Source organism: Eumetopias jubatus, unplaced genomic scaffold, assembly GCF_037043125.1.
Source record: "Eumetopias jubatus isolate StellerSeaLion01/CBP00866 unplaced genomic scaffold, mEumJub1_p1.0 scaffold_10, whole genome shotgun sequence".
In the NCBI taxonomy this organism is placed as follows: Eukaryota; Metazoa; Chordata; class Mammalia; order Carnivora; family Otariidae; genus Eumetopias; species Eumetopias jubatus.
Window position 1 is genome coordinate 52,161,427 of NW_028274816.1, and position 71,087 is coordinate 52,232,513.

The 71,087-nt window shown below is 46.5% G+C and overlaps 2 protein-coding genes and 1 pseudogene across 2 annotated transcripts; all 3 read right to left on the reverse strand.

The window, feature by feature from the left end:
* Positions 1–13,255: 13,255 nt before the first annotated feature.
* LOC114202559 (cytochrome P450 2B4-like) lies at positions 13,256–23,473 on the reverse strand (annotated as a pseudogene).
* Positions 23,474–25,470: 1,997 nt separating this feature from the next.
* On the reverse strand, positions 25,471–30,856 carry LOC148163221 (cytochrome P450 2B11-like). Its single transcript, XM_088027626.1, has 4 exons — positions 30,718–30,856; positions 29,090–29,277; positions 28,742–28,883; positions 25,471–25,661 (listed from the first exon to the last, which is right to left on the reverse strand). Exons 2-4 carry the CDS (start codon positions 29,204–29,206, stop codon positions 25,471–25,473), a joined length of 450 nt encoding a protein of 149 aa, XP_087883752.1. The 5' UTR covers positions 29,207–29,277; positions 30,718–30,856.
* Positions 30,677–36,729, reverse strand: LOC114202558 (cytochrome P450 2B11-like). Its single transcript, XM_028095828.2, has 5 exons — positions 36,559–36,729; positions 33,481–33,637; positions 33,175–33,328; positions 31,774–31,951; positions 30,677–30,859 (listed from the first exon to the last, which is right to left on the reverse strand). The coding sequence occupies exons 1-5, from the start codon at positions 36,727–36,729 to the stop codon at positions 30,677–30,679; spliced, it is 843 nt and encodes a 280-aa protein (XP_027951629.2).
* Positions 36,730–71,087: the final 34,358 nt, after the last annotated feature.

Here is a 71,087-nt window from a genome sequence, read left to right on the forward strand (position 1 = left end):
GTTCTGGAAGCTTTTTATCTCTCCTTCTATTTTCAGTGACAGCCTAGCTGGATATAGTATTCTTGGCTGCATATTTTTCTCGTTTAGTGCTCTGAAGGTATCTTGCCAGTCCTTTCTGGCCTGCCAGGTCTCTGTGGATAGGTCTGTTGCCCATCTAATGTTTCTACCATCGTAGGTTACATATCTCTTCTCCCGAGCTGCTTTCAGGATTTTCTCTTTGTCTCTGAGACTCGTAAGTTTTACTATTAGATGTTGGGGTGTTGACCTGTTATTATTGATTTTGAGAGGGGTTCTCTGTGCCTCCTGGATTTTGATGCCTGTTTCCTTCCTCACATTAGGGAAGTTCTCTGCTATTATTTGCTCCAATATACCTTCTGCCCCCCCCCTTCTTCTTCTGGGATCCCAACTATTCTAATGTTGTTTCGTCTTACTGTATCACTTATCTCTCGAATTCTGCCCTCGTGATCCTGTAGTTGTTTCTCTCTCTTTTTCTCAGCCTCTTTATTTTCCATCATTTGGTCTTCTATATCACTGATTCTCTCTTCTGCCTCATTTATCCTAGCATTTAGTGCCCCCATTTTTTATTGCACTTCATCAATAGCCTTTTTGATTTCGACTTGGTTAGATTTTAGTTCTTTTATTTCTCCAGAAAGGGTTTCTCTAATAACTCCCACGCTTTTTTCAAGCCCAGCTAGTATCTTTAAAGTCATGATTCTGAACTCTAGGTCCTACATCTTACTAATGTCCGTATTGAGTAGGTCCCTGGCTGACGGTAGTACCTCTTGTTCTTTTTGCTGAGGTGTTTTTCGTCTTGTCATTTTGTCCAGAGGAGAATAGATGAATGAGAGAACAAAATGCTAACAGGTTTACAACATCCCCAGCAAATATACTGTATACAAATCAGAAAAGACCTGAAACCAGGGGAAAAGAAAGGGAAAGAAAGAAAAAAGAAAGAGAAAAAAAAGAAAAAAAGATAAAAACAAAAACAGAACAATACAAAAAAAGCAGAATATGATCAAATATGATTAGGCTAGTGCATAGATCAGTGCCACACACTAGATTTTGGGCGTATTTTGGTCTGTTAGAAAAAAGTGCCTCCTAAAATTTTAAAGGAAGAAAGACATATATGTACAAAATAAGGGTTGATACAATGAAGGGATGGAAGATGACTGTAAAGATGAAAATTATAAAAGATTTTATAAAAGGACTTGATAAGATAAGAAGTTGTTTGAAAAAAGAAAGAAGATTTAAGAAAAAAAAAAGGAAAAAGGGAGAGAATGTGATCAGGCAGGAGAGTAGAACAAAGCCATACACTAGTGATTTAGGGTATATTTTGATCTGTTAGAAGAAACTGTATCTCAAAATTTTAAAGAGAGAACAACTTATATATATATGCCAAAAATAAGGGTAACTACTATGAAGGGATAAAATATGACTCTAAAAATGAAAAATAAAAAATGTTTTTTTTTAAAAGGATTGATAAGATGTTGGTTGAAAAAGGGAAAAAGAAAAATAAAAAAAACCAGTTAACAAAAATTAACTTTGATGAACTAATGAATCATGGTAAAAAAAAAAAAAGCCATGAATTCTATGTGCAGTATTCCCCTAGCGCTGGAGTTCTCCCGTTCTCCTTGACTGGTAAACTTGGTCTTGGCTTGCTGGCTGTTCGTGCTGATCTTCTGGGGGAGGGGCCTGTTGCTGTGGTTCCCAAATGTCTTTGCCGGAGGCTGAATTGCCCCGCCCTTGTGGGTCCACTCCGGGCTAAGCAAGCTGCTCGGGTTTGATCTCAGGAGCTTTTGTTCTCTGCAAGCTCTCGGTACAGCCTTGGAGGACCACGGCAAAATGGTGGCCTCCCAATCTCCACCCGGAGGAGCTGAGAACTCTGGGCCCCGCTCCTCAGTGTGCCCCCATAGAAAAGCAGTCACTCCCGTGTCCCCGGTCTCCGGCTGCACTCCGTGCTCACCCGGCCTGTGACCGAGCGTTGCTATCTCTGGCACCCGACCCCGTGTGGAGTCTCCAAACCCAGCAGATCCCTGCGGTGCGTTCCTGCGCCGCTCCTCCCTGGGAAGGAAGGGGAGTCTCCCCAGCTCCGCCGCTTGTTGGGTCCCTGCTGGAGGAGCAGTGGCCCATAAACTGGGCCGCGGATCACAGTTTATGGCAACCCCGAGCTGAGAGCCCGCGCCTCGGCTCCGTCTCTGCAGCCGGCTTCCCCGCTCCAATACCTGGGTGCTCTGGCGCACTCAGGCACCCCCGGTCTTTCTGTGACCCCAAGGGTCCTGAGACCACACTGTCCCGGGAGGATTCCACCCTCTGCTTAGCCACTGCAGCAACGTCCCTCCACGGAGCCGACTTCTAACAGTTCCGATTTTGTGCTCCGTGGCTCTATCACTTGCCAGAAGCGGCCGGCGGAGGCCCCTCCCCCGCCATCTATCCTCCCGAATATTGCCTTGGATTCACTTCTCCGCACGTCCTACCTTCCAGTAAGTGGTCGCTTCTCTGTTCAGAGAGTTGTTGCTACTCTCCTCTTCGATCTCCTGTTGAGTTCGTAGGTGTTCAGAATGGTTTGATCCCTATTCAGCTGAATCCCTGAGACCAGACGAAATCTAGGTCTCCTACTCCTCCGCCATCTTGCTCTGCCCCAAGTCAATCCCATTTATTTTTCCTCCTTTTCCAGCATTGTGTTTGTTTCTGTAGCAGCTGTGTACACCAATCTTTCCTATATATTGTCTTTTTGCTGGAAAATGTATATTGAATCAAACTTTCTATAAAAATTAGAGATGGAGGCACCTGGGTAGCTCAGTCAGTTAAGCATTCAACTCTTGGTTTTGGCTCAGATCATGATCACACAGTTGTGAGATTGAGCCCCACATGGGGCTCTGCACTCAGTGAAGAGTCTGCTTCAGATTCTCTCTCCCTCCCAGTCTCTGTCAAATAAATAAATAAATAAAATCTTTTTAAAAATTGGAGAGAGAGGGAGAGAGAGAAAGGGCCATCTCACCCAAGGTCATGCCCTTCCTAGGGCAGCCCACTTCAGTGAATGATGGAGATGCAGGACAATTCTAATGGTCTGTGTTTGTTCCAGAGTGCCCACGAAATTGGCCAAGACTGGTGTATCTTCAACAGAGCTGAACTTCTCCCTCCACCCACTCCTGCTTCCTTCTCTCCCTTCTACAGTTGTTGGTTGATCCCAATAACACTCCCTAATAAATAAATATCTTGCACACAAAACTCTATATCAGAATCTGCTTCCCAAAGAACCCAACTTTCTTTTTTTCATGCAATAGCCATGAACTGCATGAAGATGGTCATCTAAGTATCTAAGTAGATAGAAGTTAACCGTGTGTTCCACTGGGAGAGCACCCAATGTTGTGGGTGCGTTAAGAAGTACATTCAGGACATGCCTACCACCTGCTGGCTATCTGTCACGTGTCTTTCATGTTGTTATGTGCCACATCCACTTCATACACCATGGAGGGAACCACAGGAGGAATCTGGAGAGAGAGTCTGAGAATTGGTACCATCAGGAGCTTCTTAGACCTCTAAGACTCTTCAGATGCCTCCAGTTTCCTTGGCCTGTGATCGCCCAAGTGGATTCAGGTGAGCCCAGGTTAGCTTGCCAAGGATATCCCTTCTTTGTGGTTCTGTTCTCATGACCTGAGCTGTGTAAACTGTAAAGCCATAGCAGATATGAAATACTGGAGACTAGGTAAACTGGGTAGCTAGGATATAGGTGGAAACGTTACCATCACCATGCAAACAGAATGTGCCTGATGGGTGCAGCCAAACCACAATGACATGGCCTATTTCACTAGATAAGGATATGAGCCTGGTACACATTGTAGTCAGCTCCAGCTGCCATAACAAAAAACCCACAGACTGTGTGGAAAGTCCAAGATCAAGGTGCTGGCAGATTCATTTCTCAGTGAGCAGTTCTGGCTTGCAGATAGCTGCCTTTTCCCTCTATCTTCACATGGTGCAGAGAGGATACAAGGTGCCTGCTGTCTCTTCTTTTTTTTTAATATCTCATTTATATATTTTAGAGAGAGAGTGTGTGCACACGGGGAGGAGAGGCAGAGGGAGAGGGAGAGTCTTTGAGTAGACTCTGCACTAAGTGCAGAGCCCAACATGGGGCTCAATCTCACAACCCGAGATCATGACCCGAGCCAAAACCAATAGTTGGACACTTAACTGTGCCACCCACTGTCCTACTTCCTCTTCTTATAAGTGCACTAATTTAACCCAGGGGGCTCCACGTGCATGACCTCATCTAAACCTAATTTCCAGGGGTGCCTGGGTGGCTCAGTCAGTTAAGCATCTGCCTTCGGCTCAGGTCATGATCACGGGGTCCTGGGATAGAGCCCCACGTTGGACTGTCTGCTCAGCGGGGAGCCTGCTTCTCCCTTTCCCTCTGCCTGCTGCCCCCCCCCGCTTGTGATCTTTCTCTCTCTCTCTGCCAAATAAATAAATAAAATAAAATAAAAACACCTAATTTCCTCCCAAAGGCCCTATCTCTTATACCATCACATTGGTGGTTAGGGCTTCAACCTCTTACTTTGGGGAAAACATAAACAGTACAGCATCTTTGTTTTCTAGTTAATCACTTGAGACCTCACATGCCAATATTAGCAAGAATCCAGTGTTTACCTCTCCTTCCCAAACTGTTGAGGAATCCGCTCAGGTCATGATCTCAGGGTCATGAGATTGAGCCTCATGTCAGGCTCCATGCTGGGTGTGGAACCTGCTTAAGATTCTCTTTCTCCCTCTCCCTCTGCCCTTCCCCTCTCCCTCTCTAAAAAATAATAAAAAGTAAAAAAAAAAAAAAATCTGGAGATGTTTCAATATTAGGAAATGTATTAATGTAAGCCATCACATTAATAGATCAAAGGGGAAAAACCATATACTCTTACTATGGGCCAGGCCCTGCAGATACTGCAGAGAGTGACATCATAGTGTAGAGGAAGTAGACAATAAAAAAAATTAACACATAAACAAGGTGTTGGCTAGTGAGTGTAACCAAGAAAATAAAACAAAGTAAGAAAATTAAAAGTAATTTGGTTGGAGGGCTACTTTAAATAAGTTGATTCAATCTTACAAAGAGCATTTATGCAGAGGTCTGGAGGATGAAAGTGAAGCCACCTGAGAAATAAAGAGGAAAGAGAACCACAGGCAAAGGAACAGCAAGTGCAGGAGCCCTCAGGCCAAAAGGGTGTCTGGGGTTCAGGAAACAGAGAGGCCAGTGGGACTGGGGTGTGGTGATTGATGGGGGATGCGGCAGAAGAGGATAACTCTGGCTAGGTCTGGAAACAGGAGTCTGGGTTCTCCCGTTTGAATCACTCAACCACTCAAAATTCAAAATCCAGGGAGGAGTACTTGATGGATCTGATGTGGATCATGTGGCCCCGGGGAATTTGCAGGGGCAACTTGATCAACCCCCAAATAGATTTCATCTAGTAGGGATGGGGAGATACCCAGAGCTAAATACAGGGGCTCCTACCTGAAGAAGGGGGAATGGAAGCTGGGAGATCCCAAACAAAAGATACCCATTGTACCAATTCAGTGGCACAAGAGCTTCACCCCCAGTGAGAAAAAAAATACAGTATTTCTTAATAGGAGCAATTGTTGGAAAACGATGTCAATATGAATCTCTCCTTCTTCCTGGCTCTCTGTGATGCTACCACTTCAAAAGCTTTTGTACATTTGTTTCTCCTTCTGTTCAGGTGCCTTTCCTTCTCTTTCCGTAGAATTCCTTCTTCTGCTGCATCAGATGCTTTGGAGGTTTGTGGAAATTCCCATTTCTTCAGGACTGGGAGAAAGAGCCACAGGACAGAAAGGCAACCACTCCTCAGCACCACGAACAGCGGCCCACAAACTTCCTTTTCCCTCCCAAATATTTTCCAACCTCATGGTGGTTTTTAGAAATGCCCCTAAATTCTATGACACTCCTCCAATCAGAGGAAGAGTCTTATGCCCCTTCTCTTGAATATGGGTCTGACTTCCCAACTTGTTTCTCTTTGAGTCTGGTGGACGAATGGTCTGATTGGGCTGGTGATTAAGCAAGGCCCATCTAGAATAATCTCCCTTTTGATTAACCCAATTAAGGAAATGCAAGTAAAAATACAGAAGGTACTTTCATGGACCCCATTATGGGAATTAGGGCTGTATCTCAATATCTCTCTCTGGGGACTCATAGCCTGTTTTGCTTCACTCAGCATGCCTACTTATTCCCCTTTCTGTAGATCAACTTCTTCTAGATGGCTTTTAAAGATTTTATTTACTTATTTATCTGAGAGAGAAAGAGAGAGAGAACATGCATGTGCAAATGAGGGGCAGAGAAGAGGGGGAGGGAGAGGGAGGAAGAATCTCAAGCAGACTCCCTGCTGAGCGTGGAGCCTGACACGAGGCTCAATCTCATGACCCTGAGATCATGACCTGAGCCAAAACCAAGAGTCGGACACTTAACTGATTGAGCCACCCAGATGCCCCATTCTAAATGGCTTTTAATTTGTGAACCTACAAACTATAGCATGAATATGTCTCTGGCTTTCCCTGGCATTGTGTCTTACCCAAGCAAAAGTGACTTTGGGTTCATAGTGTCAAAAAAGAGAATTAGATCGATCTAACCCATGGATTGGTTCCTTGTCCTCTCACCATGTCAGAAGATAATCCTTAGTCCAAACCACTGTGGCCAAGAAGGTGAGGTAATATAGTAAAAATTATACGACTGCCTAACACATCCCTTTGGAAGAGACTAGGGGTGGGGAATAATTTCAAAATGTCCCTCTGGCCAGATCTTTGTCAATCTCATTGACCACCAATCCAGCCTCTAGAAAGCTGCCTTCTTTTGGTGCAGATGTGGAAACTCTGGGCTTGGGAACAAGGTCACATGATGTAAACCATGGAAACTGATGCAGAAGGAACCAACCTTTTCTCAGAGGCAGATATTGAGACTCTGATGGATTCCCTTCTGGAACACTTTTCCAAGTATCTTCTAGACTGTCTCCTAAGTACTGAATCCTCCAGGGTTCCTAAAACTGTTGTCACAAGAAAGACCTGGGGGGAAGGGGTCTACAAGAATGGACTCTGGCAGAACTCCTGCTGCTGATGGCTTAAATGAATGTTTGTGTGGATTAAAAAAAAAATAAACAACTGGATGACTTAGGAAGAATGGATACTCTAAGTAATGAAGAACTGGTAGAAATGGCAGAACTGGTAGAAAGCGTGGGCCCTTGGAGAAGAGTCGCTCTAGAGGCAAGAAGTGGTAGAAGCTCTTAGTACAGGTGATAGGCTTGACTCTGCTATCTTGAGCGGAGAAAAAGGTCTTGGAAGGCTGTAAATGAGTCATAGAACCCATGACTGCTGATGGCTGACCTCCAAACATTGTATCTTTTTTTGTCGTCACTGGCTCAAAGCCCAAGGAATGAGCACTTGATGAATATAGATTAGATTAGGTGCCTGCCCTCTGGCTATATGGTGGCTGGGTAAGAAAAGAAACTTACTCTCTGAAAGAGACTAAATTGTTCCCAAATTTTCACTTTTCCGGTATAAAGACTATACACCCACATCCTTTGCCAAGTACCTTTGCGATGCCTTTCATTTGGGGAAGAATGTATAGGCCAGCCCCACTAATGTTGGGCTTGATCACGTGACTGCTTTAACCAATGGAATGCAAGCAGATGCTTTAAATCTGTGGGCCCAAGTTGGGTAGCTGCTGCTTCTTCTTCTTTTTTTTAAAGATTTTATTTATTTATTTGAGAAAGAGAGCACAAGCGGGGTGAGGGGCAGAGGGAGAAGCAGAATCCCCACTGAGCAGGAAGCCTGATGTGGGGCTGATCTTGGGACTCTGGGATCATGACCCAGGCGGAAGGCACACGCTTAACCAACTGAGCCACCCAGGCGCCCCAGGTTGGGTAGCTTCTTATACTGCTATCATCTGTAGCAGCTCAAGTAGCTGCTTCCCCATCAGTTTGGGCCCCAGAAGGACTGAAGGACTCCAGACGTTCAGTTGGATTCAGGTCTCAACAAACAGATTTTCTGGTATATATATATATAATATATATATGTGTATATATATTATATATATAACATTATATCAAACAATATGAACATACCTGCTACATTGCCTGGCACATAAAAGGTCATTTCATTCATTCACTCATTCAATTCATTCATTCATTTACCATCTTCCTGTGTATCTTTGTCACACTATTACCCACTATTCTCCCTCCTTCTAGTCTTGCCCTTCCTTTCCTTTGCCTCTCCTCCTCTCCTTCCTCTTTCCCTGATTCTTTTCCTCACACACTCCCTTTGCTCTTGTGTCTGACTTGTCATCCATTCTCTGACACCAACAAGGTGTTATGCAATCCAGCTCTGTTCTGACACTAACTGTCTGGGGTTAACATCAAATTTCATAGATTGAAGGGCTCCATCCCACAAGACTGTCCGCACTTCAGATGCTACCTTCAAGTTTCAGGTATCCTGAGGCCACCCACTCTTCTGCCTAACTGGATACAAATTCACGGCTTCCTACAACCCTCTCATTAATTCACTAATTCACTAAAACAACTCACAGAACTCAGGAAAGTACTATACTTAGGACTACAGTTTTACTACAAAGGATACAACTCAGGAACAGCCAAATGAAGAAGGCACACATAAGGGAAAGGGATGCAGAAATTCTGCACCCTCTCCTTGTGGAATATGGGCATCCTCCCAGCACATCAGTATGTTTGTCAACCAGGTAAGGATAAACCAGTTTTTATCTGGGTTTCATTATACAGGAATGATTGATTAAATCATTGGCCACGTGATTGAACTCAGGCTCCAGCCCCCTTCTCCTTCCCAGAGGTCAGACTAGCTTAAAGTTCCAATTCTCTAATCATGTAGTTGGTCATTCTGGTTGACCAGCCACCATCCTATCTCAGGGCCCACCAGGAGTCATCTCATTAGCATAACAAAGTCTCAAGAACCAGGAACAACTACTAGATATATAGTTTTTAAAATCGTATTTTATCTCATTTTCTTATATTTAAGATTTGTCCATTTGTTTCCCATAGGGAGACTGAATAAATAGGGAACAAGGGTGCCTCTCCCTGGTCCAGTAGAAATCAGTCCCAACACCAAGTCCCCATGTGTGGAGAGTGGATGTGATCTGCCTACCTCAAGAGATGGGAATAAAGACCAGATCTTCCTCTAAAGTCTCTTCCTCATCTAGGCTAAGAAAGAAAATATTTAACTTCTCACAACAGTGAAACCATAAAGGACTAGGCTCAGGGTAGAGTATATCCTGGGGTTGAGTGATCCTAGGAGAGTTACACAGTCTCCTTCCCAAAAAAAGCCTGGGAGAAAACCCTCAGTGCACTTCAGTGAACAAAAGAGTGTCTCAGGATAAAGACCCTCATTCCAAGTTTTCCTGGCCCGAACTAGTCTTATCTTGGGGGTGAATTATTGCTAAAACTAAGACTTATTGGGATGGCAAAGCACTTCAACAAGGGGGAGGTTACAGGGTCTCTGGATCTCACGAGGAAGAGCTTTAGTTCAGACATTTTTTTCTATGTGGTCAAGTGCTTGTGGGTCAGCAGGCCAATCACCTTGTAAACCTCTTCCTGTGCTTCTCCTGGATGAAGTAAGTCTTGGGGAGCCTCACTGACAAGGAGCAGCCTTCCAAGAAAGCCTTAGAAGGACTGGCGAGTCTGGAAAAATTGGTCCCAAATGGTTGAGTCATGTCCATTCCATACTCTAACCAATAGGGTCAAAAGCCAGGTCTCAGATACCCACTATTTAGTGAGATCATCAAGTGTTGTATGAATAAAAGTCCTATATGGACATTCCTTTGATTTTTAATTCCAGCTTATTTTTGTAAACATGCATTGTGATGGAGTGGGGGAAGTCATGAGGAGTCTGGAATCCTGGATTCCAAATTTTGCCCACACTACTGATCTCCTTTGAGATATTGGATAACCACCTCCCTCTTTAGATCCTAATGTCTGAGATGTAGGGTTGGTCTAGATAACATCTTCCATCTCCCAAAGCTATCTGAAGAGTCAAGTGTGATGATGACTGCAAAAGTGCTTTGTAAACAGGAAAACATTTTGTAGATGGCCAGTTGGTGGGGGATGTCTTTTGCAGTGTTCTCTGACTGAATATTTTTTCTCTAAATTAGCTCCCCACCTCTTCCTTTTGTTTCCTATCTTCACCAGTTCTGAGCTGTCTTCATAGCGCTTATCACTGTCTGCCATGATTTTGTTTATTTATTTTCTCCCCCACTTGATGTCAGTTCCAGTAGGGCAGGGACATCTCCCTGGTTTGCTGCCTAATTCCCATCTTAGCATCCTAACATCAGATGAAAGCTGGAGGGCCTGTAAACTGCACCCCAAGTGCTTTGGAACCATTTAAGCCTTCATCAAGTGCTGTTCTATTCTGACTTGTTCTATAGGTAGAAATAAAGCCCTTTGTGAATGACAGCTTCTCTGTGAATATTACAAAGGAATGAATAAATATGCACTTTGTAAAATGGAAAAATCACTTTATTACAATGCACCCTGCCACTCTGCTAAGATTTTTGTAAACAGAAAAATTTTTATGTTACAAAATGCTGTACAAACCACAATGTTTACAAATACTCTATCCCATGTGCCGTCTGGAATCTTTGCAAATGGTAAAGTGCTTTGTAAATGTCAAACTACTTAAAAACTACAAAATGTTCTGTAAACAACAAGGAGTTCTGTATACTACAGAATCCTCTGCAAACCTCAAAGTGTTTTGCTGAAGGTAAACAATATTTTTATTTTTTTATTTTTTTAAAAGATCTTATTTATTTATTTGACAGAGAGAGACACAACGAGAGAGCGAACACAAGCAGGGGGCAGTGGGAGAAAGAGAAACAGGCCTCCGCTGAGCAGGGAGCCCGAGGTGGGGCTTGATCCCAGGACCCCGGACCACAACCTGAGCTGAAGGCAGACGCCCAACGACTGAGCCACCCAGGCGCCACATGCAAAATTATCTGTCCACATCAAATTCCTTTGTAATTATAAAGTGCTCTTAAACTGCAAAACACTTTATATTTTGGAAAGATAAATAAGTTGCTACGTGCTTCATAATAAATTACTGACAAGAGGCAAAGTCTCTTACACAATGTAAAGTCTATTACTGGTAGTAATAGTAATTTGTAAATAGGTGCATGTTTGTTGATGGTCACCTCCTTTGTTAAATACATGATTTGTTGATTATCCAATGTCATCTCTTTCCCCTCCTCTGGAATCTGGGTGGAATTCGTAGCTGCCTTGGCCCATGGAATGCATAGGAAGTAACAGTGCCAGACTTCCAAGGCAAGGTCCTAAAACGAGTAGTTTCTACCTGGCTCTCTCTGCTCCACCCTCCACTCACTGATTCCCCATGAGACTAGTGCCAGCAACCCAATCTCATCCCTACTGGAGGATCCCTGGACTGTTCCGTCAACTGCTCTTGAGCAACCTCAGTCCCACACAGCTCAGCCACTGACCAGAGCCCTTGGAGGAAAGACCGATGCCCTGTTTTCCTCCTAAAGCTACAGTATAGCTTCCAGTTTTCCTTCTGGCCACCTGCTTCGGTTGAACCTGAATCTTACTGCCCATGACCCCTATAGGGAAGGGAAGGAACACTGGTTAGGTCCACACATGACCTCGACCATGACCCATCCCTCAGCAGTGAAGGTGTAGCTCAGACTGTCCAAAGACCATAATCTTACTACTAATCTTACTACCAAAGGCAGTAAGCCCCTCACCCATGCCAGACCCCAGCCTCCCTTCTCCTGAGCACTGGGATCAAGCACCTGCCTGGGGTTGAGGCAGAGAGGATGGAACAGGCAAGGGGGGTTACCTTGGCTGACTGGGACCCCCATCCCTACATCCATCCTCTCAGGCATAGGAACCAGCTACTTCTCCCACCCTTCTCTGTGAAACAGCCTCACTCCAGACATGCCTTGAATGGCCCCTCAGCATGAGACAGGAGAAAAACCGAAGCACAGGGCTGATGGGACAGGCCACCCCTCTCCACAGCACCTCAGTGTCAAGAGCTCAGCCTTGGGAGTCACTGGGCTCTGGTGTTGTCAGGCTCTGCCTTCAGGCCAGTGACTTCACCTCCTGGAGAATGTATTTACTTGTCAGACACTTCAGTGGTATTCACTTGGTGCCAAACACTGTTCTAGCCACTCTGTCAGTACTGTCTCATTGAATCTGCAATACTGCCTGTGAAGAGCGTTTGGGTGGGGAGGTCTGGCCCTGTCCTTCCAGAGCCTCAGGTCCGAAGGCAGAAACTAAAGAACACCTGCCTTCCATTCCTGACGGAGAGTAAAACAAACGCAGGGCCACCCTGCATGCTAATAGCCACAGTGGCACTGTTGACAAAAGCCAAAAGGTGCCAACAACCCACATGCCAATTACCTGATGAAGGGATAAACTAAATGTGGTGTTTCCATACAGCAGAGTATTATTCAACCCTCAAAAGTACAGAACTTCCTTTTGGGGTGATGAAAATGATTGGACCCTGGACAGAGACAATGGTTGCATGATACTGTGATTGTACTGAATGCCATTGAATTGTATACTTTAAGATGGTTAGTAGTTAATTTTATGTTATGTGAATTTTAGCTCAAAAAAAGAAAAAAAAAAAGCATGGTAGCACAAATAGCCACTGGGTCCAGAAAAAGCAGAACTTTATTTTGATCTCACTGGTTTTGATGGATATGATCAGAGAAATATGGACGATGTTTTATTTTATTTATTTTTTTTAAAGATTTTATTTATTTATTTGAGAGAGAGAGAATGAGAGATAGAGAGCACGAGAGAGAAGAGGGTCAGAGGGAGAAGCAGACTCCCCGCCAAGCAGGGAGCCCAATGCGGGACTCGATCCCGGGACTCCAGGATCATGACCTGAGCTGAAGGCAGTCGCCCAACCAACTGAGCCACCCAGGCACCCTTTTTTTCTTTTAAAGATTTTATGGACGATGTTTTAAAGTCACAAGCACAGAGGCTGAGGGCTGAAGTGGCCTTTTCAACTCAAGGAAAGAGCAGGAGGGTTGGGGGGTGGTTAGGTATACATGGGCCTCAGTTTCCCCAACTATGCTATGGATGGTGATGACACCAAGTACTGAAGGTATTTCTTGGCCCTGAAACCCAATGTTTTACTCTTCATCAACAGTGCAGGCCATCTGGGGATGAATGGTGTAGACAGCAGCCTGGACAAAGGAGAGACTACAGAAGGGAGAGTGAGCAGGGAGGAGTCAGGATGCCTCCGCGGATTCCCTGTGGGCAGAGGCGGGGGCTGGATGGAAGGGCTCTGAGAGGATCTGCATCCCTGGTCCCACTCCCTGGCGGGGCAGGAAGAAGAGCTGGAACTCAGGGGGCATTTTCACCAGCCCGTTCCTCTGGGGCTTGATGTCAATGTCTTCCAGGGCCTTGGGAGATCCCATGGTGAAGTTCTGCAGCACCAAGGTCAAGATCTGGAAGAGCTCAGAGCGGGCCAGGCTCTCACCCAGACAGAGGTGTCTTCCTGAGGGCGTGAGGGGGGGATGTGTCATTGGGGGCGCCCTCAGGAGCACTCAGCTGCCTACCCCCACTCTCCTGGACATTTGCATGCTCATTTACATAGATTTACATGTGAGGTACTTCTATTATTGACCTCAATACCAGCAACACCAGTGTACGTGTGCATGCATGTTTCCATCTGGTCCCACTTCTTCTCAGCCTGTCCTATATTGTGCCCTCCTCTCTCTCTCTTGGTCCCCAGTCTTTGCCTGTTAGGAGTTCTTTATCTTTCTCTGTGTATCTCTGGTTAAGTATATTCTCAGCTCACCCAATTTTTTGAGAAAATGTGCAAATAGTGGAAAAAATCTTGCTAGTGTGCCCTGCGTATGAGGAATCATGAGAGAGAGGTAGAGGGGAAATGAAGCCTCTGAGGTCCTGGGCCTCGGCCTATGTGCAGTACGCGGGCCCCAGTACTAAACAGGCTATTAAAATATAGAGCTACTGGGGTGCCTGGGTGGCTCAGTAGGTTAAGCTGCTGCCTTTGGCCCAGATCATGATCCCAGGGTCCTGGGATCAAGCCCCACATTGGGCTCCCTCTTCAGCAGGGAGCTTGCTTCTCCCTCTCCTCCCAACTCATGCTCTCTTTTGCTATCTCTGTCTCTTACTCTTGCTCTCAAATAAATAAATAAAATCTTTAAAAAATATATAGAACTACTTCTGAACCCTCAATGTGCTGTAGCTGCTACTCTAAGCTTCTGAGTGTCCCACTCTTCTGGTCACCTTGGCCTCCAAACCCCCCAGACCTACCCACAACCAGTACTAACAGCATAAGCCTCCCAGACCCGGTCCCCACACCCCAACCAGTGACAGATCCAATTGGTCGGTGGGCCCCATCATGCTTGATAAACATTCAGAATCGCACCCCTGCCTCTCATACCTCCCTGCAGGATGGGGTCAACCACCACAAAAGTGTCCCATCCAAATAGAGCCTGGGTGGGATCCCATCTGCTGGGAATTTTCTAGAACATAGCTAGTCTATGTCATTTTGTTATGGAAGCCTGAGCTGAGGGAGACAAAGAGCCTCTGTGAACAACAGCCACAATCTCTTCCCGCATTTCTTAGAAATAAATTTAGCCAGAAATATGCAAAACTTAATTAAGAAAACAAAAGCCTGAGATGCCACCAAATCATGCAAGAGTTGATTCAGTGGACACACACTCTAGTTTTGTCTGGGATATCTCAAACTTCTCAAGTTGTCAAAGCTATCCAAATTCATCTGCAAATTTGAGTTAATCCTAGTAAAATTCCAGTGGGATATTTTGAGACCTTGAAAAAAAAATTCTAACGTATACTTGGAAGAAAAACAAAATGTGTTACAAGAACCATGTAACTCTCTGAGAAAGAAGAGTAATGGAGGGAGACTAGACCCTGTAAAATAATAGAACTTATTATACAGGTATAATAATCCAAATAGTATGGTATAGCTAGAAAAAACACATCAGTGAATCAGTGTGGGTATGGGTTGGTATTAGTAAGCCAGGAATAGACCTAAGGAGATTTAAAATGTTAGCATATGATAAATTTCAAGTTAGTGGCTAAAAGTTGAATTAATTGATAGGTGAATCAAGGCACTTGTACACCTATAACAGTGAATGAATATTCCTTACATTTTTTGCCCTAGGTGCCTCCTGGGCCTCATTCTAGTCTGGGGCTTGGATTTCAACAACTAGCTAATAAGAAATAAGTCAATTCCTTTTCCTCTTTTCCTTTTCTTTTATTTACTTACCTATTGTCTACCTACCCATCACCTACTTTTGTGTGTGTGCATATGTTTAACAAAAAATTTGGAAGGACATCCTCTGTGATATTAACAGGTCTGGGTTTTGGAGCCCCTCTCTACTTGCTAGATGGGATGCTTCCCAATTCATGAATCAGTTAATAAAGCCAATTAGATTAAAAAAAAAAACAAGTCTGATTTTGGTAGTGAATTACAGGTGATTTTCACTTTCAATTATATTGCCTCCTTACCTGTATAAAAATTAGATATAATAAAGTTCTTTTTATTTTGAAAGAAAAGCTCAAATACCTTTCTCAATTCTTGGCACATAGCCAAGAATGCTCAATAATGGATCACTCATTTGTCTGTTCTTTGTGTGAGAATGTGCAAACATGTGTGTGTCTTTGTCTTTCGCTTCATCTCCGCCATTGACTTAGTCTCTACCTTCCCCATTTACCCCCTCCTTTTCCTTCTCCCCACACCATCTTTGTCTCTGTAGATTTCTTGCTTTCTCTTTCCTTCAGAATCCTCATCTTTTTCAAAAATCTTCACCCAGTGTTTGGGGTTGGACAAAGGGAGAAAGTCACACAAAGGGGAGGTGGTGAGCAGGTGTTCTCAAAATGTGGGGAAGGACCCAGCTTACCCAGGGAGAATGGGATAAAGTCCCCCTGTGTCCTGAAGTTGCCCTCTGCATCCAGGAAGTGGCCAGGGTGGAAGGCTTCTGGCTTCTCAAAGTGGCATGGGTCATGGAGGACAGAGCTCAAGATGGGATACACAGTAGTGTCCTAAGAGGGTATCAAAGCCAAAAGGACCCAAATGGGCATGAACAAGGAGTGGCTGAATCAATTATTGTACATCCACAATTGATTAATAATGAGCTTCATCCACTGTATGGTTCTAAGTTGGTGGCTGATATTTTGAATAACTTTGATTAACTTTGCCCCATTTGGTTAATAGTTGTGTCCCAAGCCTTCCAGGTATCCCCACCAACTACACAATCCCCAAGACCCTTTGGACTTCTCCATAATCCATCAACTAAAAGGTTCACATTTGGCTCAGCAGGAGCCTCCAAGGACCCAACTCAAAAACAAGAGCCAGGATCTACAGGCATACCTCAGAGATAATGCAGGTGTGGTTCCAGACTACCGCATTAAAGTGGGTCGTGCAATAAAGTAGATCAAATGAATTGTTTTATTTACTAGTGCATATAGAAGTTATGTTTATACTATGCTATATTAGGTGTGCAATAACATTATGTCTGGAAAAAAGTTTAATAATTGAAACTAATTAATTTTAAAATACTTTATTGCTAAAAAATGTTAACCATCATTTGAGCTTTCAGCAAGTCATAATCTTGCTGATGAAGGATCTTGCCCAATGTTGATGGCTGCTGACTGACCAGGGGGCTGATTGCTGATGGTTGGAGTGACTGTGGTAATTTCTTTCTTCCTTCGTTCCTTCGTTTCTCCCTTCCTTCTTTCCTTTCTTTCTTTCTTTCTTTCTTTCTTTCTTTCTTTCTTTCTTTCTTTCTTTCTTTCTTTCTTTTTCTTTCTTTCTTTCTTCTTTCCTTCTTTAATTAAAGTAAGCTTTATGCCCAGCATGGGGCTTGAACTCATGACCCTGAGATCAAGAGTCACATGCCCTACTGACTAAGCCAGCTAGGTGCCGCTGGTTGTGATAATTTCTTAAAATAAGACAACAATCAGTTTGCCTCATTGATTGACTCTGCCTTTCACAAACAATTTCTCTGTAGCATGTGATGCTGTTGGATAGCATTTTACCCACAGTAGAACTTCCTTCAAAATTGGAATCATTCCAGTCAAACCCTGTCACTACTTTATTATATAAGCACATGAGTATAAGAACATGTGATATTCTAAATCCTTTGTTGTCATTTCAACAATCTTAAAAACATGTTCACCAAGAGTAGATTCCACCTCAGAAAGCCATAAGATCACCATAACAAATATAATAATAATGAAAAAGTTTGAAATATTTCAAAAATTACCAAAATATGACACAGAGACATCAGGTGAGCAAATGCTGGTGGAAAAATGGCACCAACAGACTTGTTCAATGCAGAGTTGCCACAACTTTCGATCTGTAAAAACGCAATATCTGCAAATCGCAATAAAGCAACATGCAATAAAATGAGGTATGCCTGTGTTCTCATGGGTTAGTGCCCATTAGGTGATTAGATATTGTGAATATTACCCCTAGGTAATATTCAAGTATCTATGCTTGGGAATATGTGCAACCACAGAAAAAAATGAGTTAGAACTATAGGTATTGACTTGAAAATATACTGATAGCATACTACTGTTATATTATAAAAAGAAAGACACACACACACAAATACAAAATAAAAGATAAGTTGCACATTGCAATGATATGCACAGGAAGACAGGAGGGGAAGGAGACATGCACACTGGACACACAAGTTTCAAATTGATAGATAAAACATGAACCGAATCATCAGGGCATTGGCATGGCACAGTTAACTGTCTGACTCTTGGTTTTACCTCAGGTTGTGATCTCAGGGTCATGAGATCGAGCCCTGTGTCAGGCTCTGTGTTCGGCCAGGAGTCTACTTAAGACTCTCTCTCCCTCTGTTCTTCCCCCCATGTGCTTCTCTCTCAAATAAATAAATAAAACCTTAAAAAATATAAGCTCATCTTTGTATGTGTATATATGGGGTACATTTTCATATAAACTTAAAGAGATTATGGAAAGAGAAACATCAAACTTTGAATGTCTTCTCTTGAAGGAGGAAGGCAGGGGAGATGACAAAATAGCTTTTTAAAAAAAAAAAGCTCGGGGCTCCTGGGTGGCTCAGTCGGTTAAACGTCTGCCTTCGGCTCAGGTCATGATCCCGGGGCCCTGGGGCCGAGTCCCGCATCGGGCTCCCTGCTCAGCGGGGAGCCTGTTCTCCCTCTCCATCTGCCTCTCCCCCTGCTTGTGCTGTCTTTCTCTCTCTGTGTGTGTCAAATAAATAAATAAAATCTTAAAATAAATAAATAAAATAAAAAAACAGCTCTATTGTAATGCATATTTCGATAAGTATATGTTTTTTTTTCTCCCAGTGTATCCAACATCTAATAAAGGTGAAAAAAGAAAACAAAAGAAGGAAGGGAGAGGACTTTTCCACATTTCTAAAATCTCTCTCCCTCCCATAGAAATCTGGAAATAAAAATTCTCATTGTGGTCCATCAACCAGAGACATGAACCATAAGACTACACCAAGGTTCTGTGGCCTCACCTTAGGGAGATGATATCCCTGGAAGTGAGTGTCCTTGATGACTGAGTGGGGAATACCAAGGGGGATGACATCACCAAATCTCTGAATTTCATGGATGACAGCATCTGTATAAGGCATTTTTGCCCGATCTTCAAGGGCTGGGAGATGGTGTGAGCCAATCACTCTGTCAATCTCCATCTGGACTTTCTCTAAAAATGGTAAGGATGGAAGGAGGGGGTAACATCAGTGAATGCCAATAATAGTGCGCTCAACAAAGTCACACAAAAGATGACCTGCAGACTGGGTGAGGGGTGTCTTGTGAACTCTTTCCTAAGATGTTGGGTTATTATTCCTTCTCAATGAAAGGCTAGTGAAAGAAAGTCAAAGGCTTCATTGTGGGGAAGTCTTGTCTGATGTTTCCACTTTAGTTATGAGTGGGGATCACTTGGGTAATGATGGGTGGGTGGAAACTCATTCAATACTTAAGGCTACCTTTTTCTTTCTTTCTTTTTTTTTTTAAACTAAAAATGGGTGTGGCTGGGACTGATGTCATATCCTTTTGCCCCAGTAACTTTCTATGTGATCTTGAATAAGCCACTTCCTCACTCTGGCCCTCAAATTGATTACCTGTAAAATAGGGGAATTTGATTAGATAAGAGTTTCTCCAAGTCTGATCTGCAGACTGTGAGCATGAGAACCAACTGAGGGGCTTTTTAATTAGTTGTAAATCAACAATATACTCCAAAGAGTCAAGTCCTTTGTTAACCTCAAAGTGTTCTGTCAAGAACCATGTGCTTTTGTAGACTGCAAAATGCTTTGTGAATGGTACTCCTTGTGACTGGAGCACGCTTCCTACACCATATAGCACTTTACAATTCACCTTGTGTACTTTATAAGTATGAAAGTCCCTTTCAAACCATAGGGGCTTCATTAAATGAAAAACATTTTGTAAACTGTAAATTACCCTATCAACTCCAAAATGCTTTGTTAGCCACAAAGCTTTATAATAAGCTACCAATCCCTACAGGGGTGGATCTTTGCTGACAGAAGTTGTCTGTCCTCACCCATCACACAACCACCTACCAGCATGCCTGTAAGACCCTCAACTCTTTCTGGCCCTCGCCCACCATGAGCCTGGCTCATCTAAAACATCAGAGTTCTTAAGAAGGAGTAGAAACCCACGCAAGAGAGTGTTGCTGGAGCTCTCCGTGCTAGCGAAAAACAGCAAGAGAACCGTGTAGACAATGTTCTTATAGTGGAACTCACTCTCAGGATCAGAGCGCTCCTGAGGATAGCGATAGACAATCCCTAACATCTCTCCTAGCAAAGATTCTCAGCTTCTGGGTCTTTTCTCCCTGCCCACCTCCATGTTACTCTGTGCCAGTTTCTTTTCTTTCTTTCTTTCTTTCTTTCTTTCTTTCTTTCTTTCTTTCTTTCTTTCTTTCTTTCTTTCTTTCTTTCTTTCTTTCTTTCTTTCTTTCTTTCTTTCTTTCTTTCTTTCTTTCTTTCTTTCTTTCTTTCTTTCTTTCTTCTTTTTCTTTCTTTCTTTCTTTTCTTCTTTTTGGTATTTCCTTTTTTTTCTATTTAAGGCCAACAATGTAGCAAAAGAGTGGGCTCTGGAGCCAAACTGCCTAGGTTCAAACTAAAGTCCTACCATTCACTAGTTGGAAGTCTTTGGGTAAGGAGCTTAACCTCTCTATGCCTTAGTTCATCATCTGGGGTTGTTTTGATATTACGTTTGTAAGTACTCAATAAATGTTAAGGATTAATATTTTTTGGTGGTTCTTATCCTGTCTTTGGGTGTCTTGCTTTCCTTGCAGTTGTCCATCCAGGGATGATACTGAATATACTTAACAATCAGCAAGGCACTTCTCAGAAGAGACACGGGCCTCTCACTAATCAGAACAGACATGGGCCTCCAACCAATCAGAACAGAAATTGGTCTCTGACCAATTAGAACAGACATGGGCCTCTGACTAATTAGAATGGGAGGAGGTAAAAAGGGTCCCGAAGACCCCCTGTGTGGAGCAGGTGGTAGCTAGCTCTTTTAGTTGCTACCTCATAACATGCGTTCCAGGAGAACCTGGGGAAGCTGAGGAAGGACTGGGAGGCAGGAAGGGAGGGCGGACTAGTGGCTTTCTCAGCAATTTGTAGGGAAGTATTTAAACATTTAAATATCACATACATCATAACCAACCATATTAACTCAATGTCAGTAGTGTGCCCATCTCTTTCCCACCCACTCCCCCATCCAGCATGGTCCTTGCCTTGTCCATGCGGACCAGGAAGGAATCAATGAAGTCCTTCGGAGTGCTGGGGTCCAGCATTTCCCTATGCCTCTCGATGTTCTCAGTGATAAAATCTTCCATTTCTTTAATTTTGCTGTGCACGCGAGTGTGGATGCCAGGAAAGTGTTTCAGGATGCCGGAGAGGAGTTCAAACATCTACAGGGAAGCAAGGAGGTCCCAGAGTCTGTTCTCTCTGGGCTGGCACTGCAAGGTTGAGGTTAGCAGAGGAGAGCAATATCTGAAAGGCTTAATTCACCCCCTGGCCTTGGGGAATGTGCCTCCCTGTCGAGCAAACATGCACATACATACACATACTCAGTGGTGTGTGAAGGGTACAGCCTGCCCCAATCACACTTACCTCTACAGGGATTTCTTCTCTCATAGGCCTCCCTTTCCTGAGGCCGATTTCCCACCTCCAGTCTGACTCATCACCTTTCGATGCCTTCTTGCATCGGTGTTAGGACAAAAAGCATCTGGTTTTTGCCCAGGGTCCACCCATCCCAATTCTTGGCCCACCATGGAAACTTTGGCTTCACCTGGCCGTAGAAAGAGCTAGCAAGATCGGAGAGATCTTTCATTAAATGTAGCAACTGTAGGAATCTGGGGTCCTGGTAATTAAAGCGCTGGCCAAGGATGATGGTACAGATGATGTTAGCCATGGCGAGTAAACGACGAAGGTGGGATCCAGATAGGCCGCTGTGAACAGGAGTTCTGTTACAGTGGGGCCCTACATGGTCCTTCTGGGAGGCTCTGACCTGGCTGCTGCCATCTTAGCTCAGTTAGTTGGTTTCTTTCTCTTTCCCTTGGCCAGATGACTTTCGCTGGGTCTCTTATCATGCCTTTTTCTGGACATCTCCGGCTCTGTGTCTCAATGGTTTTCTTGGGCTCTGTCTGGGTCTGACTTTCTTGGTGCACCTGCATCTTTCTCTGGTCTTGTCTCTGACTCTTTGAGACTCAGCCCCTTCTTCTCTGTCCTTTCTCTTTTCATGGCCCTGTCTTCATGGCCCCCTCCTTGGCCTTGCAGTCACTTTGTGTCTTCCCTGACTCTATTCCTCTCTTTACCCTTTTCTTTCTAAGTCCTTTCCTTACAGTTTCTGCTTCTGGATCAATCTTTGTCAGTGTCCTGGGTTTTCCCTCTGACTTGCTCTCTCTGTCTGTCTGCTTTCTCTGCCTATTTCTCTCTCCATCCCTGTTTTCTTCATTCTCTTTCTCTTTTTCTGTCTCTGTCTCCTTCTCCCTTTCCCTGAACTTGTCTCTGTATCTCTCTGTCTCTATCTCTGGGTCCTTCTGTCCCTATCTCACCCACCCCCTGCCTGCCCGTCCATCCCCTGCCCCAGCCCCTGGGCTCACCCCAGGATTTCTGCAGCTCCTTCACCAGACACTGAGCCTCCTCCTGGATTCACTTCTTAATGCTCTGCTTCCCCATCCCAAAGTCCTCATGGTGAGCTGAGAGAATTGCCGAAGGGCTTTCCAAGACTTTCTACTGGCAAAGACCACACCTGATTGATGGGGCATGGAGGGAAGGTAGGGAGGAGGACACATGAGGTGTCCCCTCGTCTTTTCCCCAACCCCCACCCCTGTGCCCCACTCACCTTTTCCCCTGAGGATGGGATCAATGATGGCAATGTGCCCTCAGCCAGAGAAAGCCTCAGCTTGATCCATCAGAGCCTCCTTCACTGCCTTGTACCCACACAGGATGACAACAGGCCGGGGTCCCAGGTAGACTGTGAAGACGTCCCGTATTTCTTCTGCAGCTGTGGAGGCAGGGTCCAGCTCTCACTCTCTCACTCAAGAGAAGAGTCTTCCTCTTACACCTGGATCACACCCTCCAGCTTAGCCTAATGACCACCACCCGTCCCCATCGAATCCCTATCAAGGAAGAAGGGACACCTGAATGGTGGCCTCATCCAAGCCTCCCTCATATGCCCTTGCCCCAAATGTTCTCCTCTCTCAGCTCTTCCAAGAACTCTCCCAGCTTCGAATTTTAAAAAATGACAGAGACTCTGGGCACCTGGGTGGCTCAGTTGGTTAAGCGTCTACCTTCGGCTCAGGTCATGATCCTAGGGTCCTGGGATCGAGCCCCCCATCGGGCTCCCTGCGCAGCAGGAAGTCTGCTTCTCCCTCTCCCTCTGCCCCTCCCCTGGCTCCTGCTCTTTCTCTCAAATAAATAAATAAAATCATTTAAAAAAAATGACAGAGACCCCTCACATGTGAGCTCTAGTACCTCTCCCTCCTAAATCTTGCAGGACACAGCTCAAAGCCCCACATCTATCATCATAATTTATCCCTCCAGTCTATCTTCCCTGCATTCCTTCTTATAGGAATTCCAGAAGCTTCTCTCATGGACATATTGAGCCAGATGGCAGATGGAGGCTGGAAGAAGACAATCCCCAAGCTGGCCTGAGAAGTCCCACCCACAGTTTGAACCCCACTGCCTGGCTGCCTGTGAACTCTTACCTGTCCACTCACCTCCTGCTTTCCACCCTCTTCACCCTCCCCAACTCTCCGCCTGGAAGGTCTTGAGAAAGCCCTGGTGGTCTATTTGCAAAATGTTCCCCAGGAAGGGCAGAGGCCAAGGTCCTGGAGGGAGGCGGCCCCGGGAGGCTGGGTGACCCCAGAGTAGCAAGAGGCCAATAAGTACTGTGAGAAGCAGGAGGGCTGACAGTACCATGGTCCTGGCTGTGTCTGCCTTCTATCCTGCCATCCCTCTTTAAAGGGAGGCTGCTCTGTTGCTTGTCACCTTTTATCCCCCCGTGGTCTGTGTGGGTGGGTATGCCATAAATATACCTTGGGATACCTCTTGGTAACTCTCCAGTGGCAACAGGGAGCCCAAAGGTGGCAGGTGCTGCAGAAGCCAGGAAGTTTAGCATTTCACATGGGTCCCAAAACCATTCTATTGGCCTCTGGCTGGCCCAAGGTATCTTAGCAGGCAATGCCCTTGAACCTGGCTTCCTGAAGGAAGGATAGTGGTGCCCGCAGGTGGAACATGTAGAGGCTGGTGAGGGATGGTTGCACCACAAGGATGGCTCTTGGCCAGTTTTCTTAGAGGGTGGCATTGCATCATGAGGGACTGAGAATAGCTCGAAGGCAGAATTGGTGCATCCTGTGTTCTTTGGGAACAGGGATTTGTTCTGGGCATCAGAAGAAAGTGAGATATGAAGAAAAAGACAAGGTCTGATGGGGGAAGGCTAGCTCCATGTTGGACGCATTTGGGGTTGCCTGATTCAACCATTCATTCATTCATTCATTCCTCAACAAATATTTTGCCTTCTCGGAGCTGGCATGGTAGTGAAGAAGTTCTCACCTTCCAGAAAGATCCCTAGTGATCTGACAATAAATGGGTCTCACATAAAATAGCATGGATCACCATCTGACTAGGGGATGTCAGGCTTTGGATGTTTGAGTGTCAGGGGGATTGAAGGGCACTATCAGGGAATCCAAGGCACCAGTTTAGAATCATGCACCTCAGGTGGCCGTGGGCCAAGAGCGCCCTTACAAGAGGGAAGCACTAGGGAAAGTCAGTGAGAATGAAGACAGCAGTGTACAGCAATGGTCTACAATGTGGGTGAATCTCAAAAATATTATGCTGAATGAAAGAAGCCAGACACAACAGAGCACATATTGCATGATTCCATTTACATGAAAATACACAGAATAAGCAAAGCCCTAGAGACCAGAAGCAGACTGGTTGTTGCCAGGGGCTGAGGGGAAGGGGGAATGGAGAGTGACTGCTAATGGGTACAGGGTTTTATTCTTCGGGGATGAGAATGTTTGGAACTAGTTAGTGGTGGTGGTTGTACACCGTTGTGAATGAACTCAATGCCACTAAATTATACACTTTAAAATGCTTAGTTTTATGTTATATGAATTTCACCATAATTTTAAAATATATTGCGGGGGGTGGGGGCATTGGGTGAAGAATTTGAGTTTGAGAGCCAGGGAGACAGAGTATGAATCTTGCTCCTCCACTCCCAGCCATATGACCTGGGACAACTGATGCCAGTCCTTGGCCTTTGTATACTCATCTGTAAAATGGGCACAATCATTATACCCACCCCATGGAAATACTGGAAGGAGGATTCAAGTGAGATCATGTTTGCACAGATCATGGAGCACAAAGAGTTGCTACATGGAGGTGGTGGTAGTTCTATTTTTTTAAAAGATTTTTATTTATTTATTCGTGAGAGAGAGAGGCAGAGGGAGAAGCAGGCTCCCAAGGAGCAGGGAGCCCGATGAGGGACTCGATCCCAGGACTCTGGGATCATGACCTGAGCCGAAGGCAGACGCTTAACCATCTGAGCCACCCAGGCGCCCGGAGGTGGTGGTAGTTCTGAGGAAGGGGGAAGTCACTGGGTGTAGCTGCGGCTTGAGAGGCAGAACTGAGCCAAGTCTCCTCTCTTCGCCCCCAGCTTTTATATATACACCACATCCGGAACTCTGTTAACAAAGGAAAGAAAACACTTGCACGAGTCTTTACAAGAGCTGCAGAATGATGGACAGAGATGAGGTGGCAGAGAGGACTTTCCCAGGGAGGTGGCACCCAGGAAGGGAAGGTTGCTGGTTGGCAGTGGGTCTCTCAGTGACAGGAAGACCCAGAGAGAGGCAAGGAGCTGTTCTCTGCAGAAGTGGGGATACTTCATGATCCTGGAATCCTTTGACCCCCTTCCTTCAGCATTCTCTATGAGCCAGAAAGCTGATCTGGTACACTGGGGGCAGTTTGCCCACACCATTCTCCTGGGGTGTGACGTCAATGTCCTCAGGGGCCACAGGGCTGGCCACAGAGAAGTTCTGGAGGATGGTGATGAAGAAGAGGAATAATTCCATGCGGGCGATGCCTTCACCAAGACAAATGCGCTTCCCTGTGGGCACAGAAGATCGCCAATATGGGCACAGAGCCAATGCACATCCTTTGCCCTCTCACAGCCCAAATCCAGACATCTGTGTCCATTGCAACAGATTTGTATGGGACTGGCCTTTAACCTGCAATTCAGGGTGGAATTTTAGGGGTTCCTGGGCCCTCTGAAACCAGGTGCAAACATTTGGGTGGATGGGCCTTGCACATCTTTTTTCCAGGAGAGAGTTTGTAGCTACTGTTAGATTTCCAGAGGGTTCAGTGGCCCCCAGAGAATAAAGACACATTTCTGGTTGTGTGTGTGTGTGTGTGTGTGTGTGTGTGTGTGTCTGTCTGTCTGCCTCCACTGTGTAGGTATGTGCACATTTCTGACATTTTTAATGTCTTTCATTTCTAATATGGGGAGAATAGTACCCATCAAATAGGGCTATTGTGAGGTTAAAGAAATTAATAATTATAAAAATTCTTAGACTAGCTGTACTAAGGATACTATAGGTGGTTATTGCTTTGTGTTTCTTTCTGGGTGTGTGTGGTGGGGAGTGTGTGTGTCTGGGAAGAGTGTGTGTGTGGTAGGGAATGCATGTGTGGAGGGGCGTGTGTGTGGTGGGAAGTGTTTGTCTCTGTGTATGTGGCATGGATTGTGTGTGTGGGCAGTGTGTATGTGGGGGGGAGTGTGCATGTATGTGGCAGGGAGTGTGTGCGGTGGGGAACTGTGGGGCAGGAGTGTAGGGAGGAGGGTGTGTGGTAGGGAGTATGTGTGTGGCAGGGAATGTGGGGGGTAGCGAAGGGGGACAGTGTGTGTGTGTGTCTCTGTGTGTGTGTGGTGGGGAGTGTGAAGGTGTGGGGGGAGTGTGTGGGGGGGATTGTGAGGGTGTGGGGAGAGTGTGTGGTGGGGATTATGAGGGTGTGTGGGGAGTGTGTGTGGGGGGGGATTGTGAGGGTGTGGGGGAGATTGTGTGGTGGGGAGTGTGAGGGTGTGTGGGGAGTGTGTGTGGGGGGGATTGTGAGGGTGTGGGGGGGATTGTGTGGTGGGGAGTGTGAGGGTGTGTGGGGAGTGTGTGTGGGGGGGATTGTGAGGGTGTGGGGGGGATTGTGTGGTGGGGAGTGTGAGGGTGTGTGGGGAGTGTGTGTGTGGTGGGGATTGTGAGCGTGTGGGGGGTAAGGTGTGTGGGGGGGATTGTGAGGGTGTGGGGGATTGTGAGAATGTGGGGGGAATGTGTGTGGCAGGGAGTGTGTGTGTGATAGGGGTGTGGGGGTGTATCTGATACCGTGTGTTTGTCCATCTCTGGGTTGTCATCTTATCTCAGTCTGAGATACATGGGCTTCAAGAGTTTTGGGAAAAAACCTAACTGCACATAAAATGGTGAATGGGACTGGCGTCTATGAGAGGGCAGTCTCTGGCTTCCAGTAGACCCTCAGATGTGTGAGCCCCCCCGGTAGGTTATAGAGCATGGGCTTGATGGGAAATGAGGACACAGGGAGTGGAAACCTCAGGCAGAGACGCTGAAAACCTCCTCCTTTACTTCAGGGGCTCTTGATCTGCAAGCTGACCACCTTGGAAAGGCCATTCCAGACATTTCCTAGACTTTTCATTGGGCCTGCGTGGAGGTTTCTGGGGGGAAGTGTCCACATCTTTTTGGCACATCAGAAGTTAGGAAATAAGAACTTAGGAATACTCAGGGCAGGGCTTGGGGCTAGTTCTCCTGCAACTGGTTCTGCAACCCAGTTCTCTCCTGAACAGCCTGACCCTACTCTCTCCCTCCCACCTTGTCTTCTTCATCCTTGGAGCTGTCCACTGGGACACCTTCGCTATCCTTTTGGCTCTAACATCTTTTTGCCTTGGTTTGTCTTTCTTTCCTGCCATGGTGATCTTGGCTCAGTCTTTTGCTCTGTCTGTACCTTGTCTCCTTCCTCTTTTGCTCACCTTCTCCAATTTTAAACTCCCTGTCGTTGTCCATTTGCATCTGATTCCATCTGAAACTCTCCCTCTCCCCTTTTCTGTCTCTCTCTCTTCTTCCTCACTCTAATGTCTCATGCTCACTCTCTTTCTGTCGCTATGTCCCCTGTCACTGTCTCCCTCTATGTCTCTCATTGTCCCTCTCTGTGTCTCTCACTCTTTCTTTGTCTGTCTGTCTCTTTCCTTCTTGCTCTACATGTCTGCCTTGATTCCGCGGTCCTTTCTCCCAAAGGATGAGGACCCTGGACATTGGGGTTGTCTCTGGATGGGGCCAAAAGGTGGAGAATGGGGATAGAGACAAGTCAGAGCATGTCAAGACCCTCCCTGGTTCCCAGCAGGTTAAATCCAAACATCCCCCAGCTTTCATGGCCCTCCAGCTGAGCTCTTCGCCCTGGTCCCCTTCTGTAATCTATACTCCAGGCTCCCATTGTTCATCTAGTTTCTCAAATATGCCTCCACCTTCAGGCTTTGACCTTGCTGTTCCCTCTGCCTGGACCACTCTTTCTAGAGGCCAATTGATATCCATCCTTGACATCTTAGCTTAGAAGCCAGTGCTTCAGGGAAACTTTTCCTCACTGAATCAAGAGTAGTCAGTCCTTCCTATTTTGTGTTCCCAAAGCCCCTTTAGAGCATTTATCACAATTATGATTCATTGTAATAATAATGACCACTTCTGTGAGCACTTACTTTGTGGCAAGCAGTTCTAAGCACATTGCAAGCATTGATTAATTTAATTAGGTACTATTTTGTGGCCAAATGATAAATGCCCATCTTCCCTGCTGGACTGTAAATTTCCCAGGGCAGGAACCATGTCTCCACATGACTTGTCCAGTGCATTATTTTCAGCCCCCCATAGAGCACTGAGCTCAGAGTAGTGCCCAACAGATATTTTATACCAAGGTATAGAGAGGTTAAAATATTTTCCCACGGTCCAGCTTACCAAAATGTGCCTTTGGGACATGATCTTACTTCTTAAGCCCCTTCTAGGGTTCCAGTGAAGATGGAGCAGATTAAAGCAGGTAAAGCAACTGGCATATACTAATAGCTCAATAAGCAAAGATCTCTCCTTGATGGTCTCACGGAGGGGGTGGCACCTGCACTCTGGGGAAGGGAGTGCAGGCCTGGCTTACCTATGGAGAAGGGGATAAAAGCTTTATTCTTCTTCAGTGACCCATTGGCATCCAGAAAGCGGTCAGGGTTGAAGATTTCTGGTTTTTCAAAGTAACGTGGATCATTGAGAGCCGAGTGCAGGATGGGAAATACTTCAGTGCCCTGAGGGAGGGTGACAAGGTCAAGATATTGCCATTCCCTTCCTCAGTCCACCCCTTAAAAAACAAAAACAAAAACAAGAGGGACCTAGTGATAAAACCAGACCAAACCAAAACAAAACAAAAAATTAGAAAAATAGGTCAAGTCCAGAGATTAAGAGAATGCAGATGGGCCACACAAGAGAGATGTGGGAGCCCAGCTGGCCTCACCTTGGGAATGATGTACCCTCTGAAGTTAGTGTCTTTGGTGACATTTTGGGGCACACCAATCGGGATGAGGTCCCCGAATCTCTGAATCTCATGGATGACTGCATCAGTGTATGGCATTTTGGCTCAGTCATCAAGGGATGGAAGGCGGTGTGGGCCAATCACCTGGTCAATCTCTTTGTGGATTCTCTCTGCACAGATGAGTGGGGCCAGGGAACCTCATTTTAAAAAGACATTTCAGCAGGGACATTTCTTTCTATGGACCAGTGAACCAGGGAAAACATAATAAATGGTTAGGTCATTGACACCTCTCAGAGCAACCAGCCTGAGGAAGGGGTGGAGGGGGAAGCAAGAATTCTCACCTTTTGAAATCTACTGAATGCTATGACTTCTCCCCATGGGTCACAGGTAAACACACCCACACACACACCACAATTTTGCATAGAATTTCAGATTAAGAACTCAAGGCTATAAGCCTGCCAAAATTCTCCCTCTAAAAGGAGTCGAAAATGAACTAATAATTATTGTGTGTGCGTTATAGATAGCACACTGTGCTAGGTCCTCAGGAATATAACAATGAAATAGATCAACAGATTAACCCACGAAAAACTGGATAAATAAATGAATACGTAAATCAATCAACTTGTGAATGGAAAGATTGATGAATGGAAGAGCATTAATGAATGCATGTATGTATTTCTCAATATGTGAATTAATGAATCATTAATCATTGATTAATAAATGGCCCATAGACAAATAAATGAACCTGATTAACCAACAAATCACATAAATGGATGGCTGGCTAGATCTATAGAGGAATAAGTAAATAATTTAATGAAGGAATAGTAAATAAAGGAATGGATGGATGGATTGAATGATAAGTCAATAAATCAGTGATGAATAACTGAGTGAATTAATAAATGAATAATAGATGGATGAAGGATGGAGTGAAGGAATGATGGAAGGGGCGCCTGGGTGGCTCAGTTGGTTAAGGATCTGCCTTTGGCACTGGTCATGATCCGGGGAACCTGGGGATCAAGCCCCACATCAGGTTCTCTGCTCAGGAGGGAGTTTACTTCTCCCTCGGCCCCTCACCCTGCTCTGGTGCACTCTCTCTCTCTCAAATAAATAAAATAAAATCTTTTTTTTTTAAGAAAGAACGATGGAAGAATTAAGGAATGAAATCTAGTTCATAAGACAGATGGATACGTGCATGAACGAATGAGCCAATGAATCAATGACAAATACTTCATTCGAGTAATCACTGTTTCAAAAGATCAACAGATGAATCAATGAATCCAAATAAAGAATGGAAGTTTATGTCGTTGGATTAAACATTGATGAAAGAATCTGAGTGTACAGGTTAATTAATAAGTAAAAGGATGCATGGGTGAGTGGATGGATCAGTCTGCCTTTAAGTGATGGGAGGAAACAGTGGGAGAACACACTCACAGATTGTTCATCCATCCACCCACAAGACTGACTTAGGGGCTCATTCAATACCTGCAGTGGTCCTCGTGTAAGAGATGAACACTGCCTCTCTCATTTGGGAAGGACACCAGGCCCAACCCCCTGCAGCCCCAAAAGCGGTCAGAAGATCCCCCCTCCATGGGCTGACCCCGCCCACCCACATTTGATGTGGGGGTATTTGAGCAGGAGCAGGAATCCATAGCGGAGCGTGGTGCTGGTGGTCTCCCTGCCGGCCAAGAAGAGCGACAGCGCGGTGTAGATGAGGTTCTGCTGGTGGAACTCGCTGCGGGGGTCGGCCTTCTCCTGAATCCATAGGGAAGCAGGGGGGCTTTGATGCACACTCGTCCCTCGTCCCTCCCTCGGGGCGCCCTCCGCAGCTTTCCAGATTTTTGGAGCAGACCCTCCAGTAGGAGGTCATAGGAATTTGTATTTGTGAGGGTCCTACGCACGCATCTGACATCTATTCCTGGTTAAGAACTATAGACAGGCATAGCGCTCTTAAGTTTAATTTCTTTTCTATTTTTTTTTAAGAGAGGGAGAGAGAAGCGGGGGAGGAGCAGAAGGCGAGGGAGAAAGAGAATCGTAAGTAGGCTCCATGCTCTGAGCGAAGCCTGAGGTGGGGTTCCATCTCACATCCCTGAGATCAGGACCTGAGCTGAAATCAAGAGTTGGAGACTTAAACAACTGAGCCACCCAGGTGCTCCTGCAGTTTAATTTTTTAAACTTAATATACAATTGGGGTATTTCCAGGTTCGTTGAGAAAGAGAAACTATACTATTTTGTTTTAAAAGCGGAGCATATTACTTTATAATCTGGGAGACATTTAAAAAAAAAACAGAAAGAGGAAGGAGAAATGGCAAAAACAAAGAAATGTCATTCCTTATTTTCATGTGTCCTTTGAATTGTTTCAAGCAAGAGGCTTTGCCAAAGACAGAGGTGAAGGTTTGGAGAAATCAGGGACAGAAGAGGAGAGAGCCTGACAGTCTGACACATATTCTGTCCCCCTGTCTCTTCATCTTTGCTTGGTCATACTAGGTTCTCCAGTTCCTGTCTCCCATCCCTCCCTCCCGCCCCCCAGCACTCAGTGTCCCTGGCTCAGTGTCTCCGTCCCTCTCCGTTGTCTTTGCCCCACCTTCCGGCCTGAAGTTGCATTGCTGGGGCCCCAAAGCAGATTGCCCGTCTCCTCAGCCCTAGATGCCCACCTCATGCCCACCCACCTGCACCGTCTCCCTGACCTGGCTGGAGAAGGAGCTGATGAGCATGAAGGACTGGTAGAACAGGTCCAGCAGCTGCAGGAACTCAGGGTCTCTGTAGCCAAAGCGTTTTCCAAAGACAATGGAACAGATGATGTTAGAGGTCATGGAGTGGAAGAAGAAGGTGGGGTCCTGGAGGGCTCTTAGGAGGAGGAGGCACAAGTCATGGGACACAGACTCAAACAGACACCTTGGGAGCATTTGGCTACCACCCCATGTCTGCATGTCTGCCCTCCCTCGCCCAGTGACGGTAAAGAAGGGACAGGAACAGCTAACATGCACCAGCCCGGATGATGTGCCAGGCCCTATTCTAAGCCCTGCGTGTATTATTTTCTTAAATTCCCACCACAACCCTGGGAGGAGAGTGCCATTCTGTTATTATTTCCATCTTATAGATGGGCAGAGAGGTGGAGTAACTTGACCAGGGTTCCCCAGCTCCTCATCCCTGGGGTCGGGATTCAGACCCAGGGGCTGTGGGGGTAGTCCCTCTCTGGTCTCAGCTCTGACCCTGGGAACCAGGAGTTAAGTCCCAGAGGCAGAGGGGTGCAGAGCGGGTGATCAGTCAATCACATGCGCAAATTAAAAAGCTCTGCTCTCCTTATCCCTTGTCTGTCACTCCCCCTTCATCTCTTCTCTCCACCTCTAGGGCTCTCTGGTGTCCAGAGAATTGTTCTGTACTTGCTAGTTGATGTCTGTATACATCCTGGTCTCCCTGACTGTGTGCCCAGGAGAAACATGTCATCAGCCTCTCTCTGCGAGTCTCACCTGTCCATCTGCTCTTGTTCCCTCAGCAGACCCTCCCCTGAGCCTGTCTGTCTGCCTGTCTCATTTTCGCTGCCTTGGTTTCTTTCTGCCTATCTCAGGCTCTTCCAGTCTCTCTCCGTCTTGGTCTCTCCATCTCTGCCTCTTTCTCCTTCCCTGTCTCTCCATTTGAGTCACTCTGTTTCTTCCGGTCTGTCTTCTTAGTCCTCTGTCCCTATTCCTCTATTGCTCCCTATGTCTCTGTTTCTCCCTCCCAGCCTCTACATCTATGTCTCAAAATATCTCTTATAGAAGGACCCAGACATCTTTATGTCCCCTTTCTCTCTTTGCCTTCTTTTTATAAGTCCTGTTTTCGCCTTTGATAGATACAATTAATCCATGAGTTGGTTTCCCTGAATCCAAGTAAATAGCGTGCTAATATCTAAGTTTATGCCTTTGAGTTATTCTCGACACTATACACCCCACACCTCTTCCGGCTCCCCGTGTTCCTCTCCTACTCATCTCTGTCTGTCCCTCTGTCTGCTGATCTCTCGGGATCATTCTCTACCTCTACCTCTCTTTCTCTACCCACAGGTATCCCATGCACCCTGCATTCCCCGGGACTCACCCTGGGTTTTCCCTAGCTCCTCCACCAGACACTGAGCCTCCTCCTGAATCCGCTCCTCCACACTCTGCTTCCCCATCCCGAAGTCCCTCGTGGTAGCCGGAGAGAATCGGTGAAGGGTCTTCCAACGTTCCCCATTCGCAAAGACCACACCTGGGGGCGTAGGGAAGGCATGGGTTGCTGAGGAGATTGGAAGGGGGCTCTGGGTCCCTCAGCACCCCCTCATCTTCTCTTCCCGGATCCCTCCTCCCCAATTCCCCTTGTCCATTATTCCCCTCCAGCTGCCTTTGAGGCCCTTACCATACCCTGGAAGACTGGCTCTACTATAGCAATTTTCCCCCGGCCAGAGAAGGTCTCAGCCTGGTCCCCCAGGGCCTCCCGTATGGCCTTTATCCCACATAGCATGACCACGGGCCTTGGCCCCAGGTACACCGTGAAGACATCCCCGTACTGCCCTCGGAACTGTGAAGCATATCCACACCCAGGGTTGCTATTAGTCCATATGCACCAATGCGGCCATCCCAGTTGTTAAACCATAAAGACACTTATGTATAAATTGATCTTGCTGCCCCCAAGACCCTCCACCCCAGGCTGCCTTTCCCCTTCCCAGGACCCAGCAACTAAAGGATTAACCCATGACCCAGCCAGGCTCTGCATGATTGGTGCCCTAAGCAGTACAGATGGTTACTATCTCTCAATCCTGCCCATACCTCTGAGTCTAGCCAGATCTCCCCAGCATTGAAACCGAAGGGTCATCCTCCTTGTGACCCGACATCAACCTGCTGTCTGCCTCCTGACTTTATTTCCCCACAGAACTGCCCTGAACCACCCGCTGGGCAGACACGAAGGGAAAACAATGGCTTCTGGGATGATCATGAAATCTGAGGAATCATAACATCAGTGCCGCCACTTGCAAAACTGCTCGGTGCTGGGGACACCTGGGTGGCTCAGTCGTTAAGCATCTGCCTTCGGCTCAGGTCATGATCCCAGGGTCCTGGGATTGAGCCCCGCATCAGGCTCCCTGCTCAGCCGGGAGCCTGTTTCTCCCTCTCCCACTCCCCCTGCTTGTGTTCCCTCTCTCACTGTGTCTCTCTCTGTCAAATAGATAAATAAAATCTTAAAAAAAAAAACTGCTCAGTGGTATTTACTGAAACTAAACACATGTATACTCAGTGACCCAGCAGCCGCACCACCAGATGCACGCCCAGCAAAAATGTGCACATAGGTTCACCAAAATACAAACAAGAAGATTCCTGGAAGCTCGGCAACACAGATGGAGGATAAATATATAGTGATATAGTCATGCCGTGGAATACTATGTAGCAATTAAAAAGAACGGGCTCAAGATGTCCATCGACAGATGAATGGATAAAGAAGATGTGGTGTATATATACAATGGAATATTATGCAGCCATCAAAAGGAAGGAGATCTTGCCATTTGCAACGATGTGGATGGAACTGGAGGGTGTTCTGCTGAGCGAAATAAGTCAATCAGAGAAAGACATGTATCATATGACCTCACTGATATGAGGAATTCTTAATCTTAGGAAACAAACCGAGGGTTGCTGGAGTGATGGGGTGGGGTGGGAGGGATGGGGTGGCTGGGTGATAGACAGTGGGGAGGGTATGTGCTATGGTGGGCGCTGTGAATTGTGCAAGACTGTTGAATCACAGATCTGTACCTCTGAAACAAATAATGCAATATATGTTAAGAAAAAAAGAAGAAGAAGAAGAAGATAGCATGAGGGGAAGAATGAAGGGGGGGAAATCGGAGGGGGAGATGAACCATGAGGGACGATGGACTCTGAAAAACAAACTGAGGGTTCTAGAGGGGAGGGGGTGGGGGATGGGTTAGCCTGGTGATGGGTGTTAAAGAGGGCACGTTCTGCGTGGAGCACTGGGTGTTATGAACAAACAATGAATCATGGAACACTACATCAAAAACTAATGATGTAATGTATGGTGACTAACATAACAATAACAAAATTTAAAGGAAAAAAAAAGAACGGGCTCTGCAGCCAACAACATGAATGAAACTCAACAGGCATAGTGTTGAGTGAAAGCACTCAGACACAAAAGTGTCCACAGGTCATAATTCTATTTATTTATTTAATTTATTTTAGAGAGAGAGCACACAAGCAGGAGGGAGTGGGGGAGGAAGGGCGGGGCAGAGGGAGAGAGAGAGAGATGATCTTAAGCAAGCTCCATGCCCAGAGTGGAGCCCGACGGGGGAGGGGGGTGTTCTATCTTACAACCTTGAGATCAAGAGTCCGATGCCCAAAATACTGAGCCACCCAGGCGTCCCCGGTCATAATTCTATTTATATGAAGCCAGGATAGTAGGAGGGTGGCGACTGGAAGGGGGTTCCTGGGGACAGAATGTGTTGTTATTTACCTGTATGTCAATTACATGAGTAGGCTCCTTTGAGAGAATTCACTGAGCTGAACACTTAGGGTTTGTGCACTTTCAGGGGTGATGCTAAACCTCAGTAACAGTTGACTTAAAATCATAAAAAAGTTAAGGGGCGCCTGGGTGGCTCAGTCGTTAGGCGTCTGCCTTCGGCTCAGGTCATGATTCCAGGGCCCTGGGATCGAGCCCCATGTCGGGCTCCCTGCTCGGCGGGAAGCCTGCTTCTCCCTCTCGCACTCCCCCTGCTTGTGTCCCCTCTCTCGCTGTGTCTCTCTCTGTCAAATAAATAAATAAAATCTTTTTTAAAAAAAATAATAAAAATAAAAGCAAAAGGATGGCAAGGCCAAGATTCAGGAGCGTGGTCGCCATGGGGCGAGGGGTGGACCCAGGAGAATGGGGCAGCTGGAAGTTCCTGTTGGTCGTCCAGTTCCTCTGTTGGGAAATCGGTTCGTGGGTGTGGACAACATTATTAATAAATAAATGGATCATCAAGCAAGAAATCATGCTGGAAAGCAGTGATCCGGGGCCTGGTAAATACTCCAGCGTTAGCTATTACAGCTCATTCATGGTCATTATTGCTAAGCACTCTGTGCCTGGCCTCCTGTGTCCTCCTCACAGCTCTTCCTCCCGACACCGACACCGGCACCAACCTGAGCCAGACTGACCTCTTTTTTTAGCAGAGGAGAGACCTATTTGATTGGTGGCGCCGCCCGTTTTCTTTTGTTCTCTCAGCGCCCCGCAGGCACCCGAGGGGTGGTTGGAGAATGAAATTCTACACCATGGTTCACATCCAGACACATCTTCAAACCCACTTGCCCGCTCCAGAGACAGTGCCCACACACTTCGACTGAGCAGCATCCCGCATGCTGCACCTCCATGCCCCCTCCTCACCCCACACCCATGCCTTCTGGGGGGTGATCTCCAAGCATGGAGGCAGGGATCCCCCCTCAGATCCCATCCAATCTGCATCTCACCCTGAGGAAGGATTTGAGTAAGCCACTTCTGTCCATCCGAAGAAGGTTCCCCAAGAAAGGCAGAGGATGGGGGCCTGGCGGCAGGCGGCCATAGGCCTTCGGGTGGCCCCTGGCCAACAGAAGCAAGAGTCCCGTGAGGAGAGCAAGGAGGAGAAGGGCGCTGAGCTCCATGACTTGGTCTGGCCGCCTTCCTCCCAACTGCCGCCTTGAGCTGGGACTTTTATCCCGAACCTGCCTCCCCACCATGTTATGTAACTTCATCCCCAGCCCGCCTCTCCTCTCATCAAGCCAGGAGTGTGAACTTGAAAGAAAGAGTGGTACTGACAGACCCATACTTCCTGATTGGGCAACCCTATGTGTTGGCAGAGACAATGTGGTAACAATTCCAAAGTCCACAAGAGTATGTGTGTAGCGCTCATGTTGTATTTATCCTGCAGGCACAGGTCAGCATGCACTGTCCACTTGTGTGCATAAGCTAGCATGTGTGCGTTTAAGATTTTATACGTGAAGCGGTGTTTGCATTGCGTGAATGTGCAGATGTGTTTCTGTGTATGAGTCTGCATGAGGTCGTGTATATATTTTTGCATGTGTATGGGCTTATATGTATTTATGTGGCTTCATATACGAGGGTGTGTTTGCATTTGGGTGGTGGTGGTGGTGTGTGTCCCTGTGCATGGGTCCGTGTGTGCCGGCGTGTTTGGGCATCCCCCAGTCCCTGTCTGCGGGGCCGTCAGGTGCTCCGTGTCTACCTCCAACCCTCTATCCTTCACCCTCCCTTGGCATCTGCCACAGATGGGAGTGATGGGGCAAAAGGACAGTGGGGGTGGGGGGGGGAGAGACACAGAACTGGTGAGACTCAGAGGTGCAGAGAGAGAGAGACTGAGGCCACACAGGTGCAGCATTCAGGCCCCCTGGCTCTCTGATTGCTCTGAGTAGGGCCAGGCACTTCTCTCTCTGCCTCCAACTCCCGTAGGACATTTCTCTGACCCTCTCTTTGTGACTGTCTCTCTCTTGCTATCCCTCTCTGTCTCGGTGTCTCTGTTTCTGCCTTTAGACTCTGAGCTCGACGAGCACAGAGACTGGGTCCATGTTGGCGGATGTCCCCTGGGCTCCTGTCTGTCTCCATCATAGCACCGGACCTCTGGCAGGCTCAGTCCCGTATTTCGCCCAGTGTGTGAATGAATGTGGCCACATTCACCAGTCGTGCCCTGGGCCTGGCTTTCCACCTCTCTCTGTCTCTCTCCTTTAAAAGGAAATGAGGCTGGGGGGGGGTGCGGGGGAGGCAGCGCCTGAGTGGCTCAGTTGATTAAGCATCTGACTCTTGATTTCAGTTCAGGTCATAATCTCAGAGTCATGATATGGAGCCCCACGTCATCGGGCTCCGCACTTAGCGGGGAGTCTGCTTGAGATTCTCTGTCTCCCTCTGCCCCTCTGCACTGTGCGCACACTCTCGCTCTCTAAAGTCAATCAATCTTCAAAAGGGAATGGGGAGCGATGAGGTAGCAACAATCTTGCAATGTTGGGTAAACCCTTTGCAGAACCCAGGACTCTGACCCCAGCAATTGACTCATACCTCTCTGACCCAGGAGAAAAGGACTGATAGTCCTGATATTTTGAATTCAGGGGTGGAACCTGCACTTTTCTGACCTGGGAGAGGTGTCAGCATGGACTTTCCTGACCCAAGCCCTGGCTCCTGCTGTATCCTAAGATCTGACACTGAGCTTGGGCTCATTCCAGCTCCAGCAAATACTGATGGGGACCCATGAAGTGCTCTACACAGAGTCACTCACTCAATCCTCACCCTTTGAGGTAAGTATGGCTGTTATCCCCACTTTATACATGGGGAGAGCAAGGCACAGAGTGGTTTAGAGTGTTACCCAAAGTCACACAGCAGGTTGGAGCTGTTCAATATGGTAGCCACTTGCCACATGCAACTATTAAGCACTCAAAATATGGCTAGTGGAAAATGTGAAATTTAATTTTAAGTAGAAATGGAGACTCAATTCAGTTCTTGGAAAACTTCTCAGTACATTTGGAACAACTTGGGTATGTGAATCTACTTTTTCAGTTACGTATTTCATGAAATCTCAACACAGATCAAGTATTTCTGAAGAAAAGTCAAAGTCTCAACAAAGATGTTCTGTAAGTGCAAAGTACACACCAGATTACAAAGATTTATAATGAGAAGAGGATATGCCAAGAGGCAGAGAGGCCAAGAAATAGATGAGGACTGTAATATGGGGATGGAGGCAGAGAAAGGGAGGGGAAAAGGGAGACAGCAAGAGAACAGAACAAGAGAGGCAGAAATACAAAGACACAGGGACAGGGCCTGTGGGGGGCGCAAGCAGAGCTGGCTAAGTGAAAAGAGCTGGTTTTCATATGTAAAAGTATGCTTACTTTTTTTTTCCATTTTTAATAGCTTTCCTGAGGTATAACTGACATACGATAAAGCTGCATGTAAAGTACAACTTAATCGATTCTGAAATATTGCACACCTGGGAAACCATCATCACGAACAAGATGATGAACATAACAATCACCCTGAAAGTTTTCTCACGGCCTTTAGTGAGGCCTCTCTTCCCGTTTTTAATCATCCCCTCCTTTGACAACCACTGATCTGTTTTTTGTCACTAAAGATTAGCTTGTACTCTTCTCAATTTTATGTGAAGGGGAGTCATGTGGTATGCACTATTTTTTGCCTGTCTTCTTTCCACTCTGTATCATTATTTTAAAGTTTGGGGTAAGCTGAATAGTGGCCTCCCAAATATGTCCTTGTTCTAATCCCCATAACCTGTGAATGCTACCTAATATGGTAGAAGGGATTTTGTAGATGGGATTAAATTAAAGACCATCAAGTGAGGAGTAGGCCCATGCTATAATCAGTTGGCCAATTATAAGGCGGCCAAGTACATAACTCACCACCCATCATCACTCATCATCAGGGAAATGCCGATCAAAACTACAGTGACATATCACCTCACACCTGTTAGGATGGATGTTATTACAAAGACAAGAAACAGGGGTGCCTGGCTGGCTCAGTTGGTGGAGCATGCGACTCTTGATCTTGGGGTTGTGAGTTTGAGCCCCACATTGGGTATAGAAATTACTTAAAAAAAAAAAAGACAAGAAACAACAAGTGCTGGTGAAGGTGTGGAGAAAAGGGAATTCTTGTGTACCACTGACGAGAATGTAAGTTGGTGCAGCCAGTGTGGAAAACAGTACGGAGTTTCCTCCAAATATTAAAATAGAACTACCCAACTAACAAATGGAACTATCCAACTAACCCAAGCAGGAGCTTGCTCGGTCCACTCCACACATCGTCCTGGTATTATAGTACTTCCAGGAAAGGTGCATCCCTCCCCTCAGGGGCAATACTAATGGTGCAAAAAGCAAAAAAAAAAAAGAACTACCATAGGATCCAACAACTGCACTTCTGGATATTTATCTGAAGAAAGTGAAAACACTAACTCCAAAAGATATCTGAACACACACACACACACACACCCCGTTTATTGCAGCATTATCTACAACAGCCAAACACGGAAGTACTCTGCCGTTGCATGCAGTAGTATATAGTACCATGGTACTATATATTTACAGGTGTAAATTACTCAGGTCAAATTGGTTGATAGTGTTGTTCACTGCTACTATATCCTGGTTGAGTTTCCACCCACTTGTTCTATAAGTTATTAAAAGAGAGGTAATCAAATCTCTGAGTATAACTGGGATTTGTCTATGCCCCCTTGCAGTTTTGTTTTTGCTTAATGTATTTTGAAGCTTAGTTATCAAGCCCATACACTTTTGTACTTCTGAGTCACCCCACATGCATGGGAGTGAGGCAAGGTCAATGCTTTATCTGAGTTTGAAAGTCAAAGCTTCACCCCATATGCCTCTAACCCAGGAGGAGGGGACTGACAATCCAGACACCTGGAATTCAGGGGTGGAACCTGTACTTTCCTAACATTAGAGAGGTGCCACTGTGGACTTTCCTGACCAGAGGTCTTGACTCCTGCTGTGCTGTGTGATCTAGCACTGAGCTTGGGGCCTCATTCCAGCCCCAGGAGTCACTAATGGCAAGGCATGAAGGGCTTCACACAGAGTAACTCACTTAATCCTCACCCCCTCAGGTAGGTATTGCTGTTATCCCCATTTTATAGATGGGGAGAGTGAAACCCAGAGAGGTTAAGACCATGCCCAAGGTAGCACAGCACTCTAGAAGTATGAATCAGGTATCAAATCCAGTCTTGTTGCAGAACATGCTATTCAACTACTTCATTCTACTGCCTTTCTGAGAGAGACACAGAGACACAGAGACACAGAGAGAGATAGCAGATGGTGAGAGGCAGAAGAGGACAGTAAATTCTGGGGAAAAGGGATTCTTTGGAAAAATAATCCAGGGAGAGACTGGATTGAACAAAGACAAACTGGTTCCTTTCTTGCAGGACTTCTCAGGGCCTTTAGAATGCTAATTTGCACTAATGACCCAGCAAAAGGGGAGGAGGGTTGACAGCAGCTGCTCAGCACATCTGACTTCATTTTTTTCTTTCTTTCCCTCCTTTTTTTTTTTTGAAGACCCATCCTCACCTCCAGATCTAGGGCTAGGCTCTGAGGGGACACACTCTAGGAAGCGCTCATGTGTCAGAAGAAAGCACTAATCAGACAGACTCAGTCTCAAACCTCAGCTTCGCCCTGTACTAGTCATGCCAAAGACACCTGGGCAAGTGTCTGCTTCTCATGAGTCTCAGGTTGCCTCCTGGAGAGTGTGGGTACCTAGCCCATGGGGTCACTATGAAGATGTAGATGAGATCCGATACACATGGCCTGGCACATAGTAAGTGCTCAGTGAATGCACCGTGGCCACAGGAGAGACCCAGAGGCCCAGAGGCCAAGGCTAAAGGGAGTAGAGGCTCAGACAGACCCAGAAGGAGGGACTCGTGATGTGACCAAGGCGGCAAGAGAGTGAGAAATCGATGGCGAGACAGCGAGACACAAGACAACATTTACTCATTCATTCAACAAACATTCATTAGGCACTGGGGAGGCAGCAGTGAACAAGACAGGTAAATACCTGGCTCTCACAGAGCTAACATGCTAGTGGTGGAGACAGACGACAATGAGACAGAAATAAATACAGAGTAATTCAGAGTGACATTCAGGCATCGTGCCCTCAGTTGTCTTTCCTGGCTGTTTCCACTCCAGTGCTCATTGTGGTCGGTCAGCAGCTCTGGGTGCTGAGAGGAAGGTAATGTGAGCCTCTCCTTGGAGGGCAGCAAGTCTCACTAACTGGGCAGGAGGCAAAGGGTGGAACCCTGATACCTGAGGCTGTGAAGGGAAAGATGGGACCAAGGGGCAAGCGGAGAGATGACGAGATGGCCGGAGAGACACGGGAGCCCAGAGATTGAGGACCCGAAGACAGACAGACTCATGGAGAACTGAAGTCTCACCGAGAGGCAGAACAGGAAAGACATGGGTGCTGAGAGACTAGTGATGGGCTGAGGGATTAGGCAGGGGCTGAGGGACTAATGAGGGACTGAGGGACTAGAGAGGGGCAAGGGAAGCTAGTGAGGGGTTGAGGGACTAGTAAGGGGCAGGGGGAGCTAGTGAGAGGCAGGGGAAGTTCCTGAGGGGCTGAGGGACTCCTGAGGGGCAGGAGGACTTAGTGAGGGGCTGAGGGACTAGTGAGGGGCAGGGGAGCTAGTGAGGGGTTGATGGACTAGTGAGGGGCAAGGGAAGCTAGTGAGGGGCTGAGGGACTAGTGAGGGACAGGGGGAGCTAGTGAGGAGCTGAGGGACTAGTGAGGGTCAAGGGAAGCTAGTGAGGGGCTGAGGGACTAGTGAGGGGCAGGGGGAGCTAGTGAGGAGCTGAGGGACTAGTGAGGGTCAAGGGAAGCTAGTGAGGGGCTGAGGGACTAGTGAGGGGCAGGGGGAGCTAGTGAGGGGCTGAGGGACTAGTGAGGGTCAAGGGAAGCTAGTGAGGGGCTGAGGGACTAGTGAGGGGCAGGGGGAGCTAGTGAGGGACTGAGGGACTAGTGGGGGCAGGGGAGCTAGTGAGAGGTTGATGGACTAGTGAAGGTCAAAGGAAGCTAGTGAGGAGCTGAAGGACTAGAGAGGGGCAAGGGAAGCTAGTGAGGGGCAAAGAGAGTGAGGGTGGAGCTGCGGCAATGAGAGTTAGGAGCCAGGCTGAGAGGCTGAAAGGCCAATGCATCATGGCCCAGTGGTTAACTTGAGTTCAAGTCCCAGCCCCAGCACTTTCTATATGACAGCTGGAGGGTGACTTAGCCTCTCTGTGCCTCTTTCCTCACCTGTAAAATGGTATAATTATGTTCATTCCCCAATCCCAGGGATGCTGTGAGATTTCAGTCAGTTATATGTGTAAAGCACTTAGATCCTGGCACATAGTATGTGCTCGCTGAACATTTGTTTTTCTGCTAAAAGCCAATTCATTCAACGAGAAGTTTGCTACAAATCCTCTTTTGCCCATTTACACATCCCAGTGCACTATGGTGCCGTGGGGGCTCTTAGGATAATGGGTTTGTTTGTTTATTTATTTATTTGACAGAGACAGACACAGCAAGAGAGGGAACACAAGCAGGGGGAGTGGGAGAGGGAGAAGCAGGCTTCCTGCTGAGCAGGGAGCCCGATGCGGGGCTCGATCCCAGGACCCTGGGATTGTGACCTGAGTCAAGGGCAGACACTTAACTACTGAGTCACCCAGGCGCCCCTTAGGTTAATGTTTTTAACTGCGTAAAATCAAATTCATGAAATAAGCCAGACGTAAAATGTCACATATTGCCTATGATTCCATTGATATGAAATGTGCAGAATAAGCAAATCCATAGACACAGAAAAGCAAATCTGTCTTTAACGGGAACTGAAGGAAGAGGAATGGGGCGTGACTGCCTAATGCTACAGAGTTTTCCTTTTGGGGTGATGAAAAAAGTTCTGGAACTCGCTAGTGGTGTGGTTGTACAGTATCGTGCATGTACTTAATGCCACTGAACTATATAATTTCAAATAGTTAAAATAGTAAATCTCATGTGTATTTTACCACAACTAAAAAAATTAATTCATAGGATTCCCACAAAAATGAATTTTATTGAAAGTTATCGGATTTTCTTGATTTTCTTAAAGATTTTATTTATTTATTTATTTGAGAGAGAGAGAGCATGACTGGGGGGCAGGTGGAGGGACAGGGGGAAAAGCAGACTCCTTGCTGAGCAGGGAGCCAGAGGTGGGGCTTAATCCCAGGACCCTGAGATCATGACATGAGCCAAAGGCAGATGCTTAACCGACTGAGCCACCCAGGTGCCCCGAAATTTAGTTGGTTATTTAAAAATAAACCAAGGGATGCCTGGGTGGCTCAGTTGGTTAAGTGGCTGCCTTCGGCCCAGGTCATGATCCCAGAGTCCTGGGATTGAGTCCCACATCGGGCTCCTTGCTCAGCAGGGAGCCTGCTTCTCCCTCTCTCTCCTTCTGCTTGTGCTCTCTCTGTCAAATAAATAAAATCTTTAAAAATAAATAAATAAATAAAAATAAACCAAATGTGTGATGTAGTATGTTCTTCCTCATAAACACATCAGATAACAAGATCTAGTCGTGGGTCCACAGCACCATAATTTCAGAGTGGTAATGAATCTAAATGATATTTCAAGAGCTAAAGCTGTGTATATATAATATATAATATATAACATATATTGCTGAATTCTGTGTGTGGGTCCCCTTGCTCCTACATACAGAAACACAGAATGTCAGAATCAGCGAGGAGCCAAAAGAAGCCATCTAGCTAGACCAGGGATGACAGACACAGGACACTCCTTAGCATACTCCCACGTCCTTGGTCTTTGTCCACAGCAGGCATCACCAATCAATCCCAGCACTCTTGTGCAAAAAAACTCAGAATCCTTCTCAGACTCCCATTATCAAATGAGCAAATTTGACACATAAGATGAAGCCCATTTATAGTTCGAGATCTAGCCCAAAAGCTCTGTTATCAATACATCAATTTTACTGATGGAAAACCTGAGATCCAGAGATGCAGAGAAAATTGTACCTGGTCACACAGGAAACTAAGGAGTAGAGTGAAGGATTTGGGACCCAGATCTCTTGAGTCCCATCCAAGGATGCTCCAAGACCCTCAGCCCCCACAGATCCCAGAATGGAATGAATCTTGTTCCAAGCCTCCCCTGCTGCATGTGAATGGGGAAGGTGTCAGTGAAGTCCTGGGAAGAAAGGGGTTCAGGAGAGAAAGTGTCTTGGCACCTGCTGTTCCCTCTGCCTTAGATACTGTTCCCCATCCTTCTTCTCACTTCTGCTGATTCATGCACAGTCCATTCTCAGCTGATGCTGACTTGTGACTGTTCCATTTCCCCCTCTGGATTGAAAACTCCATGAAGGCAGGTCCCAGGGCTGTCTTGGTCACCTGTGTCTCAACATCACCCAGCATAGGTTGGCATGGTGTAGTGGGTTCAGTGCACATCAACCAAATGATGGTTAAATTTGTCACACTGGGTCATCAGTATCTGGTGACAGGTCTGTCTATCCCACTAGACTGTGAGCCCCATAAGGACAGGACTGGGGCTATCTTGGCCAGTACTGTGTCTCTAGTACCCAGGAAAGAGCTGGATGTAGGATCAGGGTTCACAGCAGACATATGAATTGAATGACAGGATCTTGGAGAAAGGGCTATGGGGTGGGGGTTGGAGGTGGCTTCAGCAGTTACCTACACCTGAAACACGTCCACCTGCTTCAGGTTTTCGGTCAGTAGCCCTAGGAAGTCCTAGAGTCTTGAAGTCCTCATCCTGGTAGTCAAAACGATGGCTAAAGACCACAGAGCAGATGATGTGGAGACAGGACACCAAATCAGGAAGGTGGGGTCAAAGGGTGTGCCTGTGCCAAGGCCAGGAGGTGTCAACTGCCCCAGTCCACCCTCTACATGGCAGCCAGAGCGATGCCTTCCAAGCACTCATCTGACCATGTCACTACCCTGCTCAAAATCATTCCATGGCTCCACAGTGCACTCAAGGCAGAATTCAAGTTAACATGAATAAAAGGACCTCACATTTCTGGTCCCTCCTGGCGACTCCAGCTTTGCCTCTAACCACCTCCATAGGCTCCAGCAAAATGCAACATTTTCTAGTTTCTCCAGAGCACTGAACTCTCTCATCTCTGGATCTTTGTCCATGCTTTCTTCTTCTCTTCTCTCTCTAAATGAATCAACTTCTCATCTCAAATATCAGTTCAGGCATCTCCAGGAAGCCTTCTCAGAACCTTCCTTCTTGTCTTGGTCAAGAGCCTCCTCTGGGCTTTCCCCATCATCAACCAGAAGAGTCAGTGGTATAATGGGAGAAGTACAGGGCTCTTGGGAACCCAGAGGAGGTCTTGAGTGGTGGTGGTAGAAGGAGGGTGGTGGTTAGTGCAGAGTTCCTGGAGGAGCAGATGTCTGAGCCAAGACCCAAACAGTAGCAGGAGTAGTATTTAGCCAAGCTAAGAAAGGGGAAAAGCACATTCCATTCCAAAAGTTTGGCCCAGGTGAAGGCCCCGAGGACTCATTGGGAAGGTTGTTCAGGTTGTACATTGCACAAAGGTGCAGCATCTAAGGGGCATCAATTACACTGTAGATACCTGGATTTATATATCTATTATGACTTGTTTCCAGCAGGCGGTAGTCAGGTGTCTTGAGAAATGGGCACTTTTACTAATTCATAGAGAGGCATCATATGACCTAGCAGTAGCCCTGCCCTCAGAGGCTCTCAAAGGCTTTAAATTTGATATATATGCTTTATTATTGTACTGATGATTAAGGGAAAAGAATTGCTGCAGATGTTAGTACTGCCTTTAAGAATAGGAGCCCCTGGGACACTTCCTAGAGCCCCTGGATTGGAGGTTGGAACTACCAATTGGAAAAGGCTGATTGAATCCAGCAGCTTTTGGTAGTAACACAGAACTGAAGGCTCAGGGAGGGGAAGGGGCTTGTCCGAGGTGATGCACTGAGAAGAGCTGGGCTTGGACTAGTCTGAGCTTGATCCATTGCATGTGTACCCCCTATCTTTCCCACCCCAAATACACCCCTGACCCTCCCATGGCCCCTGGCTCTCCCCACACATCTCTAACTCCTCCTCCAGGCAGCCCACCTCCTGAGTCTGCCCTTCCAGGCTCCACCTGCCCAAGTCTAGATGCCACGGTGTGGTCAGGCCAAACCTCTCCAGACTTCTCCAGGGCTTACCCTGACTAAAGCAGCCATGAGCCCAGGAACCCAGGCTCTAGAAACTGAAAAGGCAAGGAAATGGGTTCTCCCCTAGAGTCTCCAAAAGGAACATAGCCCTGCAGACTCATTTCACACTCTGACCTCCAGAGCTGTAAGATTAGAAATTCATATTGTTGGGGCACCTGGCTGGTTCAGTCGGTAGAGTGTCCCTCTCTTGTAATCAGGGTCATGAGTTCAAGCCCCACATTGAGCATGGAGCTTACTTTAAAAAAAAATTCCTGTTGTTTTATGCCACCGAGTTCATGATGATTTGTTATAGCAATAGCAGGGAACTAATACATCATGTGACTTTCCACTTGGGGTCATCCCAGTTTATATTAGTTTGCTTGGGCCAGAAGTCAAGGTGTGGCATTGTTGGATGTGCATTTCAGAGAGCTGGGGGGGATGGGGGAAGGTGAAGGGGAGGGAGGAGGAGCCAGGGAGAGGGAGGGTGGGGGAAGGAAGGATCTCTTCCAGGCCTTTCTCCCAGCTCTCTGAAATGCAGGTCTTCCAGTGGTTTGCTGGCAATCTTTGGTGTTTGCTCTAGATCTCAAACTATCAATGGGCTTCGTCTCATGTGTCAACTTTGTTCATTTGATAATGGGAGTCTGAGAAGGATTCTGAGGTTTAGTGCACAAGAGTGCTGGGATTGATTGGTGATGCCTGCTGTGGGCAAAGACCAAGGACGTGGGAGTATGCTAAGGAGTGCAATGTGTCTGTCATCCCTGGTCTAGATGGCCTCTTTAGGCTCCTCGCTGATTCTGACATTCTGTGTTTTTTTGTATGTAGGATGAAGGGGACCCACACACAGAATTCAACCAAGAGAATTTGCTCAGTTCTACTCCTGACATCTTTTTGCCAAGATGGAGACAACCAGCACCACCCTCAGATATGGGCTCCAGATCCCTCCGAAGTACCCACAGGTTACTCAGCCTCTCCCCCTCATGTCTTCAAGCTGGGTACAAGGACCTAGGACTCCTAGTGTTGCAAGGAGGATGGGAGAGTATCATTTTAGAGGTTGCAGAGTGACTGCCGTTAATGCTATAGTGGGCTTGAAGTTTGGGAAGTTGAGGGTGGGGGGAGATGCCCAGGGCAATAAGCCTTCCCATGGTCAGAAGTTATTCCCACCCTTTTCTGAATGGAGCAGGGCTCAAGCAGTAAGAGAGTGACTGAGTGGTGAGGCGAGAGAGACCACCCTGCCTGGGGGACAGGGCCTGGATGCTAGACACAGATGTTGTCCTCCACAAGATCCTGAGGTTCCCAGACATCATACCTTTGGGTGTGCCCCATGCTGTCAGACAGGACGCTCAGTTCTGGGGATACCACATCCCCAAGGTACAGACTGAGTATGGGTCCTCTGAGTTCAGCTGGTGTTTCACATCTCTGAGGTAGAGCTGCCAGACGGGGCATCTCAGTATTTGGTTCCTGGGTCCTTCCAGAGTCTGATCCCTACCTCATATCCTTCAACCCAAAAAGACCTGAGATTGCCAGCTCCCTGATGGAGCACCAGAGTGCCACAGTTGATAACTAGGGCCCTGGAGTCATCTCAAATCCCTGTACCGCCACTTCCCAGCTCTGCCACTCTGGACAACTGACTCAACCTCTCTGAGCCTCAGTCTCTTCTTCTATACAATGGGCACAATAGTACTACCTACACTATGTGGTTGTAAGGATCCAGTGGCTTAATGGTCCATAGTAAATGCTCAAAAATTTTAGCTATTTATTATTACAACCAGATATCTATTGCCAACACCAGGGCCAGAGTGATCTAATAAAACTTGTTAGGTCACATTCCTCCTCTGCTTAACATTCCCCCATGGCTCCCATCTCACTTTGAGTAAAACCAAATGACTTTGCATGGCCTCCAGCCCCCCCTATCTGAGCTCATCTCTTACTCTCTCTTCCTAGCTCACTCTAGAACACTTAGCCTCCTATTAGCTTTGCATATTCCAGGTCTTCTCTCACCTCAGGGCCTTTGCATTGGCCAGTTCCCTGGCCTGGCATGCCCTTCCCTCAGACACCCTCATGGCTCACCCTCTCCTCTCCTTCAGAACTTGCTCAGAAGTCACCTTCTCAGGGAGGCCTTCCCTGGCCCCCAAATGAACAACTGTTTGCACAGTTTGTCAAGTATTGTATAGTTTCTATACTCTGGTTTGGTCCGAGTGGGGTAATGTGTCTGTCGAGGGTAGGGTAGTGGAGATGTCCCCATGGAAGAGAGATGAGGCTCCTGGCCAAGGAATTTCCTAGAGAAATCCCAGGTCCATCCCTACCATCTGTGAGCACAGAATGTTTCGGATCAGGTGGCTAGAAGCAGACTCCGAGATGGAGATGCACATACAGAAGGTTCACCAGGGAATGTGACCGTTCAGAGAGAGTCACCCTGACCCCAGGCCCCCCTCTCTTTCCTTCTCACCTGCAGCTCTGTCCTGTCCCCCAGCCCACATGGGCCAAGCTCCCTCCATACCCATATCCAGCCACCCCTTGGCCAACCCTCAGGCCAAGGTGTGCACACACCAGGGGCGCAGACTGCCCGTGGAGGATGGACCTCGGGAAGAGGTGTATCAGGCTCTGGATGTCGACTTGAGACCATCAGACAAGGAATTCTGCAACTGCAGAAGGGGAGGGGGAGGGGAAGCCAGAGCAGAGCCCCAGGCTCCTGGAAAGCAGGAACCCTCAGCCCACAGGCTCCTCCTTCCCCATGGGCATGGCTGGAGCAAGGTCAGAAGGCCTAGATCTACTTTTTTTTCTTTTTCTTTTTCCTTTACCGTTTTAACCATTTTTACGTGTACAATTCAGTAGCATTAAGTACCTTCATGTTTTGTGCCACCATCCTCACCATCTGTCTCCCAAACTTATCATCCTTTTTTTGTGCTAAGATTTTATTTATTTATTTGACAGACAAAGACACAGAGAGAGAGGGAACACAAGCAGGGGGAGTGCGAGAGGGAGAAGCAGGTTTCCCGCAGAGCAGGGAGCCCGATGCGGGGCTCGATCCCAGGACCCTGGGATCATGACCTGAGCTGAAGGTAGATGCTTAACAACTGAGCCACCCAGACGCCCTGCAAACTCATCATCTTGCAAAACTGAAATTCTTACCCATTAAACACCACCTGCCCTTTCCCCCTTCCCCGGCCCCTGGCAACTACCACTCTCTGTCTCTGTGACTTTGACTATTGTAGGGACCTCATATAAGAAAAACCCTACAGTATTTGTCCTTCTGTGATTGGCATATTTCACTTAGCATCCTGTTCTCAAGGTCCATCCATGTTATAGCACATCTGAGAATTTCCTCCCTTTTCAAGGCAGAATAAGATTCCGTTGTACGGGTGGGCCATATTTTGCATATCCATTCATCTGCGGATGGACATCTGAGTTGCTTCCACATTTTGGCTATTGTGGATAATGCTGTTATGAACACCAGTGTACAACTATCCCTTTAAGTCTCTGCGTTCACTTCTTTTGGGTACCGGCCCAGGCCTGGGTCTATTCCTGAGAAGCCCCTTTAGACACCCTCTCCAGGCCTGAGTTACAGCATAATAAGGTAAATAAATAAAATCTTTTTAAAGATTTAATAAAAATATTTTTTTTATTTGTCAGAGAGAGAGCACAAGCAGCGGGAGCGGCAGGCAGAAGGAGAGGGAGAAGCAGCCTCCCGGCTAGGCGGGGACCCTGATACAGAGCTCTATCCCAGGACCCTGGGGTCATGACCTGAGCTGAAGGCAGATGCTTAACCGACTGAACCACCCAGGCGCCCCATAAATAAAATCTTTTAAAAAAAAGAAAAGAGAAGAAAAAATGTACCGATAGACTTGTTCCATGCAGGGTTGCCACAAACCTTCAATTTGTAAAAAAAAAAAAAAAAAAAAGGCAATGTCTCCTAGGCAGAATAGTGACATGCAAAGTGACATGCAATCAAGAGAGGTGTGCCTGTAGCAGATTTCAAGGAACTGCAAAGTCTCTGTGAGAGTGAGGGTAGGTGGCATGCTGGCTGGGGGGTGTGAGCGGGGCCTTTTTCCTCCCCCTGCGGCCATAGCAACAGTGAGTGGTGCCAGGGAGGAGGAGAGCAGTTTGCCAAGGGAGTGCCGGTACTGTGGTCCTCAGTGCCCTGAATGTTCCCAAGTGCCCTTACATACTGGATGTTTACTTATTTGCTGGAACTGACGGCAAAGAGCCCTTAGACAGAGAGGTTAAAAAATCTAGGACATGCTTAAAAGCAGTCAAAAGAGCTACAGATGACCTAGAATAAGGGCTTGTTCTCACAAGGGACTGAACTCTGTTCTTGAGGTCAAAAGTGATGTAAATCATACCAGGGCGGCTACTAGCCCTTAAGGTGCCCCTTTGTGAGAAAGGCACCTCCTCCGGACAAGTGGCCTATTAAATGCACAGCATGAAGAAGAAGGGCCCTTTTGAGATTTCAGTCCCGCTCTTGCAAGGCACAACCTTTGTGACCTCATGCAGCAATCCTAAGGAGTAGCAATCATTTACTGAGTGCTTACTATGTGCCAAGTGATCTCACTACTTCACTGACTCTTCTGAACAGATACTAGTATGCCCATTTTGCAGGTGGACATACGGAGGCTCAGAGAGAAGTCCCCTGCCCAGTCACCAAGTTGGGAAGTGACAGAGCTGGGATTCAGAGACCGAAGTCTCCCCACCCTGCTGTTCCTCAGGGGCTCTCCTGGGTGGGCAGCCGTAAACATCTGGACCAGCTCCTCCCACAGGGCGCCATGGTGTTCCTGTTGCTCCACTCTGCCCTCTGTGATCAGTTCCAAGACTCCCTCCTTCCAGCCCAAGAGGTTCCTGGGTGTCAGGGGAACTTTTGAGAGGAACTCCGCCTCTCTGCCCTTCTCTGCACCTCGGCATCCATGCTTTTGTCCTGGCCATGGGGAGCTGCTGTGGGGCTCCAGGGAGGACACCTTCCCTCTCTTTAACATAACCAAGTGGTTCGGAAGGCAGATGCTACAGAGGCCAGGCTCAGGTGAGCAAGGTGGATGGAACTGTGGATTGTACCAGGCCTGTGAAAAACATCCAAAAAAAAAAAAAAAAGTTTGAAAAATTTTTCCATTTGCTAAAAACAGAAACTTTTTAAAAAGTAAGTATATTCCTCCAAGTTCTAGAGAAAGCGAATAGCACATTTAATCCAAAATAACAAATAGTTTTTCAACGATCACCTGTGTTATAGCTATCTGAAAATTAGAAGTTATATAAACACTGGCTAATATTTTTATTTAAATGAACGTTTAATTATATATAAGGCAAACATCTGCTAAGAAATAAATCAAGCAGAGCAAGAACATAAAATGAAAGTAAAGTCCTCCTCCTTGATCCTGTCTTAGTCCCTAGATTCTAAGTCCTACAACCTAGCAATAAGTGCGGTTAATGATTTCTTGTGTATCCTTCTAGAATTTGCCTAAGCAAATGCAAGCATAAATATGAAAACACATGTGTCATACAAACATTCGTTCAACCAAGCATCTTGGACATTGTACCATGGCAGCACGTAGAGTTCTAACTCCTCTTCTTACCGCTGCATGGTGTTCTATTGTGAATGCGCCATAATGTATCCACTCATTCACCTAGTCATGGGCATGTGATTGTTTCCTGTTTCTACCTGCCTCCAGTGTACACCGTTCTGCATGGGTCTTGGGCCACATCTGGGAGTATGACTGAAGGAGCAATGGCTAGGATTTCTGGGTCACAGCCATCCACTGAAGAAGCCACTGCCTGATTTTACGGACTACTACTGAAAGACAGAAGGACACAGACCCAAGGATGATCTAATGCAGTGGCCGCGAGTCCATAGTATCCCATCTGACTTTGTGGCATATTTGAAACATGATTGAGTCTGGGGTCTTTGGAAGCCATAGCACTTCAGATATGATCACTCTGGGAAGACACCAGAAGTGCCATTCTCTGGCTCCTCCTTGGAAGGAAGGGCAGCTTCGCTTCTCAGATGGAGCTGTCCACCTGCCCTCTCAGGTAGACAAGAGAATGTGGCATCCTGGCTTATGGGAGAATGAAGGTATATGTTCAAGAAGGAAATCAGGAAAGATTTAGCTGAGGGGTGCCTGGGTGGCTCAGTTGGTTAAGCACTGGACTCTTGGTTTTGGCTCAGGTTTTGACCTCAGGATGGTGGGATGGAGCCCTGCCTTGGGCTCCTCACTCCTCACTCAGTGGGGAGACTGCTTAAGATTTGGACTCTCTCTCTTTCTCTCTCCCTCTGCCCCTCCACCCAAGTCTCTCTCTCAAATAAATAAATAAATCTTAAAAAAAAACAAAAGGTCGTATTTTTAATAATCTCTACACCCAATGTAAAGCTCAAACTCACAACCCCGAGATCAAGAGTCCCAGGCTCCAACAACTGAGCCACACACTTGTCCCCTGGGTTAATTATTAATAGCCCCTCTTTGGCTCTCAAAACAATCATGGTGCAGACAATAAATTATATGGTCTCTGAATTAAATGTACTTTGATTTTACAGCCCAGTTATCTGGGGGGAAAATGGATTTAGGGGCTGGAAGAGTAAATAGTTAACATCATAAATAGGTTGAATCATGGGCTCTTCAAACAACCAAAATAGGTGGCCTTTATTAACCACTTACTCTGGGCCAGGCAATGTTAATATTTTACAGTTATTAACTCAACCTTTCCATAGCTTCGAGTGGTGAATACCGTTATCTCCATTTTGCCGTTGAAGGAACTGAGGCACAGAGATTACCCCCTGGTAATTGGGGAAGCCAGGACTTGAAATGCCCTGCTGTTCTGTGCCCATCTCAGCCCATCAATAATCAGTGTTGTGGTTGGACTCGCCCTGGTGGGTTTTCTTATGATTGCAAGATGCCTTTCAGCACTAACCATCAGGAAACTTTGAAAGAAATAAAGATTTATTACTTACAGGACCTGGGAATTACACAGCATACATGGGGCCAAACAGTGAGGTTGTGAGAAGAAAGAGAGGGAATCCATGGGCCTGGAGTTCTGCTTTTATTGGGGGCCTTAAGGGTGGTGGCCTAGGGTTTTGTGGGTTCACTCTTTATTGGTGAATTTAGGGCAGAAATTTAAAGCATGGGAACAGAAAAAACTAAGTGGTCCTAATGGTCAGTTACCAAAATCGACCAAGATCTCTCTAAAACCAAGGAGCCTGAGTAGGGGGAGGTGGCCTGGTACTGTGCTTATTTGAGAAAGGCATTGAAGTGGATGCCTCAGAAATCAAATCTTTGGTCAGGCACTTGCATTACAAAAAGGAAAAGGGGGCACCTGGGTGACTCAGTCCGTTGGGTGTCTGCCTTTGGCTTGGGTCATGATCCCAGGGTCCTGGGATCAAGTCCTGCATTCGGCTCCTTGCTCAATGGGGAGCCTGCTTCTCCCTCTCCCTCTGCCCCCCCACTTGTGCTCACTCAGTCTCTCTCTCTCCCTCTCTCTCAAATAAATAAATAATCTTAAAAATAAAGTAAATAACATAAAATAAAATAAAAGTCTCAGGAAGCTAAGAAGTCAAGCCAAGGGCTTATCATAATTTGCCAGCAATACTTACCGATTTGGGTGAATTTCTCTCTTCTCAAGGTTCCCCAAATATCCTGGGGCTCCTGGGCCTACCAGGAAGTGACCTTCCTTCCTCACCTGGTAGGGCTTCTGGGTACCCTGCAAGCAAGGTACCAGGCCAATTTTTCCAAGGGGCTTCATTGGCTCCATAAAGTCAACCTTAGTTCCTTAAAGCTCTCTGGTTATATCTGAGTCTATGCATTGTCTCTCAAATACAACATTCCAGTCAAAGCCTTGGTAATATAACCAATGTTTCCAACTGTGTCCTGTTACAAGGAGAACAGATTCTTATGAAACTTATGCAAATAACTATATTGCCATGAAAATCAGAATACTCAACCGAGAGTTTCCAAATTCTGGAGGGATCAGGTAGGCAGAAAAAGTAACTGTCTCATCTTTGTTCCCAAAAGTATACTTTACCAAATTGCTGTACGTTGTAGTTAGCTTAAGAGAAAAAGTGTCCTTAAATCTGAAAAACAAAAGAATAAAGAACCAGCAATTTTTCAAAGAAAACATCATAAAATATTGTAATCATCCTCATCACTCCATTCAATCCTATATAATTAATTCTTGATCTGGAACTTTTGCTAGCATTTTTATGAATCCAGCTTTTCCTTAGAGTTCTATCAATTCTTACCCAATGCAGTCATCTGATCTGAAAGTTATCAGAAACCTGTACTTGTCAGAGGTCTTTTCGTGAATCTCCTTGAAGATGAAACACTTTTGCAAAAGCATCAGAGGAAAACAATAACTGCAAATGACAAAAGTCTTAAAAGTGCCCTTGGTTAAAGATCTGATGAGAGTTCATTATAATGCAATTGACAAGGAAATTTGGTTATTTCTGTGACAAATAATATTTTAAGATGATAATTGGAATTATGACTGATAACATTACATATCCAATTATGACTGATAACATATCCAATTCATATAATTTCTGGAACACTTATATTAATAACATATATCCATATAAGAATATCCATTAAGAAGGTTTGGCATTGTTTCTTACTTGACATTGCTTTCTGTGGAATTTAACAAGTCGAATAGCCCAGTTAATGTAATGTCTCTCTTTTTATAAGGAAAGAGAATAAATCCTTTGAGATGTTCCAGGGATCCTCTGAAACATCTCAAAGTTAGTCCCAGGTCAGAAAGACTTCATTTAGAATTGGATTTTGAGAAGTCTGTGAATAATATTAAAAGTTTTGGGCACCTGGGTGGCTCAGTCGTTAAGCATCTGCCTTCAGCTCAGGTCATGATCTCAGGGTCCTGGGATCGAGTCCCACATCGGCCTCCTTGCTCAGCAGGGAGTCCGGTTCTCCCTCTCCCTCTGCCTCTGCTTGTGTTCCCTCTCTCACTGTGTCTCTCTGTCAAATAAATAAATAAAATCTTAAAAAAAAAGTTTTCAGACACTTGACAAAATAGGATCACGGATCATTGTGAAACAATACTTAATTATCTACATAACAAAAGTGACAAGATATTTTTTTAAAGTAGGTTCCACACTGGACTTGAATATGGGGCTTGAGCTCATGACTCTGAGATCAAGACCTGAGCTGAGATCAAGAGTCAGACGCTTAACCCACTGCATCACCCCAGCTCCCCCAAAGTGACAAAATATTTTTTTAAAGATTGTCTTTTTTATTTATTTATTCATGAGAGACAGAGGGAGAGAGAGAGGGAGAGAAGCAGAGGGAGAAGCAGGCTCCCAAGGAGCAGGGAGCCCGATGCAGGACTCGATCCCAGGACCCTGGGATCATGACCTGAGCTGAAGGCAGGCGCTTAACCATCTGAGCCACCCAGGAGCCCAAAGTGACAAAATATTTTAAAAGCAAATACATTGTTGTGAGCAAAACTTACCTCTTTTAATGTTGAGAAGACTTGGCTTTCTTAAGTAATCAAAGACCTGATTAAGACAACACGAAGAATGGAAATTATTTTTAAGTTTTTTATTTACTTAAGTAATCTTTAGACCCAATGTGGGGCTTGAACTCACAACCCTGAGATCAAGAGTCACATGTTTCTCCAACTGAGCCAGGGGGTGCCCCCACAGGAAATTATTTTGATAGAACACAAACTTTTTGCTTTCTAGGTAGATTACTTAAAATGTAAAGAAAACCAAACTGAGGGTTCTAGAGGGGAGGGGGTAGAGGGATGGGGTAGCTTGGTGATGGGTATTAAAGAGGGCACGTTCTGCATGGAGCACTGGATGTTATGCACAAACAATGAATCATGGAACACTACATCAAAAACTAATGATGTAATGTATGGTGATTAACATAACATAATAATAAAAAAAAAGTAAAGAAAACCTTTCACAATATTTTATCTGAAGCTGACTAATACTTCAGGAAAACTTAGTCCTTTCAGCAGATGAAAGAAAATTACATACACATACTATTGATATTAAAGCTTTTTTTTCTTAAACACCTTATAGTTAACAATATGATTTTGGCCAACTTGAACACAAAAGGTAAAATTCTCTCTTTCTTTCTCTCTCCCCAACTTTCTATACCATTTTGTCCTTTATTTTTCTTTTTCTCATTCTGAAACAAGCAGCTTTACTTTAGGACAAAATTATTTTCATTTCCCTTAACAAAAATGCATTTCCACACCCCCTTACATTTCTTACTCAAAAAAGGATCTTACTTTCCTTGCATACATAAATGTTTCCCTTATTACTTCTAGTAGTTTTAATTACATTTATTAATTAGAATTTTCAATGCTTAAAACCTTGATATCTAGTGAGAACTAAGAAATAAGCAGTTGTGAACTGCCTCTTACACCAACATTCTTTAGATCAGCAAATTTATTAATATACTTCATAATTTCTAGAAACATACATTTCCTCATGGCACAGGTTTTGATGTGGCACAAGATATGTTTACTAAGAGACTCAAGTATTTTTATTTCCTCTGTAATAAAAGGTCAAAAGCAGGTAAACTTAAACTTGTTTAGCAATTTGTGTTTTTGTATTCTATCTTATTTGGAAATGATCTAGATATTCAATGAATGTCTCACCACTTAATTTAACTTAGCAAAACTTCACAAAGTTTCAAGTTATGCAAGAGATTTGGGAAACTATTTTTTAAGATTTTTTAAAAGTAATCTCTACATTCAATGTGGGGCTCGAACCCACAATTATGAAATCAAGAGTTGCACACTCTACAAACTGACCCAGCCATGTGCCCCTGGGGAACTTTTTTTTTTTTAAGATTTATTTTAGAAAGAGAGAGAGTGTGTGAGCATGAGTGGGAGTGGGAGGAGGGGCAGAGGGAGAGAATCTTCAAGTCAACTCCCCACTGAGTGTGGAGCATGATGCAGGGCTCGATCCCATGACCCATGAGATCATGACCTGAGCTGAAACCAAGAATCAGATGCTCAACCAACTGAGCCACCCAGGCACCCCCTTGGGAAACTATTTTTAAGTAGACATACCATAACACATAATGATTGCTGAAAAGTTTACCCAAGTCCTTATTCCATTTACATTTATTGGAACCAGTTGCTCTTAACAGTTATGTTGCACTAGTTGTTCTTAACAATTTTGTCGGGCGCCTGGGTGGCTCAGTTGGTTAAGTGACTGCCTTTGGCTCAGGTCATGATCCTGGAGTCCCGGGATCGAGTCCCGCATCGGGCTCCCTGCTCAGCAGGGAGTCTGCTTCTCCCTCTGACCCTCCCCCCTCTCATGTGCTCTCTCTCTCTCTCTCTCTCTCTCTCATTCTCGTTCTCTCAAATAAATAAATAAAATCTTTAAAAAAAAAAAACAATTTTGTCCCACTCATGAAACATCAGACAAAGTCGGCCATCACTCCAAGCTATTTTTCTTGCTGACAAATTTTGTAACATAGATAAGACAGACTTATATGAATAGTAAACCCAGGAAGAGCAAAAGTACATGCCTATTTAGTTAAACCAACAAACTTAATCTAGCTTTTATTCACTGAAGATTATCCCAGAGCACATGAATTTGAAAAACATTTGGGTTATTTTTATATTTCTGAATTTTAGGAATACTTAATTCATAAATGCTTATCTTTAAGCCAATTAAATACCACTCTTTTACAAATTAATATTGGTCGGGAGCCTGGGTGGCTCAGTTGGTTAAGCGTCCAACTCTTGATTTCTGCTCAGATCATGATCCCAGGGTTGAGATTGAGCCTTGCTTCAGGCTTTGCGTTGGGCATGGAGCCTGCTTTGGATTCTCTCTTTCCCTCACCTTTGCTCCTCCCCACCCCTCTCTCTTTCTCTCGCTCTCAAAAAAAAATTAATATTGGGGGCGCCTGGGTGGCTCAGTGGGTTAAGCAACTGCCTTCGGCTCAGGTCATGATCCTGGAGTCCCGGGATCGAGTCCCACATCGGGCTCCCTCTCAGCAGGGAGTCTGCTTCTCCCTCTGACCCTCTTCCCTCTCATGCTCTCTGTCTCTCATTCTCTCTCTCTCAAAATAAATAAATAAAATCTTTAAAAAAAAAAGAAAATTTAAAAAAAATTAATATTGGCAATACCATCGGAGGTAGAGAAAAAAACATATACACAACATAAATTCATACATATACATGCAGACAGACACTGAGATCACAGCTTGCTTTTCTTACAAAATTTCAGCCATAAATCTGGTACAATATAAAACTCACTAGTTTGTTAATTATATTTGAATCCACATTGTGTCCGGCAAACAAGAAATTAAGGCTATCCTCTTTAATGGCTAAAGCTTTTTACTAGTATTTGTGCAGAAGACTTTTAAGATTTGTGTTTGTCTTTGACGAGCAATCTTAAGGAGGCTGTGGCTAAATTTTGGGCAAGAGAGCTTTTTAAAAAGATTTTATTTATTTATTTGAGAGAGAGCGAGCACAGTGGGGGGGTGGGGAGGGGCAGAGGGAGAAAGAGAAGCAGACTCCCTGCTGAGCAGAGAGCCTGATGCAGGGCAGGATCCCAGGACCCCAGGACCCCAAGATCATGACCTGAGCAGAAGGCAGATGCTTAACAGACTGAGCCACCCAGGCGCCCCTGTGCAAGAGTGTTTATAACAGTTTGCATTTTAAAAGGCCTCTTTTGCATTTTAAAGGACTTCTTTTCCTCTTTTTTTCTTTCCTTCAGTCTCAGGCACATTGTGGGCAGAATTTTAGGCACCTCCTGATGGTATTTACGTTTCAAAGACTTGGTAAGATGTACATCTTCAAGGGAACTAGAAAAGGAATGCACGTTTCCTCCCAGGAGATTAGGGCTTTTGGGATGGTTTTGGCAGTCCCCCCAAAATGTAGTAGTGCAGCCCTGTAATTAGGGGGAGCCCTGGTAAAAATAATTCTCTGGACTCAGTGTCAAGTGGGGCCCCTTCAGGGTTGGAAATGAAGAGGGGGTTACTGGAATCACTATGGTCATGGGAATGAGAGACCCATTAGACCATGCCCTTTGTTGCACCCAGGAGTTGGGCCTCACCTTAATGTTTTCCATTCACTGCGAGCCTTAGCAGCGATCACTGTCATGGCAGGACAGGCATGGTGCCGGGCAGTGAATGTCCAAGGGAAGAGAGGGAGGGCCCTGGTACCAGTATCAGTGCTTCTGGGAGCCTTTGCCTTCCCTTTCCCCTTTCCTTCTCACTAGAGGCCTCCATGACCCTGTCAGCTTTTCCAAGTGGCAGGGACGCCATTTCTTAGTTCTGCCCCATTCAGGGGAAAGCCAAGGGGACTCAGCATCTGTGGTATCTCAGAGGAAATGAGCACATGGCCTGGATGGATCTTTAAGAAATTTCTGGCTTTTAACAATAGAAGTACCCTACGACCCAGCAATTGCACCACTAGGTATTTATCTAAAGGATACAAAAATAGTGATTCGAAGGGCTACTTGCATCCCAGTGTTTATAGCAACATTATCAACAATAGCCAAACTATGGAAATAGCCCAGATGTCCATCGACAGATAAACGGATAAAGAAGATGTGGTGTGTGTGTATATAACACACACACACACACACACACACACACACACACACACACACACACACACAATGGAATATTACTCAGCCATCAAAAAGAATGAAATCCTGCCATTTGCAATGATGAGGATAGAACCAGAGGGTATTATGATGAGTGAAATAAGTCAGAGAAAGACAAATACCATATGATTTCACTCATATGTGGGGTTTAAGAAACAAAATAGATGAACATAGGGGAAGGGAAGGAAAAATAAAATAAGATGAAAACAGAGAGGGAGGCAAACCATAAGAGACTCTTAACTCCAGGGAACAAACTGAGGGTTGCTGGAGGGGAGGTGGGGGGGGGATGGGGTAACCAGGTGATGGGCATTAAGGAGGGCACCTGAGGTAATGAGCACTGGGTGTTACATGCAACTGAAGAACCACTAAATTCTGCCCTGAAACTAATAATACATTATATGTTAACTAAATTGAATTTAAATTTTAAAAAAAGAAAAAAATAAAGCTATGGATTTTTAGGGTCTTTAGAAATACCAGCCAGGTGACACATTTTGGCAGCTGTGAGTAACAATTCAGAGCCTGTTTCTAACAAACAAGAAAATTCAAACTAGCGAATTAGCTCCCCTCTCTCCTTCCTGCTGCATAAAATCTTTAAGAAAGATTTGAATTTCAGGTAAGGTATAGTTTTTGATCTCAGTTTCCACTTCTTGTTTTTCTCCTGTTGCCTTAATCATATGTGCTGTTACTGGCAAGTTTTGGATGATGTCATCGTGAGCCCTCTTGGTAAGTGGCCACTTTCCCGTCCAGGGTGTTCCAAGAGACCTCTTCAGGAGGGAGGGTCTGCCTCCACTAGTGTGATATCTGCAGGGTCTTTGGGAACAGCCCTTAGACCTCTGGAGTCTTAGCATGTTCGTGTGCATGGCCCAGGAAACACCCGTGGAGTTTTGCATTTACCAAGGAGCTGCTGTACCTTCCCAGGGTTCTTAGATGGCAGTGGCATCAGATGTTCAGGACATAGATATCTGTCCATTAATTTTTTGGCAACAGGAGCGCCTGGGTGGTTCAGTTGGTTAAGTGCCTGCCTTTGGCTCAGGTCATGATCTCAGGGTCCTGGGATCGAGCCCCGCATCAGGCTCCCTACTTGGTGAGGAGTCTGCTTCTCCCTCTCCCTCTGCCCCTCTCCCCCGCTCGTGTTCTCTCTCTCTCTCTCAAATAAATAAATAAAATCTTAAAAAAAAGTTTTTTGGGGGGCGCCTGGGTGGCTCAGTCATTAAGCATCTGCCTTTGGCTCAGGTCATGATCCCAGGGTCCTGGGATCGAGCCCCGCATTGGGCTCCCTGCTCGGCTCTCTCCTGCTCCCCCTGCTTGTGTTCCCTCTCCCGCTGTGTCTCTCTCTGTCAAATAAATAAATAAAATCTTTAAAAAAAAATCTTTTTTAACATCATGCCAGGGATTGGACCCATAAATGCCATGGGGTCAGGAGACCAAAGATTAAGAGCAGCTCATGAAGTGGTGGTGGGAAAGACCACAGGCTTTGGTCATGCTCTCCCACTGCTGGTGCCATGGACTTCTCATCTCGAGTCTACTTCATTCCTCTGGGTTAAGACACATAGTCCATGCATGACCCACTGACTCAGTGGATCATCATGGCGCTGTGACCTTTTGGGTTGGGTACTGTAGGCAACATGGGACAGAAGCAAGATGTGGAAGCACAGAGCAGTGTGACAGACCCCAGCAAGCAGTGCTCCTTTCCCAGACGGTGTTACCCACCTGAGTTGGGTGGTTAGTAAGCAAGTCGCAGGTAAACGGAATTCCCCTCCATGAATCTCAAGGGCAGTTACACAATCCCACCCACTATGCCAATTTTTCTTGCCCATCAGTAATCAGTGTTGTGGTTGAACAGGCCCTTGAGGTTTTTATTACAATTGCAAGATGTCCTTCAGCAGTAACCATCAGAAACTTGGAAAAAAATCAAGATTTATTACTTACAGGATCTGGGAATTACACAGCACACCTGAGGCCGTACAGCGAGGTTTCGAGAAGAGAGGAAACCCATGGGTCTGGGGTTCTGCTTTTATTGGGGTCTTAAAGGTGGTGGTCTAGGGGTTTGTGGGCTCACTCTTTATTGGTGAATTTAGAGCAGAAGAGCAGAAATTTAAAGCATGGGAAGAGAAAAAAACAAGTGGCCCAAATGGTCGGTTACCAAAATCAACCAAGATCTCTAAAACCAGAGTGCCTGGCTGGCTCAGTTGGTTAAGCGTCTAACTTTGGCTCAGGCCATGATCCCAGGGTCCTGGGATTGGGTCCCACATCAGGCTCCCTGCTCAGTGGGGAGTCTGCTTCTCCCTCTGCCCCTCAACCTGCTCATTCTCTCCCTCAAATAAATAAAATCTTTAAAAAAAAACTTTAATCTTGCAAGACTGAAACTCTAGACCCATTAAACACTGACTCCTCATTTTTCCCCTCCCCCCAGCCCCTGGCACCCACTACTCAATTTTCTGTTTCTATGAATGTGGCCACTCTGGGGACCTCATATAAGAGGAATCATGCAGCATTTGTCCTTCTGTGTCTGGCTAATTTCATTCAGCGTAATGTCTTCAAGATTCATCCATTGTGTATGTGTCAGAATTGCTTTCCTTTTTTTTTTTAAAGATTTTATTTAACAGAGAGAGACACAGTGAGAGAGGGAACACAAGCAGGGGAGAGGGAGAAGCAGGCTTCCTGCGGAGCAGGGAGCCCAATGTGGGGCTCGATCCCAGGACCCTGGGATCATGACCTGAGCCGAAGGCAGACACTTAACGACTGAGCCACCCAGGTGCCCCTGGAATTGCTTTCTTTTTTAAGGCTGAATCATATTCCCTTGTATGGCTAGACCACGCTTTGTTTATATATCCATCCCCTAGGTCAGTTTTATCCATTCACTCACTCAATAAATTTTACTTGGTACCTACTATGTACCTAAGACAAGAGCTACAAATAAAACTGACAAAATTTCCTGTCTTCAAGTGTTTCCAGTCCAGAGTGTTTGGAGACAGATGATAAATAAACAAGGAAAGTATGTGGTACATCAGATGGGTGGTAAGTGCTGTGGTCAAAAATAAAGTAAGGAGGGGGCAAAGGACATGCTGGGCAGAGGGGAGGTCTCCCTGAGAAGGAGAGTATTTGAGCAAGGACCTGGACGAAGGGAGGCTGGGAGCCATTTGGATATACTGAGGGAGAGTATTCTGCATTCCAAGCAGAAGAGCGAGCCAGTGCAAAGGCCCTGAGGTAGGTGGGCATGGTGTGTTCTCAAACAGCAAGAGGAGGGAGAGGTAGGTGGACTTGAGTAAGCAAGCTGGACTTGAGTAAGCAAGAGGCGGGAGAGGCAGGTGAGGAAAGAAGGCCTTTCTCAAGGTCACACAGCAGGTAGGCAGCAGACCTACAACTTAAACAGGGCCTGCGTGACCTCAGAGCTCAAGCTTTTAACCATAACATCATTTTGTCTCACAAATAATCCAGCAACCACTCCCATGCAGTGGTCATTTACTTTGTGCTTCCTGTGCTCATACATGACAAGCATTATTATGTATGGCTTGGTACATGATACAGGAACTCCAAGAGGTGAAGGAACTGGAAGGGCAGAATTGAAGGCGAGGCTGTCTAAAATTTAACTCCATGCTTTTCCTGGGTATTGCTTCATTGACACATGGAGCTATGGAGTCCTTAAATTATGGAACTTCATCATTTTAGGATCTTGGGGCCACAGCTGACATGCCTGTAATGTTGGTAAAATATCTAAGTACTTCCCAGGCTGGTTGGTAAATAGCCACTACCCCAAGGATTTCCCCATATGGCTCCCATATGGCTCCGGACCGCCCCAGAATCCAACACCTAAAGGGTTAACACTGGGCGCAGCCTCCCCACCCTACTCCTGCCATCTATCAGATGTCTAATTTTATTGTACAGTTGTCAGACACTTGTAATACCACGCCTAGTTGAGCCTATGATGTGTCATTTCTGGAAGGAGGTGGGATCTTCAGCTCAAAGAATTAACATCAAGTTCACCTGGCAAAGGTACAGAAAAAGGGGCCAAAGCTGGAGCGTCTTCTCAGTAGACATTCCTGAGCGCAGATCTCATCTCAACCCACCTCCCAGGGCAAATACATCCTCGGCACCAAGCCTTTAATCTCCAGAGGAATTCCACCCTCATTACTGGAGCCTGCTAATATCTGCTGTGTTGTGCACCAAATTACTGCAGCTATCCGTCCATTCCTTCCAATGAAGGGAAGGATGTGGGCTCCTGTCCTGCTTCTTCTGGCCGACCCTGGTCAACACACTACACAGCCCTCTGAGATTCGCCGTGTTAGTGGTTGAGGCAGAGGGCACCTACAAACACCAATACTCAGCTTCCCTCCCCTCCCCCGGCACAAACCGGGACAACATTTCCCAGCCTCCCTTGTAGGGAGGCGTGGTCAAGTGATGCATTCTGGCCAATGGGATGTGAGCGGAAGTCGTGTTCTCTGCAGGTTGCAAACCTGCTCTCCAAGAACCTCCCACATACGGTGCTCTTTCTGTCTCCCCGCTGTTGCTGGCTGAGTGACAAGGACTCTGTGAACCGCAAGACGGAAGGAGCCTGAGTCTCTGAATGATCACAGGAAAGCCCACCCACCAACTACATACACCTAACTAGAATTTACATAAGTGAAGAGTAGATTTCTATTGAGTTAAGTCAATAGACTTTGGGAGTTTGTTACAGAAACTGGTGTTACTTATCCTAATTAATTCAGTTTTGTCAGGAACTTGACAAAATCATCTCGCCTGTCATCTATGAAATGGGAATAATGAAACGCATAGGTTGTTGAGAAGATTAAGTAGGATGGTGTATGAGTGGTGCACCTGGGTGGCTCAGTTGGTTGAGCGTCTGCCTTCAGCTCAGGTCATGATCTCAGGGTCCTGGGATCCAGCCCCTCATTGGGCTCCCTGCTCAGCGGAGAGTCTGCTTCTCCCTCTCCCTCTGCCCCTCCCTCCCCACTGCTCATGCTCTCACTCTCTCTTCTCTCTCTCAAATAAGTAAATAAAATCTTTTTTTAAAAAGCTGGTGTATGAGTATTGCTGGGACATAGACATTTCAGTTCATAGACATTTTCTGGACTCATCCTTTTCCTTCCTTCCATTTCTAATATGTCCATAATACAGGCTACTAAAAGTAGGGGACTTCCATAAGTGAGGTATCACAGGAGTCTGCAGATGTGGTGCTCTGTGGATGGGCAGGAGACTGTGGAGGAAGGGCCATGGCTGAAGTGATCTCTGGGGAACTCCATATCTGATGCTTAGAAATTAAAATATCTCCCCTGCGTCTAAATGAACAGAGCCAGGACAATCTCAAAATAGCAGGTGACTGCCAAAAAGTAGATCTTCCAAGAGACTGGAAAATTAGCAGCCCTAGTTCTTATCCTGGCTCCAGAATGAGCCTCTACATTCCAGAAGAATCAGCAGGAGAAAAGTCAGCAGGCATGAAAATGGATGGTGTTCTGGGGGTCTAGTGAGAAGTGCGGGTTACTTAGAAAAGAGACATGTAGAGAAGATGGTGGGAGAAGGGGCTGGGGTTTGAGGGTGCAAGTCTTCCGTGTCAGGCTGAGAATGCTTGTCATCCAAAGGATGATGGGGAGCCATGGAAGCTTTTAAGCAGGGAGTGATATGGTCTAGCTATGTTCTAGAAAATTCACTGTGGGTGGGCTCAGTGGATGGTAATTTACGACTCCACCATGAATTTGGGAAGACAGAAGGGGACAGCAGAGGGGCGCCTGGGTGGTTCAGTTGGTTAAGTATCTGAATCCGGATTTCAGCTCAGGTCATGAGCACAGGGTCCTGCAATCAAGTCTGCTTGTCTCCCTCTCCCTCTGCCCCTCCCCCTGCTCCAGCTTGCTCTCTCTCTCTCTGAAATCAATAAATCTTAAAAAAAGAAGAAGAAGAAGGGGACAGTAGAGGAGCATGAGCTCAGAAAACATTCATCTCCCTTTTCACATTAGACATTTGAGGACCAGGGAGAGGATGATACGCTGAGGAGGAGGAGGAAGGTATGGCTAGAGACACAGATGGGGTAGCCCATTGTCATCACCTGAACAAAGACAGTTAGTTGCTGCTTCTGACTGATGATTACCACTCCACTAGGGGGCTACTTTAGCTCAGGGGAAGCTGCATGGGGCTTCCAAATTCTGAGAAGAATATAGAGTATGGATGCATGCCATGTTGGGAAGGAGGAGTCCTTTGGATGACTTAGTAGTGGCTGGTTTCCTGGCTTGCCTGTCTAACCTGGAGAACTGGGGGGTCAAGGGTGGGGAAGGAGCTCCCGCATAGCCACCTGTTGTTTTCATGTGAGAATCACTGTTTTAGAGAAACCCTATGGGGCTAGAGCCCTATGGGGTAGATGGTGGGAGAGGAACCCTGAGTCCTTGTAAGTAGGCAAAGGTTGAGGGGGGTGGGAGATACAGCAGGAGAACACCATGCAAGGCAACTTCTATTTGCCTTTGGATCCACTCTGTCCTCCTCCACCTGCTCTGGGCACCAGAGGCTGGTCTGTATGGACAGCCTCAGATTCCAGTTGGGTATGGCCAATGAGAAACCACAACAGAAAATTAGAGGGAAGGATTAGTGCTATGGGCTGGATTCGTATGTGGAAACCCTGCCCCCCAATCTCTCAGGAGGACCATAAGCAAAACAGGCCATGAGGGTAGGCCCTAATCCAATCTGACTGGTGTTGTTATAAGAAAAGGATGTTTGGACGCACAGAGAGACACCAGGGGCACATTCCCATAAAGGAAGGAGCACACAGCAAGAAGTCTGCCATCTGCAAGCCAAAGAGAAAGGCCTTACCAGAAACCAACCCTACCCACACCTTGATCTCCACACGACCTCCCAGAACTGTGTGAAAATAAATTCCAATTGTTCAAGCCACCCAGTCAGTGGTGTTTTGTTATGGAAGCACCAGCATGCTGACACAGTCCCTTTATGAAACTCTTCTCAACTCCCTGGCTAGAGGATGCAGCTGGTTTCCCACTAGAACCCCAACTGAGTCAAATAGTAACCAAGATTTCTTTATTTCTTCCTGTGTCTTTGGCTCTTTGCCGATTTGGCCAAAGAGGGTATTTTGCAATTACCGCTTCATGGAAGGGACGGTGCAATAGAAACAGAAGAAAGAGGAGTCGTTTCTTTGCTTTTGGGTTTCTAAAATCTAGCCCACAGTGAGCCCCATCTGGAGCCAGGCCAGGACTGGAGGTGTGTGGGTACCATGCCCTGGGTCTCCCCATCTCCATGCCCTGCTCCTCTGGGGCCTTGCCACTAGGTGTGGGATACTCCACCTGCCTTGCCCAGCTTGACTCCTTCTTTCCCAATGGTCTGGCCCTGGGGATGCTGGTTGTGGGGGGGTACAACACAATCCCAGTCTGTGGTAAGCTGGGGAATAGCCCCCAAAGACACCCACCTTCCGGTCCCTAGAACTGGAGAAAATGTTACCTTGGGTGGTAGAAAGGCCTTGACAGCTGTGATTGAGTCAAGGATCTCGAGGTGGAAGCTTATCCTGCATTATCAGATGGGCCTGGTGTAACCACTAGGGCCCTTGTCCCGGGGAGGCGGGGGAGCAGGAGAGAGAGGAAAGGGGATGTGAGCTTGGACGTGGAAGTTCAGAGTCAGAGGGAGAGCTTGTGGGTGCTGCGGTGCTGGCCTTGGAGATGGAGGAAGGGGCCACGAGCCCAGGAACACGGGCACCTCTAAAAGCTGGAAAAGGCAGGAAAACAGATTCTGCCCAAGAGCCTCCAGAAAGAATACAGCCCTGCCAACAGCTTGATTTGGGCTTAGGAAACCTGGTTTGGTCTTCTGACCTCCAGAACTGTAAGAGAATAAATGTGTATTGTTTTAAAAAAACAAAAACAAAAACAAAAGCTAGCCCACAGTGGGATAGAAATTATTTAGGGGAGAAGGCAGTCAACTCTGCCCCCTAAGTTGATGGAGATTTTCTGGACTCGAGGTGAGGAGCAGAAATGAGTGGGAGAACATTGGGCACCCCTGAAGAGGGAGAATTGGTGTCCTCTCTCCAGTCCACACACCTTCCCAGACATGGCTGTTCTGGTTCAGATAGAACTGGGCCCACACTGATTGGTCAGGACATGGGGCAGCCTGGGGGTGCCTCTGGCAGAACCCACTGACAGCCTGCACCAGGCCTCTCGCCAGGGGCTTTGGCCCAGAGATGGGGACACCTCAAGACCCGATTCTGATGCAGAAACTCTGAGGCAGAGGTAAAGCCCAAGGCAATGGCAAGAAGAAGCGACTGACTGGGTCAGAAGTTGACTTGTGGGGCGCCTGGGTGGCTCAGTCGGTTAAGCGGCTGCCTTCGGCTCAGGTCACGATCCCAGGGTCCTGGGATTGAGCCCTGTATTGGGCTCCCTGCTCAGCGGAGAGCCTGCTTCTCCTTCTCCCTCTGCCTGCTGCTCCCCCTGCTTGTGCTCTCTATCTCTCTCTCTTTGTCAAATAAATAAAATCTTAAAAAAAAAAAAAAAAAAGCATCTGCCTTCAGCTCAGATCATGATCCCGGGGTCCTGGGACTGAGCCCCACATCGAGCTCCCTGCTCAGCGGGGAGCCTGCTTCTCCCTCTACCTGTCTGCTTGCCACTCCCCCTGCTTGTGCTCTCTCTCTGTCAAATAAATACAATCTTTAAAAAAAAAAAAAAGCTGACTTGTGTCTCCATCCCTCCCACCCCATACTCACATGTCAAACTCCCAGCCCCCAGCATCTCAGAACATGACCGTATTTGGGAACAGGACCTTTGCAGAGGGCATTAATTAAGATGAGGTCATACCGGAGTAGGGTGGGCCCCAAATCCAATATGGCGGTGTCCTTCTAAAAGGGGGAAATTTGGACATAGACACGCACACGCGGAGAACGCCGTGCGAAGATAAGGGCAGAGATTGGGGTGATGATTCCTCAAGCCAAGAAATGCCAAGGACTGCCAGCAAAGCACCGGAAGCTGGGAGGGAGGCAGAGAGCGGGCTGTCCCTCGCAGCCTCTGAAGGAACAGGCCTTGCCCACACCTCGGTGATGGAGTCCTGGCTCCCGGAACTGAGAACATGACATTCCTGTTGTTTAGGCCGCCCGGTGTGAGGCACTTTGCTATACAGCGGCCCCAGGGGAGCAAATCCTGAGGTCCTTCCCAGATAGCCACTCCGAGGTCACCCACCCACTCCTTCATTTATTTCGCAACTATCCACATCACATCTGGGCCTCTTGGGGCTTGCATTCTTGTGGGAGTGACAGACAATACAAGGAGCACAGAGGAAACTCTGGACCAGATAGTGAGCCCTCTGAAGGAAACTAGAGCTTGGGGAGGCCGCCGCCTCAGCTGGGTAGTCAGACAAGGGGGTGACACATGGCAGTGGCCCCCAGCCACTGAGGGCATGAGTCATGAACACGCCCAGTGACCTGACAGGAAGGCCGAGCCAATGGTGACCTGGCCAATGGTGACCCCCAGTTTGGACTTTTGTCCCAAGAGCAATGTGGGGGCCACGGTCGGACCTGCATTTTGATGAGAATGCTATGGGCATGAGGGAGAGCAGGCGGCCGGGCAGAGGGCCACCGTTGGAGGCTGTGTGTGTCGGGGATGCCCAGTGCGGCCCTAGCAAAGCACCACAGCCTGGGTGGCCCGAACACCGGAAATGGGTTACCTAGAGGCCTGAAAATCAGGGTCGAGGGGCCGTCCCTCCTGAAGGTTGTGAGGGAGAGTCTGTCCCAGGAGTCTCCCTGGTTTCTGTGGTCAGGGGGTCGTCTGTGGTGTTCTTAGGCTTGTGGGTGCCTCGCCTGATCTCTGATCCCTTCTTCACGCGCTGTCCTCCCTGTGTGCCTGTCTCTGTGTCCCAATTTCCTCTCTTTATAAACACACACTCACATGGGTTTATAGCCAATGAATGACCTCATCTTAACTCAGTTATCTGCAGAGAACTGATTTCCAAATGAGGTTACATTCACAGACACGGGGGCGTCAGAGTCTCAAGGCCTTTCGTGGTGACACAGTTCAATCCACGGAAGTGGTGGAGACGCAGAGAAGTGGAGACATTGGAGAGGTGATTAGGAGGTAAAAGTCACGTGGCAGTGAGTTGCACCAAGGCAGGGGGAGAGGGATGGGCCGAGAGTGAGGCTGGAGCCGGTGTTCTGGAGGGATCCATGGCTGGCTGGGAAATCACTAAACATCCAAAGGGCTGGGAGTTGTTCTGATCTTGCTACTGTCGCAGGCAAGCATGTTGGGGCAGGAGTGCCTTTGTGTGGGGGGGTGGGGGAGGCCATCCTCAACAGGTGCCGGACTGGAGGTGAGGAAGCAGCGGGAGGTGCCCCCATGGCAAACTGAATCCTGGAATCTTAAAACAAATTTTCTTTTTAAGATTTTATTTATTTCTTTGACGGAGAGAGAGAGCAAGAGAGCACAAGCAGGGGTAGTGGCAGGCAGAGGGAGAGGGAGAAGCAGGCTCCCCGCTGAGCAGGGAGCCTGATGAGGGACTCAGTCCTAGGACCCCGGGATCATGACCTGAGCCGAAGGCAGATGCTTAAGCGACTGAGCCACCCAGGCACCCACAACGAATGTTTTTAAATCTTAAAATTAGAGACTCTTCCAACTGTGTGATCTTGGAATCCTAGTAACAAGTTGACATCGGCCAGAGTCTTTCTTAGTCCGAGCAATTTATATTTGTGACCTTGGTGAGCTCTCCCATTGTCTTCTAAGACGACCTCCCCATTTCCAGGAGGAGGAAACAGCACAGACGGAGTTGTCTCCAGCAGAAGTAGATTTGATCCCAG

Bases quoted from the DNA above. Each gene is read 5' to 3' on its own strand.
- LOC148163221 (XM_088027626.1), bottom strand. From the start codon at position 29,206: ATGCCATACACTGATGCAGTCATCCATGAGATTCAGAGATTCGGGGAC. The intron at 28,884-29,089 runs GTGAGGCCAGCT...ACCCTCCCTCAG, and splicing joins GAGGGTACATCATTCCCAAG to GGCACTGAAGTATTTCCCAT. The intron at 25,662-28,741 runs GTAAGCCAGGCC...CTGTGCCCACAG, and splicing joins TTTTATCCCCTTCTCCATAG to GGAAGCGCATTTGTCTTGGT.
- LOC114202558 (XM_028095828.2), bottom strand. From the start codon at position 36,729: ATGGAGCTCAGCGCCCTTCTCCTCCTTGCTCTCCTCACGGGACTCTTG. The intron at 33,638-36,558 runs GTGAGATGCAGA...TATGCTTCACAG, and splicing joins TACTCAAATCCTTCCTCAGG to TTCCGAGGGCAGTACGGGGA. The intron at 33,329-33,480 runs GTATGGTAAGGG...CTACGCCCCCAG, and splicing joins AGTAGAGCCAGTCTTCCAGG to GTGTGGTCTTTGCGAATGGG.